Below are 71,756 nucleotides of genomic sequence, written 5' to 3' on the forward strand. Positions count from 1 at the left end.
CCGCATCATATCTGCAAACTGAATAAGTCACTGTATGGTCTTAAACAGGCACCACCTGCATGGTATGCAAGACTCAGTTCCAAGTTGCAAGAGTTGGAGTTCATTCCTTCCAAGGCTGATACATCTCTGTTCTTATACAATAAAAGAGGTATTACTATATTTATGCTGATATATGTTGATGATATTATTGTTGTGAGCTCATCTGATGAAGCAACGACAATATTACTTCATAATTTGAGTACTCATTTTGCTCTAAAAGATCTGGGTGCTTTACATTTCTTCCTTGGAATTGAGGTTAAGAAGTGCTCAAGTGGAATAGTTTTAACACAAGAGAAGTATGCCATGGATTTGCTAAAAAGGGTCGGAATGTTACACTGTACATCATGTCCAACCCCCTTGTCCACTTCAGACAAACTTTCTTTGACAGATGGTACTCCTCTTGGCTCTGAGGACAGTACAAATTACAGAAGTATAGTTGGAGCATTGCAGTATCTGACTTTGACACGTCCAGATTTGTCCTTTTCTGTGAACAAGGTTTGTCAATATCTTCATGCTCCTACTACAGCTCACTGGACAGCTGTGAAACGAATTCTAAGATATATTCAAGGAACTATTCAGCTTGGTCTCAAGTTTCAAAGATCATCATCCACTCTTCTCAGTGCTTTTTCAGATGTTGACTGGGCCGGAGACATTGATGATAGGCGTTCCACTGGTGGTTTTGCTGTCTTGTTTGATCCAAACTTAATATCATGGAGTGCCAGAAAGCAGGCCACAGTGTCTCGTTCCAGTACTGAAGCAGAATATAAGTCCTTGGCAAATGCAACCACTGAGCTAATCTGGATGGAGAAACTTATTAGAGAATTGGGGGTACCACTGCGGCAACCTCCCTGCATTTGGTGTGATAATCTTGGCGCAACATATCTTTCTGCTAATCCTGTGTTTCATGCTAGGACCAAGCATATTGAGATTGATTTTCACTTTGTTAGAGAAAGAGTTGTTGAAAAACTTCTTGACATCAGGTTTATCTCTACAAAGGATCAAGTGGCAGATGGTTTTACTAAGGCTCTAGGTGTTAATGATCTAAACAAGTTTAAGCATAATCTCAACCTCTCCCGAGGTTTAGATTAAGGGAGGGTGTTAGAGTTGTATTAGATTTCCGTATACCATACAAACTATGTGTATTGGATACGTCTTCGTGTACTCCTTATACCCTATATTAACACGTAACCCGTACCAGCTCCACGTACGGTTCAAACCCTAAACTTCACAGTTGCCACGTGGCAAATTTTGACTGGTACAAAACTGTTTGCTCTAGAAAGTCCCGCTCAATATTTAGGTCCAATTTTTCAGTACCATCCATGACGTGCATGGGCTTCTTCCCTCTTGAGGCCAGATGCACATCGGCCGGTACGGGTTCTTTTCTCCTTAATTTTGAAGCACCACTACGAGTGATGGTGAATTATTGGTGATGATGGATACGGGCAATCACGCTGTTATCTCTACTTGGTCATCTCATCGGGATCAATCAAGAGGAGCCTTAACAAAAAAGATTCAGTCATGGCCGATGTTTAAATTACATTGGATAGACAGCTAAGTATCTTTTGAGAGAGTGCCCGTGCAAGTTAGCAGTTTGTTTTCTACCAGGAGATTATAACTGATAATATGGATGGTTGTTGGGGGGATAACCCCCGGTATGCCAAAGGCATGCCAAACCGGATGGTTTGAGCCATCAAGATACCGGTTTAACTTTCTTACCGGGAACAGAGGTAGGAGTTTGGCTAAGTGAAGCCAAGCCGGCATCCCCAAGGGGGTATGCCAGAACCCGGTAAAGAAGATACCGGAGTGAAGGGCCTGTCGGCAGAACTGGTCAAAGATTCTCTTCAGGGCAAGAAGACAAGGATGAGCTAAGCAAAGTGGCTTTAATCAGAGCCCTGGCGCCAAAGAGAGGGATGACGCTCAAAGAAGCCGGAGGACATCAGCAGCCCTGATTAAAGAGGACCCCGGCGTCATCTATGATTAAAGTAACTTTGTAAAGTAGTTTGTCCAGTCAAAGATGCCATTAGGGTTTCTTGTTCTGTAAGCCACCCCCCCTATATAAGGAGAGGGGGTACTGCCTCTTACAGGCGCGAGACCACAGAAGGGATTAGACGATAGAACTTGTAACCATGTTCAGATCAATGAAGCTAGCGATCTAGTAAAGAGTTCTTCCTCTTGTCTCTCTTCTTGCATACCGGCCTCTGGTTGTGTTCTTGAGGAAAGCATCCGGAAGTTCTTCCCATCTAATCGCAAACCCTCCCCCGAATCCTCTAGCGTCCATTCGGCCCAATCTAAGCCATCCTATGGCATCTGCTCGTTCACCACGACGATAGTTGGCGCCCACCGTGGGGCTGGAAGTGGCGCTTGAAGGAGTTCACATTCGGGCGGGCATCCTCGACGTCGCCGGTCAGCGTACGGTCTCCGCGTTGGTGCAGCGCATCTACGCCATGGACTTCATCAACGACAACGCAGGCTGCTTCGCCAACGGTGGCATCTTCCCCAAGAACGGCCGCATCATCGAGTTCGGCAGCCACCGCATCTACTTCGGCACCGTTCCTGTGCGCCAGTGCCTCTCGCCGGTGCTGGTGGCGCCGGATCCGCCAAGATGGCTACATGCGGGCCGTGCTCCAGGGAGCGTGGAGGTGATGATGGCAGGCGCGGTCGACGCCGGCAAAGAAGCTGTGGGTGAAGGCGCTGGGCGTGCGGTTTCGACCCGTGCGGCCAAGCCACCGCTGGAGCGCAACGCAGGCACAGCGGGAGCATCATCCGCACCACCGGAAACACCGCTCCAGGCGGCGATGAACGTCCTCGCCACCCCCATCGCGCAGAACATCGATCCGGCAGCGGCTCAGGCGGAGCTGGAGGCGCAGCGCCAAAAGGTGCTCGAGAGCGGCAAGGACATCATCCGGGCGCAGCGCGAGCTGAACCTTACCCTACGTGAGTACAACGCTGCCCATGGCTTTGCTTCTGTTAGCGCGCATGCTGCTAGGATGCCGGAAAACCGGCTAAAAGCTCGCAACCTAGATCAGGATTTGCGCAAAGAAATTCATGCCGGCAAAAGTACCTCTGCATCTGTTAGCATCGTGGAAAAACCTAAGTACAGTAGCCCGGACAAAACCATAAAAGCTGCTAAAGCTGCCGTAGAACTATGCGAGTCGCTTTCCGGAGATGCTTTGGTAAAACAGCAAGAGCGTGTTAGAGAGCTGCTGGAAACTATTGAGCAGCAGAACGCTGAGCAGCTGGCTAAGCTGAACAAGGCCGCAGCCTCAAAATCCGCGCGTTCAACAAAGAATGCCGGTAGCAAGTCCCATGGGCAGGCTTCGTCCCCCCATCCGGACAGAAGAAGAGAAAAAGAAGTGAATGCACAGCAGATGACTGTGTATGATCCGGTTCTGGCCGGAAAGCAACAAGCCGGGCAACATGATGCCGGTAGAAAAAGCCAAGGGGCAGAACGAGGCTACGCCAGAGGAGGCTATGCCGGAAACAATCATGCCGGTAGATACGAAACCGGGCAAAATTATCGAGCTGCAAGGGTAGCGTACGATGAGGAGGAAATAGATCCCCCGAGGTACCGGCAGGCAAGGGCCGCGGTACCGGAATGTTATGATGAAGCTGATTCTGCAAGACCGGCAGCTTTCCGGAACGCATTGAGAGAACGCCTGGGAGAGAGATACTTACCGGAACGGGATGCGAGGCACCGTCTGGATAGAGTATACTTGTCAGAAATGATCGAGGAAGAAGGTCCCCCAGGCCCAAAGTGCTTTGGCCCAAGGATCATGAAAGAAAAGCCACCAGTGCGCAACTTTATGTTGCCCCGCGACACAAAAACATACGATGGCACTACGAAGCCGGAAGACTGGCTCGCGGATTACGTGACCGCGGTATACGTCGCAGGCGGTGGAGGAACCGTAGCAGGAGGAGGAAATCGGCGTTGGGCTGTGAGGATCATACCATCGTTCTTGGTTGGACCGGCAAGAATCTGGCTAAACAACTTGCCGGCAGGAAGCATCAATGGTTGGCTGGATTTTGAGGAGGCTTTTGTGAGCAATTTCAGCAGCACTTATCAAAGGCCAAACAGGCCGCAGCAACTCGCTCTGTGCGTACAGCGCGCAAATGAAACAGACCGGGATTATCTGGCCCGGTGGAACACTACGAGGAACTCCTGTGAAGGAGTAATCGAGGCACAGGCCATTGCTTGGTTTAGCAGTGGGTGCAGAAGAGGTTCACCGTTGTGGCAAAAGCTGCAGCGGAACATGCCGACAACGTTGGCAGAAATGATACGTGTGGCGGATAGCTATGCGTTGGGAGACCCAACGCAGCCGGCAGTGCAACCTGAGCCGGAACAGCTACGCCAAGAGCAACACCGGGATAACCGGAATAACAAAAGAAGAGAAGATTTTCCGGATCGAAGGTACGGTCCGCAGCAAGTTGCTGCTGTGCAGGAGAACTCTGAGGCCAGCGGCAGTCAGAGGCAAAGAACCGGATCGCAGCCGTGGGCGGGTCCTAAGAAACAATGGGTGGAAAAGAAACCACAGGTCGAGAAAAGAAACTGGCAAGAACCCGCAAAGTACACCATGGAAGCTGCCATGGACCAACCTTGCCGGTGGCACACACCGAATCCGGCACACCCGTCAAACCACCTGACGAAGGATTGTACCTGGACCAAGTACTTGATGCAAAAGGGAGCGGTAAAAGATGCACAACCACCACAAGACATACCGCGGCAACAACAGCTACCACCACCACCACCACTTACCGGGGCAAACGCCTTACCGGTGCAGCCAAACCGGCAGCAGTACCAACAAGTTAACCGGGTGGAGCAAAACGATAACCAACCACCTCCACCGGCACCTTTAGGCCGGAATGTTTACGAAGACCCGCATCTATGCTGTGTTGTTTTTGTCACTGAGCCAACAGACAGGCAAAGTATGCATCGCCGCTCCATGGAAGTAAACGCCGTGATGCCGGCAGTTCCCAAATACATGCTGTGGTCCAATCAGGAAATCACCTGGTCATCTAAGGATCATCCTAAGATCATGCCGAATCCAGGTGGATACGCTCTCGTTGTGGACCCAATCATGAAAGGGCCGCAAACTCGAGTAAAATTCAGCAAGGTGCTGATAGATAACGGCAGCAGCATAAACATCATGTACAAGCATACCATGCGTACGCTGGGCATAACAGAAAACATGCTTCAGCCAACGCGCACAACGTTCCACGGGATCGTTCCGGGCTTGTCCTGTGCCCCGATAGGAAAAGTTCGGGTGGACGTGGCATTTGGCGGACGTGACAATTGCCGGGTTGAAAATGTCGAGTTTGAGGTGGTGGATCTAGACAGTCCCTACCATGCATTGCTAGGGAGACCGGCATTGGCAGTCTTCATGGCTACCACTCATACGGCTTACCTCAAGATGAAGATGCCGGCACCTCGTGGACCCTTAACTGTGGTGGGGAACTACAAAGTCTCACTGGAAACTGCATCTGCCGGATCGAACCTAGCGGAATCGCTGGTGATCGCGGAGGAAAAAAGGAGGATGCAAACAGCGGTTGCGCTGGCTCAGTCCTCACAGTTGAGCTTAGCGGCAATGAGTGGAAACTTGGGCTCACCGGCATTCAAGCCGACGAATGAAACAAAGGACATTGTGCTGGATCCGGCTTACCCAGAGCGCACAGTTCGCATCGGTACCGGACTCGATCAAGCATAGGAAAGCGCGCTCGTCAGCTTCCTCCGTGAGAATCGGAATATCTTTGCCTGGTCAACTGATGATTTGGTAGGTGTTCCGAGGGAGCTGGCTGAGCACTCTTTAAATGTCCGGAAGGACGCCAAGCCGGTGCGGCAACCCTTGCGCCGGTTCGCTGAAGATAGAAGGAAAATCATAGGAGAAGAGGTAACCAAACTACTTGTTGCCGGATTCATTGTGGAGGTCACGCACACAGAGTGGCTGGCCAATCCGGTAATGGTCGAAAAGAAAAAAAGATGAGAACCTGGAGGCAAAAGCTCCGAAGGTGTGGCGCATGTGCATCGACTACACCAACCTAAACAAGGCTTGCCCAAGAGACCCTTTTCCTCTACCACGGATCGATCAAGTGATTGATTCAACTGCTGGGTGTGAGTTGTTGTCCTTCCTGGATGCGTACTCCGGTTTCCACCAAATTCCCTTGAAAAAGGAAGATCAAATAAAAACTGCGTTCATTACCCCGCACGAGGCTTATTGCTATGTTACTATGCCTTTTGGTTTGCGCAACGCTGGTGCAACGTACCAGCGCTGTATGCAAAAGTGCTTGTTTGATCAAATCGGAAAGAATGTGCAAGTCTATGTGGACGACATTGTGATAAAATCTAAGATAAAGAACACCTTAATCGATGACATCCGGCAAACATTTGACAACCTAAGACGGTTCCGGATGAAACTCAATCCGGCAAAGTGCACCTTTGGTGTCCCTGCCGGCAAGTTGCTCGGTTTCCTGGTGTCAAGCCGGGGTATAGAGGTCAATCCGGTAAAAATCCGGGCAATAGAAAGAATGACTGTCCCTCGAGAGCTGAAAGATGTGCAAAAGTTTACCGGAAGCTTGGCATCGCTAAGCCGGTTCGTAAGCAGGTTGGGAGAAAAAGCTCTGCCACTCTATGCTCTCATGACGTTCGTCTGGACCCCTCAGGCAGACGCAGCGTTTAAAGAGCTAAAAACAATGCTGGCCACGGCACCTATACTGGCTTCACCTCTAGAAAGAGAGCCTATGCTATTATACATAGCGGCAACAAACCGGGTTGTGAGCGTAGTGGTTGTGGTTGAAAGAGAAGAGGAAGGAAAAACCGTCCAAAGGCCGGTATACTACCTGAGCGAGGTGCTCTCCCTCTCAAAACAAAACTATCCTCACTTCCAAAAAATGACTTATGGCGTGTACATGGCCGCCACAAAACTCAAGCACTATTTTGAAGAGCATCCTATGAAGGTGGTGAGTGAAGCACCAATCTCCGATATCATGTGCAACAAGGACGCCAGCGACAGGATTGCGAAGTGGGCAATCCAAATATCACCATACGTGCCGATATATGAAAGAAGAGATGTCATAAAATCACAGGCTTTGGCTGATTTCCTCGTTGATTGGGCGGAGACGCAATACAAACCGCCAGATCAGAGGATAGAATACTGGAAAATGCACTTTGATGGGTCCAAACTCAAAGAGGGTCTAGGTGCCGGTGTGGTGCTTACCTCACCAAAAGGAGACCACCTCCGGTATGTTTTGCAAGTGCATTTCAGAGCATCGAATAATGTCGCTGAATATGAAGCTTTGATCCATGGGCTTAAGGTCGCAAAAGAAATCGGTGCACACCGGATCATTTGCTATGGAGATTCAGATCTTGTGGTACAGCAGTGTTCCGGGGATTGGGATGCAAAGGATGCCAACATGGCATCATACCGGTTTCACGTGCAAAAGATTGCCGGATTCTTCGAAGGGTGTGAATTTCACTATGTGCCGCGCGCAGAAAATGAAGCCGCGGATGCCTTGTCCAAGCTGGGCTCATCTAGGCAAGAAATTCCTCCCGGAATAGCTCTGGCTCACTTGAGAGTACCATCGATCAAACCAAGTCCAGAATCGGAATCAATTTTTGTATCGGAATCACATGTGGTACCCATGGATATTGATGAAGGGAACCCGGGGACTGTTCCGGCAAGATCGGGGACCGCTCCGGTAAGCTCGGGGACTGTTGTACCCATGCCGGAAGAAATGATGCTGGTAGATAGCATGGAGATAGATGCACCGGTGTTCTTGGTTCGAGAGATACCGTCATGGGTTAAACCTATTAAGGAATTCCTGATCAACGGCACCTTGCCGGCTGACGAAAATGAGTCAAGGAGGATACAAAGAAGGTCCAAAGCTTACACATTCATCAATGGTGAGGTGTACAAGAGAAGCGTTACCGGTGTCCTTCAAAGATGTGTGGAACCGGAAGAAGGAAAAGAAATGCTTGAGGAAATTCACCAAGGAGAATGTGGACATCATGCTTCATCAAGGGCGTTGGTAGCAAAAGTATTCCGGCATGGGTTCTATTGGCCCACTGCTTTGGAAAACGCTGAGGATTTGGTAAGAAAATGCAACGGGTGCCAGAGGTACGCCAAGCGAAATCATACCCCAGCGTCTGGTTTAAAGACAATACCGTTAACATGGCCGTTCGCCGTTTGGTGCCTCGATATGGTTGGCCCATTCAAAACTGCAAGAAGCAGCATGACTCACATCTTGGTTATGGTGGATAAATTCACCAAGTGGCTGGAAGTGAAACCTATCGCAAAATGTGATGGGCACACAGCGGTGAAATTCTTAAAAGATGTCATTTTGCGGTATGGATACCCGCACAGCATCATCACTGACAATGGAACCAACTTTGCTCAAGGTGAGTTCAAAAGGTTCTGTGAGGACAACAACATCCGGTTGGATTTGTGCTCAGTGGCACACCCACAAGGCAATGGCCAAGTGGAAAGAATGAATGCTTTGGTACTTTCCGGTATCAAACCTAGACTCATTGATGCAGTAGAAAAGTCACCGGGATGTTGGCTCGATGAGCTACCATCAGTACTGTGGAGTATAAGAACAACTCCAAACCGGTCTACCGGATACACTCCTTTCTTCATGGTTTATGGAGCAGAAGCGGTCATACCGACTGACATCATTCATGATTCACCAAGGGTACAGCTCTATACTGAGCAAGAGGTCAAAGAGGCCAGAGAAGATGACGTGGATTTGCTAGAAGAAGCAAGAGAGCTGGCTTTGGCAAGAACAGCCATTTACCAGCAAAACCTAAGACGCTATCATAACCGGAAGGTTAACCCGAGAGTTTTCCGGGAAGGAGATCTTGTGCTTCGCCTAGTGCAGCGCACTGAAGGCCGGCATAAGCTTTTGCCACCATGGGAAGGTCCCTTCATTGTAAGCAAGGTGCTTCACAATGATGCGTACTACTTGATCGATGCACAGGAGTGGAAAAAAGGAAAGGCGGACAGGTCCGGAGAGGAGAGCAAGCGTCCATGGAACGTAGCTCTGTTGCGTCCTTTCTACTCTTGAAGTTGTGGTGTAAGAAGTTCCTTTTTTTTGTACCTTACATGCTATGAATAAAAGATGTCGGAACCTTGAATGAATCTCGGGGACTACCCCAATAAGGTTGCATATAACTTGTTTATTTTTTTCAGTTTACCGGTTGCTTATTGAACGTTTTTTCTTTCCGGTTTAGTAGTGTGCTAAATCCTACCGGAGTCTTCGACTCTGCTGCTGTCCGCAACCCGGCTTCATGGCAAGCAAGATAAACCGGTAGGAGATAAGCACATGAACTGTGGAGAGGGAGAGCAGGAAAGAACAATCCGGAAAATCTAACTAACCCCGGTTAAACCGGTTTTTTGCAAAATTTCGAAGTTATTTCTAAGTTCAAGAAGATGCTTGTTTGGTGAAAGAACCTTGTGCTCATACGCCAAAGAACGCCCAGAGAAGGCAGGCAGAGCCAAGGCAAAAGAACCAAGTATGCATCAAATTGGATGCGGAAACAATTGGGAAATCTTTGAAGTGCAGGATAAAAGCAGAACCAAAAGCAAATATGCTAAGGCAAACTTAGAAATACTTAGCTACCGGTATAACTTACCGGCATAAAGTGTTGTACGGCAACCACAAGCAGATTTAAAGTTTTACATCATAAACCCCGGCATACCGGGGTAGAATTTAACGGGCACTGTTTTGAGACAACCAGGACAAATGAACATATCACAGGCAAACATTTCATAGAGGATCATCAGGCAGCAGGGGCTTCCGGAGGGGCATCGCCAGCATCAACGTCGTCTAGAGGCTCCTCCTCGGCTTCATCCTCCTCCTCATCAAGATAATCTTTGACGTCAGGAGGGGGAGGGATGAAGGTGCGCATTTCGGCGTACTCCGCGATGTGGTACGCACGATCCTGCCGCTTGGCGGTGAGAATCGGGTCCAGATCGGTTTCCGCGCCTTCGCGCACTCCGGTAAGGGCATCCAGGTTGAGCTCCGGGTACCAGGAGCAAGCGACGCGGAGGGCAGAGTCCGCTCCAGCGCGGGCAGCGGAACACTGCCACTCGCGGATCCTCCTGCCGGCGCCCTTGAGACGATCGCTGATGAGGGAGAAGGTATCCGGCACCTCCTCGCCAGGCCATAGAGTCCTGAAGAGCTGGGTAGCTACATCAGGAATGTCCGATAGATTGCGATCTATGGCGCGCATGTGAGACACCCGCGCGTTAAGCGCGACCAGATGGTCATTGGGCGTCCATGGCACGGCAAGATTCGCTTGGCCTTGGGCGGTGCGGCGCGCGTCAACCTTCTTGACAGCGTACTTCTGTGAGTCCGGAAAGAGGCCTGTGCGAAGAAAGAAAAAGGCTAAGGAAAAGAATCCGGAAGAAAAAGAGACCGGAAGGAAAAAATCCGGAAGAAAAAGAGACCGGAAGAAAAGATAACGAAAAGAAAGTGGGGTCGGAGGAAAAAAGGCTCGTATGCAGTAGTCAAAGTATGTAAAGGAAAAGGACTCACGGTAGGCAAGGGTGTCAGTTTGCAGGATCAACTGGTTGCATTCCTTGTGCTCCTCCTCCAGCCGCGCGGCTTTCTCCTCAGCACCCTTCCGGGCCTTGGCCAGCTCCTCCAGCTCAGCTCGCAGTACGACGGTGGCGTTGCTGGCGTCCTCCAGAGCCTCGTCCATCTTGGCCGCTGCATCAGCTTCAGCGGCTTTGAGGGCCTTGGCATGATCAAGCCCCAGCTGAATGAGCTGGGACTTGAGCTCCTGGTAGCTGGTTTTCTGGGCGCTCAGCTCTTCCTGATGCCGCCGGATGAGCTCGTCCTTCTCCCCTGCAACCCGAAAAAGACGATGTTAACACGGTTGTGCTGGTAAACATGCAAAGAAAACAAGTTAACAAAAGAAGGGAAAAAGTTATACGTTGGGCGGCAGCGAGCTACTCCTTGAGAGCCTCGATGGAAGCTTCCGGGATCACTGTTAAGCAAAAATCATAAGTGTTAAAAGGAAAAAAGATTTCCGGTAAGAAAGATGCCGGTAGAACAAAAACTTACCTTGGCACTTATCGTGTGCCTCCGCGAGCTCCCGATGCTCCCATAGAAGCTCCTCAAAGAGGGCCTTCCGAGCGTCAGCCGTGAGCTGTTCAAGAAAAAGGAATGAGTTAAGTTTTGCGATAAGAACAAAGTTCTTAACCCGAAACTCGGGGACTGGCAGTGCCGGTTTCGCGCATGTCTAAGATAAGTTTTGCGCTAAGAACAAAGTTCTTAACCCGAAACTCGGGGACTGGCAGTGCCGGTTTTGCGCGTTTCTAAGATAAGTTGTGAGTTAAGAAGAAGGTGTTTAACCCGAAACTCGGGGACTGGCAGTGCCGGTTTCACGCTAAGTTTCTAAGTTAAGTTTTGCGATAAGAGCTGCGCTCTCACCACAAAACTCGGGGACTGGGAAGATAGACAAGAGAGAAACCGGCATGAACTAAAGATAGAGCAAAGCCGGAAGCAAGGAAACCGGTAAAGATTGAAAAAAGTTAGTAGAACGTACCATCAAGTTGTTCGTGGAATCGTACCACGCGCTGTCGAGCTCCTTCACGGCGCTGCGAAGCCGCATGAAGTGCTCCTCGGAAGACCGGTCCCCGACAGGGTCAGGTGCCGGCAGCCTGTCCTTGCCCAGGCCGTGGGTCGCCGGAGTCATGTCCGCGGCGTTCCACTTTTGGGCGTAGGGCAGAAGATGCCCCAAGTCCCGGCCTTGGCGCTGGAATTCAGTAATACGGCCAAGGAGGCCGGTGGCCTTCGTGGCGGTATCCTTGGCGGCCTTGGCGACGTGCAGCACCAGGGGCTGCTGGCCGCCGGAAGGGGCGCTGGAGGCCGTCGCCTTCCCCTTGATCAGCCTGGAGGTCTTGGGCGGCGGCGCAGTTGGAGCGGCCCGGGAGGGCTTGGCGCGAGGAGCGTCTGGCGGTGGCATGAGGATGGTTCGTGGAGAAGGGGGAGCGCTAGGCGCGTCACCCGATTTGGAGCCTTCCGGCGCGGAAGATTCCGGCGCGGAAGGTGTCGTCTTTTCAAGGATGGGAGGAGCCGGAGGCTCCGCCCGCCCGGCAGCTTCTTCTTCTTCGGCGCCGATGTTGCTGGCGCCGGTGTCTTGGTTCTCTTGGAGAAAGGAAAGATCCTCCTCCGTGCGGTGATCTGATGATGAAGGGGCCGCACGCCCCGAATTTGTTGTGCCCCCCGAGAGGGAGGCAGAGGTGTTGCCGGCACCAGATGGTGCCGGGCTTGAGCGAGGAGGAGGGGTTGAGGTCCTTGCGGAACCCTCAGAGCCCGATGGCCTTGGGCCAAGCTTGAGCGCAGGGCTGAGAAAAAGAAAGAAAGATAGTTGGAAAAAAGCAACCGGAAAAAGAACTTGGCAAAAGAGGCAAGCAAGAAAATAAAAAACTTACCCGGAAGCAGTTGGCATCACCTTGCGCCCGTAGCGGCGCACGCCCACTTCCTTCTCCCCCACGGGCTCAGTCCGGAAGCGCTTGGAGGGAGGGGCCTGGCTGGAACCGGCATTAGACGCCGGCTGCTTGTTCTTTTGGCCCTGGGCCATGAGTTTGTCCACAAACTCAGAGCCGGCCTCGGCGCGCAGGGGCGGCACACGCTCGTGGATCTATGAGATGAATATGGCTAAGAGGCAATTCGCAGGGAAGCAATAGCGAAAAAGTAAGAGAGACCGGAAAAGAAAATACCTCAAGCGTGGTCAGGTCATCGGAGGACCCGGTTGGCTCCGGCGGGTCCCGGCCAAGGCGCGCAGCCGGGGTCTTGCCCATCTTCAGATCCTTCCAAAAAATGTAGGGATCTGGGTCGAAGGAGTCAAGGGCGCGCTTCACCGGAATCCCGCGTCGCTCTGCTTGGATGAGGGGGAAGCGGTCCTTGGCCTGAAACACGAAAAAAGGAAAGTTAACAAAAGCAGAAAGTTACCGGCAAAAACAACCCCAATTGCGTAATCTCTTACTTCTTGGGTCGGAGGGTTAGTAGTGCTGAGGGGAAGGAGGCCCCATTCCCAGTCAAATGGCATAGCAGTTTGGCAAATCTGCTTAGCCTTGCGAACAACATCTTTCTTGCTAAGGGGACGGCCTGTGATCTTGGTAGGATCGCCGGGGCCGTACATCTCGCTCATCCTATGCACGCGGCGCTTCAGAGGAAGCACCCGGCGCGATATAAAGGTGCGGATGATATCATCCGAGCAGATGTTGGTCTCCTTCTTCAAAGAAGCCAAGAAGCGTACCACCCGGTTGGTTTCGGCGTGATCCGTCTTCGGGTTGTAGCTCCAGTTGGTTCTACTAGGAGGCCCCGCTTGGAACGGAGGAAGATCGATAAGATTGGCGCGGCCGTCGTTCTTCACATAGAAAAAGGTTCCTTGCCAGGCGCGGCAGGACTCGAGGCCGGCAAACTTAAGGAAGGTGCTCCCTTGACGGGAGCCAACGATGCAAGATCCGCACTCCACGAGCGGTTTGGGCTTGGGGATTTCCTTGCCCTGGACAGAATTGATCCGCAGACAAAAGAAGCGGGCAAACGTCTCACGAGTGGGACGAATGCCGATGTAGGCCTCCATGAAGGTGGCATAACAAGAAAGGTAGAAGATGGCATTGCCAGGAAGGTGGTGAGGTTGGAGTTCATAAAAATCTAAAAACTCCCGGAAAAAGGGAGAGGCAGGAAGGCCGAAGCCACGCTCAAAATGAGCAAGAAAAACAACATGTTCACCGGGCTCGGGATCCGGTTCGATTTCGTCACCGGGAATCCGGCAGACTACTCCTTCCGGAATCCTGCGGGACCGGTACAACCAATCGATTTCATATTCTGTGACGTTGGAGCCCATCCAGGCTCCGCGGGTGATTGGGGAAGGCTCTGCGCCGGATGATTGGCTGGAGCTACTAGATGCTTCGCCAGAGCTACTCGCTTCAAGGTGGCTACCGGAAGCTTGGCTAAAGCTACCGGATTCTAAGTGGCCACCGGACTCTTGGTGGCTACCGGATTCCTGCTGGTTGCCGGAATCAGTGTCCATCGGATCTGAAGCCGTGGATTCGCCGGGAGATTGTCTACGGCGCTTAACAGAAAGGGAAGAAGAAGATGCGGAGGAAGATTCCTCGTCAGACATTGGATGGGTAGGCAGAAAAACAGAAATCCCACTCTTGAACCCCGCGTGAAGATCTACGAGTAAGAAGAAAACCAAAGAAAAAGAGGAAATAAGAACACCGTAGACCCAAGATCTGAAAGGCAAGCGGACGGCGAGCAAAGTAAGATTGCTACCAACCTTGAGCGGCGCAGTCGCTGAGGAGGACTTTCGCCGGCGAAGGAGAGGGCCTGCGGTCGCCAACGACCACCGTCGACGGCGAGGCGGAGAAGCTTGCGAAGAATCGCGAATGCAGCGGGCGCGGTGAAGGTGCTGCTGAAGATTCCCGCACAGCGAGGTCCGGCGGAAGCACGGCGTAAGTTCGCCGGGCGCCGGAGCTTGAACGAGCGACGACGGACGGAGAGCGGCGGTAGCGCAAAGGCGAGGAGCACTGTGCGCGAAGGATGAGGAATGCGAAGAAGATGAAGAAGAAGGGGCGGTTGTGCTTATAAAGGAGAGAGAAGGTGGGCCGAAAACCGCTGGGCCGCGACGGTTCGCCTCGCGGGCCGCGGCGGTTCGCACCACGGGCCGCCACGTGGCGAAGAGATACACGCGAGAAAATGGACGCCACACGGAGGCACACACGGGATTCAAAACGGCTAGTGGGATCTGCAGGGGGGCATTTAATGACCGCGCGGGAGTCGAAGCGAAGTGACAACTGACACTGGCGTGGCAGTTAACAGTGCGCATGTCACTGACAGGCGCGGGGCCCAAAATATTCTTGACTTCGCCGAGGAAGGAGTAAATGCAAAAGATGCCGGAAAAGAGAGATGCCGGAAGATGCCTTGCAAAGAGAGGAAAGACAAAAAAGGGCAAGGATGCCAAATCCAAGCTCAGGCCGGAGAGATTAAACCGGTATCCTAAAAAGATGAAAACCTGGCATGGTCTGTAGGATAGAATCCACCAGACTATACCAGCTTCGGGGACTAATGTTGGGGGGATAACCCCCGGTATGCCAAAGGCATGCCAAACCGGATGGTTTGAGCAATCAAGATACCGGTTTAACTTTCTTACCGGGAACAGAGGTAGGAGTTTGGCTAAGTGAAGCCAAGCCGGCATCCCCAAGGGGGTATGCCAGAACCCGGTAAAGAAGATACCGGAGTGAAGGGCCTGTCGGCAGAACTGGTCAAAGATTCTCTTCAGGGCAAGAAGACAAGGATGAGCTAAGCAAAGTGGCTTTAATCAGAGCCCTGGCGCCAAAGAGAGGGATGACGCTCAAAGAAGCCGGAGGACATCAGCAACCCTGATTAAAGAGGACCCGGCGTCATCTATGATTAAAGTAACTTTGTAAAGTAGTTTGTCCAGTCAAAGATGCCATTAGGGTTTCTTGTTCTGTAAGCCACCCTCTCCCCTATATAAGGAGAGGGGGTACTGCCTCTTACAGGCGCGAGACCACAGAAGGGATTAGACGATAGAACTTGTAACCATGTTCAGATCAATGAAGCTAGCGATCTAGTAAAGAGTTCTTCCTCTTGTCTCTCTTCTTGCATACCGGCCTCTGGTTGTGTTCTTGAGGAAAGCATCCGGAAGTTCTTCCCATCTAATCGCAAACCCTCCCCCGAATTCTCTAGCGTCCATTCGGCCCCAATCTAAGCCATCCTATGGCATCTGCTCGTTCACCACGACGACAATGGTTGCTTGTCAAGTGTTAACTACTGACCTCTAACACCGGTGACTTGATGTGAGATAATGAGAATGAGACCGGTCCCTTCCCGCAAAAAAAAAAAAGAGAGAGAGAATGAGACCGGTCCCCTTCCAATCACAAGAGTAAGACCAGCATGGGAAAATCAGCATCTAAAACACATGAGAAATTTGTGGTCCATTCTTTCAAGTGGCAAAACATTCAATAAAACCAAATTCTATACATTGATGAGGCAGCCGTACAAGATCGAAATGATATATCTAGCAATGAACACCTAGGGTTGTCCAGTCACCATCAGATGTTTGCACAACTGCGTCTGGTACAAGGCAGAAAGCAAAGAGAGGAGAAAGAACAAGATAAACTAGTCTAATATGAAAAACCAAACATTAATAAAGCAGCATGCTCCAGTCGGTCACGAAATCTTGGCTGCATGGACACTGCTTGACTCCGCGGCTTCATAGTTAAGGAGTCTGTGCAGCGGGAGGAAATGCGGTGCCAGTGATGCCAACACAATGGAAATTAGTGCTGCAATTCCAACCCACCAGGCAAAGTGTGGGATCCCTAGAAGAAGTTCATCGCAAACTGCACCACAATGAAAATCACAAATCAGGATTAGAAACATTATTATTATGGTGCTCAAAGCAATCCATAGAAAAGCCAGACAATGATAATCAGAAGTAAATAAAGGAAAAGGTAGACATAACTAATTTGAGCCAACTAAAGAGGTTGAATGGAATTATTTTACATGATGCTCTTGCTATCCCTTTATTATATTCCTCCATAATGGCGACAGTAAATAATTTATATTAGAGACTACTGGCTATGTGTATCCATCGGTTTACCAAACAGGGGTTGCCCATACATATTGATGCTAATCAGATGGTCTTGGAGTAACTCAGCTTCCCTTTTCTGCCTTATGAACATGAAAGTTCACTGCTTATAGTTATTGATGCTTGTGTGTACAGTAGTTCCAGATGAAGCCTACTCATTGATGCTCATTCACATGGCCTTGGAGAAACCAAACTTACTTGCATATAGAAGTTCACTAGGAACCAAGAACCTAGAACTAAGGTCTGTGTATAGTACCACTGTGCAAGAAGCCGCTTTAAATTTTTATAGATTTGAGTACAGCTTCTGTGGAAATACAGTCACTGAAGCAAAATGCAACCAATATGTAAAAAACTTTAGAAACCAAGTACTAGAAGGCCAAGTAACCAGAAAAGATACTCAGAAACTCAAGATCTCTACTAGGCCCATCTGTCTGAAGATCAATTTTGAATTTTGACCATAGCCAATGAAATATGTCTCTCCAACTAAACGTGTCTACTTTTTATGCTAATTCATATCGCCTCAGATTAAAGCTTCACTGCAAATAAATTTTTACTAGGAACCTACAGCTAATGTTTGTGTAATACTATTGTGAAAGAGCCATATTTTAGATTGGGTGCAGCTAATCGTTAGATTGTACAGCTTCTGTAGAAATACAGGCACTGAAGCAAAATGGAAACAATGTGCAAAAAGCTTTAAAATGCAAGCATTAAAAGAAGAATCAACTAAAAAAACATAACTCAGAATCCATGGATCCAGTGGCGGAGCCAGCCCATGCAGAGCCTTGGCAAAGTAAAAAGGCACCTGGCCGATGGGCATTTGCCCAAGTAAAATGCTAAATGATCCCTTGTTCCTGCTATAATTTCCATGGAGGCTCCTAGGCACTAGGCAGAGCCCAGGCAGCAACCCGGGGTGGCCGGACACAGGCTTCACCACTGCACAGATCTCTACTAGGCCAACTTTCTAAAAATCACTTTCAAAGTTTGATCTGGTCAATGAAATGTCATTCTCAAATTGAACACAGGTTCGGCTATATCCTCTTTTCTTATAGTGAAAGGGAGCAAAATCATTAGGTATGATTGCATTGAAAGAGAATTTGGTACAGTCGTACTAATGCAATTCAGCTGTGATACAATTCATCAAGTCAGGTAGTGGCAATGAGAACATAATTATTTATATTTTATGGCCAGAAGACACAACAACAGAATGCTTCACCCTTTAATGGGAAATTGGGAATAGAAGGCATTCATACTAAACTAACTTCTAGAACAGCACACTGTTCACCACAGTTCCAAAAGAATACTGTTGTCATGCAAAACATATAAGGACACATAAGTTGCATAAAAATAAAAAGTAAATAGTGAAAACAAAATGGAGGATCTTCTAGCAACTGTTATTCTGTTAGGTTAGTAAAAATAATGCATTCATTTTCACTTAAATGGTAATGTTCTGTTAGGCTAGTGAACAATGCTTTAATTTTCCTTTAAATGGTAATATTCTGTTAGGTTAGTGAACAATGCTTTAATTTTCTTTTAATTGGTAATATTCTGTTAGGTTAGTGAACAATGGTTTAATTTTCCTTTAAATGGTTACTTTAGATGGCTTAAGTCAATATCGTCTAGAAGTTCTGGCTGCAGATCATCTACTTCACCAATACAATTAATCACACATTAGTACTTTAGGCTGAGAAGTTATTTTGTTGTATGGAAGGATGTCACCAGATTTCAAGACATTTACTCCCTAGATAAACTGGGAAATGACATTGAGCACTGATATGTTTCAAATTCGTGATGTTGTTTCATTCTACGGGCTCGTATGAAAAAACAATGAACCAGATGAACCTAGTGGTAAGCTCAGCATGGTAGTTACTATTACAATACTTCCTGTCCTAGTTGGACTAATCGCATTAGAATAGTGCAGGGCAAAGGAAACACAAACAAACACTACAAACAGTCTAGCACTCTAGCATACCGGTTGTTATTGGCTATTTAGTTTGGAATATCGGTACATCACAACGGAAAAAATGAGACGTACAGAAGCAGCAAAACACACAAGCTTACCGATGTTGAACAGCGCAAGCTCTCTCTCCGGCACATTTGGCTTCGCAACCACACCCTCAGGCTCCACCGTGACAAGAACATAAACCTATATATTCAACCAGGAACAGCGTTACAAATCATGCCATGATGGGGCGTGCAGTCCCATCCCGCAGCCAAGCAGCAAATCCAGCTAAAGTGTCACCGAATACCAACCGGCTCGGTGCTCTCAGCCTTGAAGATGATCTTCTCCGTGTTGAGCAGCCTCCTGTTCTTGCTCCCCCAATCCTCCACAGCATCAGGATCGTTCACCAGCCGAATCGAGAAGCTGGACGGTATCTGCAGCCACAAGCAGGGCATTCAAGCACAAGAAGCCGCAACGGATCGGTGGGCCATTTCGACGGGAAGGATCGGACCGTACAGAGGCCGGGTAGGAGATCTTGACTTCGTAGAAGGCATGCGGCCGCAGCCCGGCGAGCCTGTAGAGCCTCCGTCCATGGCGGAGCGGCATCGTCTCGCCCACCAGCTCATCGCCGACGCGAAGGGACCGCGCCTCCTCCGCCTCCAGGCTGCTGCGGGGGAGGAACCCATGGGGGAGGTGTTGGCGCACTGTACCGGGAAGAGGTGTGGATGGAGAGAGCGAGAGGGGCACACCTGCGCGCGTAGGAGAGCAGGGAGAGGATGAACAGCAGGAAGCACGTCCGGCGGCGGAGGCGGCATGGTAAGGAGAACGGGGGCATCCGCGCGGCTCCCTCCGGCGACGTCGACGGCGTCGGGGAAGCGGTGAGGCCGAGAGCTGCGAATGTGTTTCTGGAGATTGGATGGGCCTAAACCAATAGGTTTGGTGGGCCGTACGTGCCAGCAGGTTTCGTTAAGTTGGGCCGTATTTGCGGCCCGTAATAGCCCATCAGGACGATCGCAGCCGTCGGATCTCTTCCGAAACCCTAGCCCCAAACCCCGAGACCTTACATAAGCCACTCCCTTCACGCGCCGCCGCCTCTCTCTCGTCCACCGCTCTCTCTCCCATCCTCTCCTCCGCTTGCAGGGAAGCTCGCTCGTCAAGGTAAGCGCACCGCTCGCGCTACGGCATTTGCTCCCGCTCGCCGCCTCGATCTGATCCCTGGAGCGGTTGTGGTTGCGCGCAGATGTCGACGGAGGCGGCCAAGGTGGTGCCGGAGAGCTTCCTCAAGAAGAGGAAGCGGGCCGAGGGCTGGGCCGCCGAGGCCAAGACCAAGGCCGTCGAGGAGAAGAAGAAGTCCACCGAGAACCGCAAGGTCATCTTCGCCCGCGCCAAGCAGTACGCCGAGGAGTACGATGCCCAGGTCAGATCGCTGCACACGCTCGATTCCCAGTGCCTCTTAGCGGTTTGTTGCTTCGTGCGCTCTGCGGGATCTGTCGGTACATCGTTGGTTTGCGGTGGGCTTGAATAGGTAGTCGATGTTGTCGCCGGCATAATAATTAGGTTCAATGCAACATAGTTGTTAGTCTCGCGTGGATAATTCTAGAAACTGTCGTGGATGTAATATTCACTATCCATGTTGCCGCGGTAACTTGGGAATGTGCACATTTTTGTAGGGGTATGTTCCATTGCCATTGGTAGTAGAGATAATGACCTAGGCCAGCTTGCAGTAAAATGATATCAAGCCTGCACTATTTAAGGATGACTTAAGTGTTCTGTCTTACTGTGCTGAATATAAACTATTTTGTATAAATTGCTGCAAAGATTGTTCAGAATTGATAGACATTGTTAAAAATTGGTAGTCAGACATTGTTCAATTTTTTTTTTGACCAACCATTGTTCAAAATTGATAGTAATTGATGTTTAAGTTCAGAGATCATCAAAATGTTTCATGGGAGAATTAGTGCCTGCTTCTAATGGTGTTTCTATCCCAGTCGCCCAACTAAGTTGGAAAAACACTGATCCTGGTTTTGCTTGCAGGAGAAGGAGCTAGTTCAGCTTAAGCGTGAGGCTAGGTTGAAGGGTGGGTTCTACGTCAGCCCTGAGGCCAAGCTTCTGTTTGTTGTCCGTATCCGTGGGTGAGTTACATGGCCTTGCCACCATGTCATGATATGCATGTTAATTTAGTGTCAGAGTAAGTAGATGCTAATTGTGTCAATTTACTTGAGTGCAGTATCAATGCGATGCACCCAAAGACCAAGAAGATCTTGCAGCTTCTGCGTTTGAGGCAGGTGGGTAGTTGGTTGTCACTGCTCATTTCTTGTTTAAAATGATTGCTATTTTTGCTCATTGTGCCAAATTGTTTTTCGTTTTGTAGATCTTCAATGGAGTGTTCCTGAAGGTCAACAAGGCCACCATCAACATGCTGCGCAGGGTTGAGCCGTATGTTGCATATGGGTATGTTCTAATTGTACATTTTGCCTGTGTCGGTACATTCCTTCTAGAATTTATGATTCTATTGAAGCTGTCAGTATCTGCGTTGTCTTGCTTAGAGCAGTTTAAAGTGACTAATGTTATTTATGGGTATGTTATGGTTATGTTGCTTATGTGTATGTTATAAGTACATTTATGTTTGTGAGGGTACATTCCTTCAAGATTCTATGCCTGTATTGACGTTGACATTATCCAATTTATCTTGCTCAGAGGAGTTTAAAGTGCCTATATAATCTTAGTATTAAACTAATACTCTGGAGCTGATTCTGCATTTGCTTACCTGTTGTTTTAGCTGGAAATTGTATTTAATGAATTTACTTTTTTGACATTTAAAGTGTTACTAGTCAAAGATCTGGGTGGTGCTATAGTATAAGATGTTCCATTTTCACTAATTTACTAAAGTATCTCTTTGTAGGTACCCCAACCTCAAGAGTGTTAGGGAGTTGATCTACAAGAGGGGTTATGGAAAGCTCAACAAGCAAAGGATTCCTCTGTCCAACAACAAAGTCATCGAGGAGGTTAGTTGTCCTTGATTGATTATCTGCATGTGGCTTATATATTTGTTAGCTATATATGTAACTAGGGTATAATTCTTACATTTTTGGTATTTGTATCAGGGTCTGGGAAAGCACAACATCATCTGCATTGAGGACCTTGTCCATGAGATCCTGAGCGTTGGCCCACACTTCAAGGAGGCCAACAACTTCCTCTGGCCATTCAAGCTGAAGGCGCCTCTGGGTGGCCTCAAGAAGAAGAGGAACCACTACGTTGAGGGTGGTGACGCCGGTAACCGTGAGAACTACATCAACCAGCTGGTCAGGAGGATGAACTAGGTTGTCTGCCTAGCTTATCATCGATGTTTCCTTGTGCTTGGATGATGTTTCACATTAGGAAGTGGATGGTGGTTGCAATTTTGATATTTCAGAACCATGCATGTTTGGAAGAATCTGACGATGTATGTGAGGTGTTGAGACGTATACAATGCTTATGCTCTTATGTGCTGCCATTATTTTGTGTGTTGCTGTTACTGTCGGCTGGGGGCCTAATGCGTAGCCCTGGCATTAGGTCCGTTGGGTTTAGATGTTATTTGGTGTTCTCCTAAAATAGTAAACCTATTTGTGATGTATCTGGTTGTACTGAACTTGCATCCGATGGTAGTTCGATTCCTCATAAGTTTAGACAATACTGATGAAGAGAGTGACCTGGATGGTGTTAATACTGCAAGAAGATGATGAAACAGTACGGGCTAACATTGCTGCCCGTAACAAAGAGGCTATGATCGAAAGCCTTCTTGTCAACAGTACGTACAATGGACAAACAAATATCTCTGGTGGTTACCCAGGAAGCAGAGTTTTCTGACATTTCAAGAAACCTGACTGACATGATGCTGATGAATCCGGGGGAAGTGTGGAAAGGACTGAAAAGAATCCGGAGGAAGCGTGGAGGCAACGTTGTTCGCTCTTCTCTCAGGGAAGACAAATAATAAACCATTCTCTCCTCAGTTAACAAAGTACTGGTGCGACAACCCACCATTGAGCTTCCTTATTTGATTAATCGTAGACCATTTTATATGTTACTTAGAAGTTTTCTCGGTTTACAGCAACACGGCACATTGTTCTTCTTGTGGTATCTATTTGCTCAGCGATTATGTGGACATAGCACTCCCACCTTAATTCTTTTAAGAGAAGAGTTAGGCCCCCTGAATTCCATTATCCAAGTTTCTACACCAGTTCGAAAGAAGGAAAAAAGAATACAGTCAAGCCCCACCATGGGCAATATACAGGATTCCTTGTTTGTTCTATTGTTTGTTCCCAGGAGAACTTAGCTTCTCCAGCTAAGATATTCAGAACATCATCTTTGCTTCAAGTTTTCACCCTTGAGATAGTAAGTATGTTTCCTCATCATCCAGCATCCAGTAAACGTATACCAGATTTGAGAACTTCAGTTGCTAACTGTCCAAAGAAATTTACCACCATGGGCAATATACAGGATTCCTTGTTTGTTCTATTGTTTGTTCCCAGGAGAACTTAGCTTCTCCAGCTAAGATATTCAGAACATCATCTTTGCTTCAAGTTTTCACCCTTGAGACAGCAAGTATGTTTCCTCATCATCCAGCATCCAGTAGACGTACACCAGATTTGAGAACTTCAGTTGCTAACTGTCCAAAGAAATTTACCCCCAAGAGTAGCGATTCTTTGTTTGCCTTTTTTGTCTGCATAATTGACTCGGTAGTTAATCAATGCCCCACCAGATGAATGATAGCAAAATGATCAATGATCTGTTTATTATTACAACAAGCTTCTTCAGGAACTTTCAACAGAGTGCAGAAAACCAGAGTAATTCCAGCTGTAATCAGCTTTTTTATCTTGCTTCACAAATCTAGGGAGCCATGTACTAAACAGGGATTGAGCAGTATCAGGAACAGAGTATTAAAGGTAAGGCTAAATTGAATTATGAAGAAGGATGACAGCACCATGGATCGATCATTCGCTTGGGCCGAGAAGAGCTCGAAGGATCCCTGTGTGATGGATCGAGACTGTCCCGCGTTAATTAAAATATTCTGATTAATCATGTCATATGCATGCACCATCAAGCTAATATCGTTCTACAGCCGGAAGGTTTAGACAACTTTGATGACGATGAGATAGGTGCCACAGTGCTTGATAGTCTAGAGACTGAACAACTTAACTCATTTTGAAGTCCAATATATTTGCTAATTAATCACTTCCTGAAAGTATCTGATATTGGAGATGTATATATGTGTGAGAGCTCGTGATCGTGTGATCTAAGTTCTTTTAGCACTTTTTATGCCTAATCAAGTTAAGTCTCCTGCATTAATGAAAAAATTATGCACAAACAGCCAGCCATTAAGTCTGGATCTGCACGCTTACAAGAGCAATGACAAAAGGGAACCACATGCACGTGAATAGATTGTGTATTCAACGCCTAGATCTGTGTGATTATACAGCTGACCATATACTAGTGCAGGTTATACCGCCGAGGCAGTTGACTCTGGGATGCATGCATACGCCAAAACAAGGAAATGTATCATCCATCTTGCTGTAACTACAAAGAGCAACCCTGCAGCACCCACATTGACAGCAACCACTATGCACTTCTCAATATACAACAAAGCAATTACTTAAGAGGTCGAGCATAGCCATGGATCTGGCAACAGGCGCGATGGGTTCCCTGCTCCCCAAGCTAGTCGAGCTTCTGAACGAGAAGTACAAGCTGCAGAAGGGCATCAAGAAAGACGTCAAGTTGCTGGAGAGAGAGCTGAGGAGCATGCACGCTGCCCTCAGCAAGGTGTCAGACGTGCCGCGGGACCAGCTTGATGAGCTGGTTAAGATCTGGGCTGACAATGTTAGGGATTTGTCCTACGATATGGAGGATGTCGTTGACAGATTCCTAGTGCATGTCAAAGGTTTTGAGTCTGCTGCCAACTCGCAAAAGCTCAAACAGCTCATGAAGCAGATGGTAGACTTGCTCACCAAGGGCAAGACTCGAGATCGGATAGCAGGTGAGATCAAAGACATCAAGGTTCGAGTCAAGGAGGTGGCTGACTGGCGTGACAGGTATAGAGTTGACAGTGTTGTTGCTAATTCAGCAGCAACAACTGCCATTGACCCTCGCTTGTTGGCTCTCTACAAAGAAAATCAAGAGATTGTTGGTACCGCAGAGGCAATGGATGAGCTAATCAAGAGGCTCGCTGATGAAGATATTGTGTCCAAACACCAGCTAAAGATTCTATCCATTTTCGGATTTGGGGGATTAGGCAAGACGACCCTTGCGAAAGAAGTGTATGACAGGCTTCAAGCAAAATATGCTTGCAAAACATTTGTTGTGGTGGGCCGTAATCCCAACCCAAAGAAAGTTTTCAAGGATATTCTCCTTGAACTCGACAAGCAAAGGTACATGGATTTCAATCTAGCCATGTTGGATGAAAGGCAGCTCATCAATGAACTTAGAGAACAACTCATGAACAAGAGGTATCCACCCACCCTAGTATAATTCAGTTCGTATTTTTATCTACTCGGCACGTATCTCAATAACATTGATGGTAGTTATAGTATTCTCATAAATATATGCATAAATCAATTTATATATCAACACTTTATTTGATCACTTGGGTGATGCATCTAAGAGGCATAAAAAGTGAATCTAAGTAAGGAATGAGTGGCTTATTTTGCTTCAAATGTCCTTAGTTATGTTTGGGATTAACTCAATATCGTGTGGGATTTTATTGGGTAGCCTAGGGATATTCTTATGATTTTTAGAAGACAAAAAAAGCAAATTGTGCCCTTTTCTTGTATATATCTCTACTGTTTCCTCACGTTCATTCAATGATTATTTGGGTTACTTAGAGATCTGGGTAACTAATGAAAAAATGTAATGCATGTCCTTCTCTAGCAGCTTTAGTTTAATTCAACTTACATCATGGTGATGTACACTGAATAATGACATGTTTAGATTCCTCACCGGTCGAGGTGATTGTCGCGTTTGTTGTTTTTGTGTAGATAATCAACTGGTTTACTAATTCATTGCTGTGGTACTGTCATACGGATAGGTACTTCATCGTTATTGACGATGTATGGGATACCAAAACATGGGGAATAATCAGATGTGCATTTATGGATAAAGATTTTGGAAGTAGAATAATCACAACTACTCGAATTTTTGAAGTCGCCAGAAAGGCTGGTGATGTTTACAGGATAAAACCACTTTCTCCCAAGGAGTCTAAAGAATTATTCTATACAAGATTATCTAGTGATAGAAGGAAATGCCATTACGAACAACAAGCTGAGCTATCTGAGAAAACTTTACGTAAATGTGGTGGTGTACCGTTAGCTATCATTACCATAGCTAGTTTGTTGGCCAGTAAACCGAGGAATGGTTGGTCTAAGGTGTACAGCTCTATTGGTTTTGGTTCAGGACAAAATGAAGATGTCGAGAACATGAGAAAGATACTGTTATATGGCTATTATGATATGCCTTGTTATCTAAGAACTTGCTTATTGCATCTAAGTATATACCCAGAGGATCAGCGGATATACAGAGTAGAATTAATATGGAAGTGGGTAGCAGAAGGATTTGTACACGAGGAACCTGACATGACACTATTTGAGGTTGGAGAGAGATACTTCAACGAGCTTATTAACAGAAGTATGATCCGTCCATTTCAAGAAGTACACCACGGTGACGTCATTGGTTGCTATGTCCATGACATGGTACTTGATATGATAGTTCCTTGTCAAAAGAAGAAAATTTTGTTACCATATTAGGTAGTGACGAGCAATGCATGTCCTTGCAAGGCAATGTTCGTAGGTTAGCAATCCAAAACAGAATCATAGATAAACAGGGCCCTTTGGCTAACACAGGCACTCGACAACTTAGATCATTTAATGCCACTGGATGCCGCATCGATATGATGCCTTCACTTACAAAATTTGAAGTTCTGCGTGTCCTAGATTTTCAAGGATGCAATAATGTACATTGTTACAATCTGAAGTATCTTGGGAAGTTACTTCAGTTGAGGTATCTTGGACTACGGTGCACTGCTATATCTGAACTACCGGGAGAAATTGGAGATTTGAATTTTCTGCAGACACTGGACATAAGGCAAACTGCACTAGAAGAGCTGCCGCGGGGCATTGGTCAACTGAGGCAACTCAAGCGCATCAGTATGGAGCATGGTTGTGTAAGAGTGCCGGAATGGATGGGAAACCTGGCATCCCTGGAAGACCTATCTGTGGACAATGTCAGCGAATCCCCAAACTTTGTGAAGGAACTGAGCAAGCTGACAGAGCTGAGAAGGCTCAATATTTATATTGGGGAGTTGGGTGTGGAGGGCTGGAAGTGCAAAGCTTTGGCGGAATCACTAGAAAAGCTGCAGAAAATCCAAGTTCTGGGTATTTGGTCGACCAAGGAGGCCAACTTGGAGACCCATGTGCCCTCTGGACAACTCCGTGAACTGTTCCTAGCTACTGTATCCTCCAGACTGCCGATGTGGATCAATTCATTGCTTCTTCCAAACCTCACCTATATATGGGTGAGTCTGAAGGATGTGAAGGAACAAGATATTGAGGTCCTTGGGAGGTTCCCGGAGCTCCTCACTATGCAGCTGATTATCAAAATTTCCGCTGGCGGTGGCTCTGATCCTCCATGCGAATGCAGTGGAGGGTTATTCCCCAAGTTGAAACACTATGCCACGCCAGCACCGCTGCTGGCTCTCAAGGGAGCTATGCCGAGCATTGAATCCATCAAATTCCAAGTCCATGTGCGGTCTTTGAAGGATTCCAAATTCAATTTTGATTTCGGTAGCTTAATGAACCTCCCTTTGCTGGAGAAAGCAGAAGTTAATATCATCTGCACGGGCGCCCACGCACATGAGGTGGAGGAAGCAGAGGCAGCTTTGACGCACGCAGTCCAAGTCCATCCGAACCATCCATTCCTTTCTCTCACAAGATATGGTATACATATCTCTCCACCCTGCTCCTCATCACATTCATATTTTTTTCGGGCTATCTATAGCTAGTGTAGTCTTGAGATCCCTCTACCTAATCCATATAGTATATCCTTATTTTCTTTCTTTTGCAGGCGAGACATAGTTACCTTGCTTAGGACTAATGATCACTGTCTCCAGCCTGTATCGAGTACAGGTACATAGTACATACTGCACGCACATTGTTTATTTGGTCGCATGCCTAGTAGTTTTTATTTCTTCTTTACACACTTTTAACTGTCATGCATATCCCTTTTACCTATGCTATAAGCTAGGGGATACCTTTGCCACACATGTTTGCTTTCTTCGGTTTATAACTATTAAATATTTGTAGGATCCCATTAAGCGTATGTGCCACAATATAGTGAAACAAATATTTGGAATTCTGAATCAAGGAAGCACTCAAGAAGTCCATTTGTTGCAGTATAAATTAGCCTCTATAATCTGTCTGAAGTAGACATACTGATGTCTGTCTGTCTGTGTGTCTTTATTGCCACTTCTAAACATGTCTCCAGTAAGAGAAAATCAAGTATCTAGATTCCAAAGTACATACAGATTGCTATACTCTCTTATTTGCGCAAACCATGCATATTTATCTCCGTAGCACATTATTTTACAGGTTGGTATTCTTAATTGAAGACTTCTACAACCATGTCAGCAGCTACACAAGATCAACTCGTTCTTTCAGGAAAAGGAAAGAAAGTTCCAAATAATGTACTTGCTTTGTGACTTCTAAGTACTCAGTTGCTTTAAACCCATTTAAAACTCAAAATATTGAAACATAAATTCTAGATTGTTTTTGGCATTTTAGTGTTTTCATTGTGCGTGTGAAATGTCTTTTTTTGTTTGGTAGGGGGTGGGCAACCCTGCTTACACACCATACGGATAATTGTGCATAGCTGGTCCCAAGCACAGAACAAGGAGGAGGGTCCAATGCTAGACTTAATGGGGATGTTGTGAAGTGATGATTTTCTAGAAATATTCAATGTATCCTTTTCGGCAGTATACTGCTTCTTTACAAAAGATAATAATTCGTTTTAAATTTGTTTTTGCTATGGTTTCAGCAGTCTATTGCTTCTTTACAAAAAAAACTACAAAAATACATATAGGACAGGGATTTTCTGTGGCTTTTAGTGATTTTTGACGTATTGCGCCAGCCAAAAATGCATACAGGACATGGATTTTATGTGGCTTTTAGTGGTCTTTGACGTATTGTGCCAGCCAGATCTCGACTCATTTAGTGATAGGGAAGTGTGGTTTTGTCAATTCTAGTTGTACGGTCTCCTTGTATTTTAAAAACAGGTATAACAAAGTTCCATCAAGGAAACGGTATAGTTTTTTTTTTCCTTTTCTTTGAACTTCTTTTGTAGGTCTGCTACCTTCATTTATGCTCCCGTCTTCTTGACGGCTTCTTCTAATATACAATGACACATGCTTAGGTATGTGTTCGAGAAAAAAATCAAGGAAACGGTATTGATACAGATTATACATAGACCACCAAAGGTAAACCCTCCCCTAATTTGAAGAGCTTGATCTGGATTCATGGGTACAGAAGGCAGAATAGTTGTATGAACCTGTAGAATGCCCTAGCTTGGAAGCTGTACTGGCATCATGTGGAATGATGTCAGATAGGTTTGCTGGGAGCTCCATTTCCATGTAGGAAGACTCGTTCAGTTGACATAACAAAACTAGTATCGGCAGTTCGGCACAAGCTTAGGTGGACAAGTTTGAGGAGTTTCTGAACTTGATGACTGATGATGAGGAAGGATAGCCAATCACTCACAGTATCCCAAATAATTAGTATGTGTGGACTCTCAAGTGTACATTCAGCACCAATGGACAAACAGGTCGGTCTGGTGAGTATTCAGGGAGATCTAAGGAGGACGATCCAGAAGAATTCTTTCTCAAAAAAGGAAGAAGAATTCTGCGAAAATTCTTACCTCGACTGCTGCATCCTCGGCCACTCCGCCATTGCCGCTGCTCCCCAGCCACTCCGCCGCAGTCCCACCCCTTAGCGCCCCCGCCGCGTGCCGCCGCTCTCTTCGCCCCCCTCGAGCCCATCTCATCATACTCGTCGACCCCGTCCACACGCGCGGGGGCTGGACACCAGCTGCTGAGCATAGCGGCCTGTTCAAGTACAGGGAGGGGCACCGGCAGCCAAAAATATGTTCACGGGATGGAGCTCATCGGCGGGGGAGCTAGGTCCGGCGTCGGCAAAGCTAGACGTCGCAGCGGCTCCTCCATCCTGACCATCCAGGCATCCAGCAGGAGTTTTTTCTTTTCTTTGACATGTTAATATTTTGCATCCAGCACGAGTTGCGGCAGTGGTTGACGGCAATTTGCCTCAGAAGTCAAAACCAGCTCCGGTTAGCATTTCTCAAATCCCCTCAAAGCTATTTTGGGCGCCGGATAAAAAAAAACGTTCCAACCCTATCTCCTAAATTTGTCCTGCGCGCCCCGATATGGTGTCCGCCCCGAGCCCGTTCCCGCCTCACAGAGGACGCACCGGAGACGACGGACAAAACGAAAAGCAAGGAGAAGCGACGCGGGCCCGACGAGTCAGCGACACAATAAATTTTAACTTAACCGTTGCCTACCTCGCGACGCAAGTTATTGGCGCGCAGCGATGGTGCAGTTCCCGCAGAGGCGCAGCGACGCGTCTCGTCGCGCCTAGCTCTACGTGCCGGTGTTAATGAGCGCCACCGCTCCCCCGCCTCCCTTCGGCCTATAAAAAGGGCCGCCTCTCACCGTCCCTCTCACACACAAACCCTAGCGCCTCTCTCCCCAACCCTAGCCGCCACCATCTCAACAAGAGTCGACGTCATGGCTGGGAGAGGCGGAGGCTGAGCTCGCGGTCGTGGTCGTGGCCGCGGCAGAGCTGCACGCTCGCCGTCGCCTGCCACGCCGTCGTCTTCATCGTCGGAGATGGACGTGGAGGCGGGCGTGCTGTTCGACTTCGTCCTCGTCCTCAAGGGCGACCCACGCGGCATCCAGAGGCTGCCGGACTCCTTTGCCGAGTACGTCGCCGGCGAGAACCGCCCGGGCACGATGCATCCGCGGGAGGCTTCGTGCGGCTACTACCGGTGGATCGTCGACGTGATCTACGACGCGCGCGGCAAGATGTACCACCACATCGGCTGGGAGAAGTTCGCGCGCCATCACAGCTGAAAGGACACGGATGTCGCCTAGAGGGGGGAGTGAATAGGCGGTTTAAAACTTTTACGAGATAGGCTTAACAAATGCGGAATAAAACTAGCGTTTACTTTGTCAAGCCCAAAGCCTATATACAATGGTTCACCTATGTGCACCAACAACTTATGCTAAGCACTACAAGCAACTTATGTGATAGCAAGATATATATAACTTCAAGCACGATGGCTATCACAAGGTAAAGTGCATAAGTAAAGAGCTCGGGTATAGAGATAACCGAGGCACGCGGGAGACGACGATGTAGCCCGAAGTTCACACTCTTGTGAGTACTACTCTCCGTTGGAATTCCCACCAAGAGGGATGTCCTCGATCCACTATGTAACCTTAGGGAGGTTACCGAACCCGCACAAAGCTTGGAGCTATCTCCACAACTTAATTGGAGGCTCCCAACAAATTGCCACAAAGGCCTTGCCCTTGAAGAATCTCCACAACTAAATTGGAGTCCCCAAGAACACCACTAAGATGCCACTAAGGCCTTGCCCTTGAAGAATCTCCACAACTTAACTGGAGTCCTCAAGAACACCACAAAGATGCTACAAAGGCCACTAAGCCGTATAGGGTCCAAAGACCCAAGAGTAACAACCTTCTTGCTTTCACTTCCACGAATCACCGTGGATAACTCAAACTGATGCACCAAATGCAATGGCAAGAACACCACAAAGATGCTCAAGTCCTTCTCTCTCGAATTCCAACAAAGCTACAAAAGCTATTGGGGGAATAAGATAGGAAGAACAAAGGAATTCACAAAGAACACCAAGATCAAGATCTAGAGAGTTCCACTCACAAAGAGATGGATTTGATTGGTAGAAATGTAGATCTAGATCTCCTCTCTCTTTTCTCTCAAATGGGGGCAAGAATCATGGAGAGATTGAGAGATAGAGCAAGCTTCTCTAGTTCAACAATGGAGGAGAGAGAGAGTGAGAGAAGCCAAGGCCCAAGGAGGAAGAAGGGGGGTATTTATACCCCCCAAGAAAATCCAGCCGTTGGGGAACTTTTGGGCCCGGATAATCCGGCCTAAGTTGGGGCCGGATAATCCCCCCCCCCCCCCCAAAAAAAAGTCCGGCCCTGGGGGAAATCCGGTCAAAAGTCCGGCCAAAAATCCGGCCTCATGCCAGGGTATTACTGAGCCGCATCGCCTCGAGTCCTTAGCCAAATTTCAGGGGCCGGATATTTGGTAAATATCCGGCCTAGCAAACTTGTAAAATCAATATCTCAAGATTGGTAGCTCCGAATGGACTGAAACCAATTTTGTTGGAAATATGGAAACAAGTGGGGGTTATTTTCTATTATATTTAGAGGTGCAACACCTCAACATGAGAAACCGAGAAAATCACCAAACTCGAAAACGCAACAAGTGATCTATGCGAAATCCGTTTTCGAAGAACTAGAGCTTGTCATTAGAATAAGCACAAGCTCTAAAACATCACATGGATAAGATCCAAATAACTACCAAGAAAGATGATGCAAGGATGCAAAGGTTTGAGCTCTCTCTGAACGATACGATCGAGTTACTCACCCGAGAGCCCTCTTGATAGTACGGCAACTAAACTATAAACCGGTCTCCAACTACACTATGAGACCGGTGAGAAAGAAACCCTATCAATAGCAAAACTTATACTTGCGCATTCCACTTGAGCTCTTTCATCGGCATTGGTAGGGACGAGTAGTGTATATCAGGTGTTCCAACTAAGTTAGTTATCTCGCAACCTGTAGATGTCTTCCTCTACTCCGCCTCCATCGCAGACGGAACCAATCGCGGCCACGCCCATCTCCTTTGCCCCTCCGCCTTTCATCCCCGTCCAGCTAGATCCCACCAAGGGATCCGACAAGACCATCGAGGGTACCTCTGCCCCTCTCTTTTCCCTCAAAAGGGGGCAAGAATCATGGAGGGATAAAGAGATAGGGCAAGCTTCTCAAGATCAACAATGGAGGAGAGAGAGAGTAGAAGAAGCACCAGCCCAAGGAGGAAGAAGGGGGGTATATATAACCCCAAGAAAATCGAGCCGTTGGGGCAAAACCAGGGCCGGATAATCCGGCCTAAGTTGAGGCCGGATAATCCGCCCCCCCCCCCCCCCCAAAAAAGTCCGGCCCTGGGGAAATTCCGGTCAAAAGTCCGGCCAAAAATCCGGCCTCATGGCAGGGTATTACTGAGCCGCAACGCCTCGAGTCCTTAGCCAAATTTCAGGGGCCGGATATTTGGCAAATATCCGGCCTAGCAAACTTGTAAAATCAATATCTCAAGATTGGTAGCTCCGAATGGAGTGAAACCAATTTTGTTGGAAATATGGAAACAAGTGGGGGTGATTTTCTATTATATTTAGAGGTGCAACACCTCAACATGAGAAACCGAGAAAATCACCAAATTCGAAAACGCAACAAGTGATCTATGCGAAATCCGTTTTCGAAGAACTAGAGCTTGTCATGAGAATAAGCACAAGCTCTAAAACATCACATGGATAAGATCCAAATAACCACCAAGAAAGATGATGCAAGGATGCAAAGGTTTGAGCTCTCTCCGAACGATACGATCGAGTTACTCACCCGAGAGCCCTCTTGATAGTACGGCAACTAAACTATAAACCGGTCTCCAACTACACTATGAGACCGGTGAGAAAGAAACCCTATCAATAGCAAACCTTATACTTGCGCATTCCACTTGAGCTCTTTCATCGGCATTGGTAGGGACGAGTAGTGTATAGCAGGAGTTTCGACTAAGTTAGTTATCTCGCAACTTGTAGATGTCTTCCTCTACTCCGCCTCCATCACAGACGGAACCAATCGCGGCCACGCCCATCTCCTTTGCCCTCCGCCTTTCATCCCCGTCCAGCTGGATCCCACCAAGGGATCCGACAAGACCATCGAGGGTACCTCTGCCCCTCTCTTTTCCCTCAAAAGGGGGCAAGAATCATGGAGGGATAGAGAGATAGGGCAAGCTTCTCAAGATCAACAATGGAGGAGAGAGAGAGTAGAAGAAGCACCAGCCCAAGGAGGAAGAAGGGGGGTATATATACCCCCCAAGAAAATCGAGCCGTTGGGGCAAAACCAGGGCCGGATAATCCGGCCTAAGTTGGGGCCGGATAATCCCCCCCCCCCCCCCAAAAGTCCGGCCCTGGGGAAATTCCGGTCAAAAGTCCAGCCTAAAATCCGGCCTCATGCCAGGGTATTACTGAGCCGCAACGCCTCGAGTCCTTAGCCAAATTTCAGGGGCCGGATATTTGGCAAATATCCGGCCTAGCAAACTTTTAAAATCAATATCTCAAGATTGGTAGCTTCGAATGGAGTGAAACCAATTTTGTTGGAAATATGGAAACAAGTGGGGGTGATTTTCTATTATATTTAGAGGTGCAACACCTCAACATGAGAAACCAAGAAAATCACCAAACTCGAAAACGCAACAAGTGATCTATGCGAAATCCGTTTTCGAAGAACTAGAGCTTGTCATGAGAATAAGCACAAGCTCTAAAACATCACATGGATAAGATCAGAATAACCACCAAGAAAGATGATGCAAGGATGCAAAGGTTTGAGCTCTCTCCGAATGATACGATCGAGTTACTTACCCGAGAGCCCTCTTGATAGTACGGCAACTAAACTATAAACCGGTCTCCAACTACACTATGAGACCGGTGAGAAATAAACCCTATCAATAGCAAACCTTATACTTGCGCATTCCACTTGAGCTCGATGATGACGATCTTGACCTCAACAAGATGGAACGCCTTTCTTGATTGTGCTTGCTTGACGAAGTCTTGTGGATTGCTCTCCCATAATCCACCATGGGAGAGCTTCTTCTTCGGCGCTTCTTCACATATCCATGATCACCATATGGATTTCTCCCCCATAATCCACTATGGGAGAGCTTCTTCTTCGGCGCATCTTCACATATCCATGATCACCATATGGATGGCAAGACTCAAGCAAAGGATCTCTTCGAGATGGCTCATCTTGAACTTGCACTCATTTCGTTGATGTCTTGAAGTTAACCTTGAGAGCTCACTTCATCTTCATCTTCAAGACATACTTGACACTTGATCTTCTTCATTTGGATGGCAAGACTCAAGCAAAGGATCTCTTCGAGATGGCTCATCTTGAACTTGCACTTCATTTCTTCATTCTTCATCATGTTGATGTCTTGAAGTAACTTGAGGGCTCACTTCATCTTCATCTTCAAGACATACTTGACACTTGATATTCTTCATCAATTTCTTCTTCTTGCAACCTTGAAGCCAACATATGGTTCAATCATTTCTTCATGGCAAGCTTCAAGCTTATGATCTCTTCGAGTTGGCTCATCTTGAACTTGCACTTCATTATGTTGATGTCTTGAAGTAACTTGAGGGCTCACTTCATCTTCATCTTCAAGACATACTTGACACTTGATATCCTTCATCAATTTCTTCTTATTGCAACCTTGAAGCCAACAAATGGTTCAAGCATTGCCTATGGACAACACCTACAAATATAACTCAACGCAAACATTAGTCCGTATGGATTTTCATTAATTACCAAAACCACACATGGGGGCTCCATGCACTTTCAACAGCCTCGAAGCCGACTTCATCCTCCTGTTCTCCTACTTTGGCGACAGGGACATGAGCGTCAAGGTCTTCGACGAGACGCGCTGCCGTCGGGACTACCACGACGACAACACCGAAGAGGAGGACGACTGATGAAGAGTGTTGTTTCTTCGCAGCGAATACGTGCACAGAGGTTTCTGGATGTTCATCATCGGTAGAACCAACAAGGGCATTGATGACCCACAAGTATAGGGGATCGCAACAGTCTTCGAGGGAAGTAAAACCCAATTTATTGATTCGACACAAGGGGAGACAAAGAACACTTGGAAGCCTTAACAACGGAGTTGTCAATTCAGTTGCACCTGGAAACAGACTTGCTCGCAAGGGTTTATCAGTAGTAACAGGTTTATAGCGATAGTGTAGTGAAATAACGATAGCGAGTAACGGAGACAGCGGTGGTGATTTTAGTAAACAGCGGGATTAAAATCAGTAGGCACGGGGACGGATGACGGGCGTTGCATGGATGAGAGAAACTCATGTAACAATCATAGCAGGGCATTTGCAGATAATAATAAAACGGTGTCCAAGTACAAAGCAATCAATAGGCATGTGTTCCATATATAGTCGTGCGTGCTCGCAATGAGAAACTTGCACAACATCTTTTGTCCTACCAGCCGGTGGCAGCCGGGCCTCAAGGGAAACTACTGGATATTAAGGTACTCCTTTTAATAGAGTACCGGAGCAAAGCATTAACACTCCGTGAACACATGTAATCCTCACATCGCTACCATTCCCTCCGGTTGTCCTGATTTCTGTCACTTCGGGGCCATCGGTTCCGGACAGCGACATGTGTATACAACTTATAGGTAAGACCATAAACAATGATTATCTTGATGAAACAATAACATGTTCAGATCTGAGATCATGGCACTCGGGCCCTAGTGACAAGCATTAAGCATAACAAGTTGCAACAATATCATCAAAGTACCAACTACGGACACTAGGCACTATGCCCTAACAATCTTATGCTATTACATGACCAATCTCATCCAATCCCTACCACCCCCTTCGGCCTACAGCGGGGGAATTACTCACACATGGATGGGGGAAACATGGCTGGTTGATGTAGAGGCGTTGGCGGTGATGGCGGTGATGATCTCCTCCAATTCCCCGTCCCGGCGGAGTGCCAGAACGGAGACTTCTGGCTCCCGCGATGGAGTTTCGCGATGTGGCGGCGTTCTGGAGTGTTTCTGGCGACTTCGACTTCTCTCCGTGCGTTTTTAGGTCGAGGCCGATAAATAGTCCGAAGGAGGGCGTCGGAGGCCGGCCGAGGGGGCCACACCACAGGGCCGCGCGGGCCCCCCCTGGGCCGCGCCGCCCTATGGTGTGGGGCCCTCGGGCCTCCACTTCAATTGCCCTTCTGGCTCCGTTAGTTTCCTGGGAAAATAGGGCCTTCTGCATAAATTCCGAGGTTTTTCCCGAAAGTTGGATTTCTGCACAAAAACGAGACACCAGAGCAGTTCTGCTGAAAACAGCGTTAGTCCGTGTTAGTTGCATCCAAAACACACAAATTAGAGGCAAAACAATAGCAAAAGTGTTCGGGAAAGTAGATACGTTTTGGACGTATCAACTCCCCCCAAGCTTAGCTTATTGCTTGTCCTCAAGCAATTCAGTTAACAACTGAGCGATAAAAGAACTTTCACGAACACATTTGCTCATATGATGTATATATTCTCATGCTATGGCTAATACTCGAGCAATTCATAATGAAATACATGTAAATAAGATCATCTAACAGCTATGTCAATCATGGAGAGGTACCAACAATTAATAATAAGCATCATGAATCATGTATATAAGCAAGATTGCAATGTTCATAAGAGAGTATGATAAAGTGGTATCTCGCTTGCCTGTATTTGGTTGGCAAAACATAAATGCCCGGGCACCTCTGGAGTTCATAGAAAGACTAGAAGTAGTGATTGTCAAAAGATAAATGCATCAAAGTTATACCACAATCAATCAAATTTTGAGACAAGCATATTATACTAAGAATGACAGTTGTGCTCTCAAGATAGTGCTCAAAGAAATAATGGAGACACAACATAAAAGTAAAAGATTGACCCTTCGCAGAGGGAAGCAGGGATTAACATGCGCTAGAGCTTTTTATTTTTATAAAGACAGGAGTAAAATTATTTTGAGAGGTGTTTGTTGTTGTCAACGAATGGTAATGGGTACACTAACTACCTCGCCAACCGGACTTTCAAGAGCGGCTCCCATGAATTATTGCATATTTATTTGGCACTCCTTCCAACCTTTCTTTCACAAACCATGGCTAACCGAATCCTCGGGTGCCTGCCAACAATCTCATACCATGAAGGAGTGCCTTTTTATTTTAGTTTTATTATGATGATGACACTCCCCCCAACCTTTGCTTACACAAGCCATGGCTAACCGAATCCTTCGGGTGCCGTCCAACAATCACAAACCATGGAGGAGTGTCTATTTAAGTTAATTAATTCGGGACTGGGAATCCCATTGCCAGCTCTTTTTGCAAAATTATTGGATAAGCGGATGTGCCACTAGTCCATAAGAGAGTCCGTCAAAAGTAAATGACAAGGTTGAAAGCTAAACACCACATACTTCCTCATGAGCTATGAAACATAAACACAAATTGAGAAGCATTTTGAAGGTTTTAAAGGTAGCGCATGAGAATTTACTTGGAATGGTTTGAAATGCCATGCATAGGTATTTATGGTGGACACTCTAGAATAACTTGGTTTTCATGTGTTTGGAAGTACGAGCAGCGTTCCCGCTCAGTACAAGAGAAGGCTAGCAATAGACTAGGGAGCGACAAATCAAGAGAGCGATGAATCGTCATAATCATGCTTGCGGCAAAATAAATTAACGGAGGCATAAAAGTGATACAAGAACTCTGAAGCAATATAAATCATCGAGGCTTAATTGACTTTTTGTTCAGTCATATGCATGCGTGAGCATGTGCCAAGTCGATATAAATGAATTATTCAGAGGAGGATACCACAATGCCATACTTACTTATGAATAAAACAATGCAAGCAAACATCCATGACATGCTACTCATATTAATAGATTGGAGCTAATCATGAGAGATCATAAACTACTAGACTTCCTCAAATAACATATACCTCACATGAACCAACTAAGCATGCTCACATGGATGAGTATATGTACAAAAATGAAAACAAATAGAGTTCATACCAGCCTCTCACCACAATCCAATTGTCGTAGATCGTCATTATTGCCTTTTCACTTGTGCAGCTTGGATAATATGAAATGAAAACCACGCTCCAGCCACCAAAGACCATTGAACTCATAAAGAACTTTACAAACCAGAGAAGAACAGCAAATATTTTTGGTGTTTTCAAATTGCAAATAAGAACAAGAGGAAACAAACAAACAAAGCAAAATCTTTTTGGGTTTTCTTATAGCAAACTAGCAATAGCAAATAAAGTGAAACAAATGCAAGAAACTAAAGCAAACAAATGGTGAAGAGAAATAACAGAAATATTTTTGGTCTTTTTGTGTTTTGGGAAGGAAACAAAGCGAAATCAAGAAATAGCAAACTGAAAGAAACACAGAAAAGCGAGATGGCAGAAATCTGCCAAAACCTGACAGCAGTACAGAAATCGATTTTAACAAAAATCTTACGTTGCTCAGATCGAAAAGTGTTCAGCTAATGAAAGTTAGATAACAACCTGGGGAACCTGCACAAAAATTGGCAGCTCAAAATGACGCTCTGGCTATTTTTGAGAATTTTTACGGTAACGTTCCAGAATCTGTTTTCAGGCAGCACTTCCCCAAATATTATCTTTCTCTCATTAGAAAACCACTCAATCGAACAAAACAAGTATGTACAAGTATCCAGCAACCATAATATGCAAAGAATGAGTGATGCCGGTATACCTCCCCCCAAGCTTAGGCTTTTGGCCTAAGTGGAGTTCAATCCCATCGATCCCATGAAGTAGTGTCTCCGTAATATGAAGATGGGTCGTATTCCGGGTATGTGCTAGAAGAAGCACCCGGATATGTGACGGTGTGGTCGTAGGAGGTCCCGACGTCCTCGGAGTCATGTTGCTGGTGGAAGTCTCTTATCTTCAAATGTTCATCCACCTCCTCCTTAGTGCACGACCATGACTGCCTGTCAATACTCAACAAACTAGGTTGGGGAAGAGGGATTTCCTTCTCCTCCCCGTCGAAAACAACATTCTATACACCATACTATCTAAAGTAGAGTCAGTAGTAACAAAATGATGACTCTTCATAGCAGTAATATCAAGTCTCCTAGGGGCCAATGGCACATCATTAGGATCAATAGGAAGATTAAGATATGTTAAAACGCGCAGTGCAATGGTTCCTCCAAAAATAGGCCCCCTGGTAGTCAGGCGGCGAGCAATAAGAGCACCAAGGTGATAGGAGGTTTGACCAGTAAGTGCAATATTCAGGAAAGCAAGATGGTAGCTAGAGATATTACTAGTGTTCTCCCTACCAAGAATGCTAGTAGCAATGTAGTATGCAAAATATTTAATGGCGGGGAGTTGAATGTTCCTTATCTTGCCCCGCTGAATGGTGCGACAATCATCGTCGGTGATCCCACGGTAGAGCTCCAGCAAGTCCCGGGGTTGTCATCAATCCTACTTGCTGTACCTACGGGGCAATATCCAAGGCACAGCAAAAATCCTTCAATGGCATAGTCACGGTATTACCATAAATCCTGAGCATAGCTTGTTGGCTCATAGTGTTTGTTGTTGAACTGAAACTCTCGACGAAGATTTTGGTGAGCAAGTAGTATTGCTCCCGTTCATCGCCCATATAAGTGGTTAACCCTGCCCTGTTGACAAGGGTTAAGAAATCCTCCAGTATCCCTGCATTCCTTAGAAAATCATAACATGGAAAAGTAGAAGCATTAGGAGGACCGTTGTCCTCTTCGGTCTGAAGCTAGGCGCGAGGATGTCTTCATTATATGATTGCCTAATCCGGGTGGCGGCCCTAGAAGGCCTCCCGGTGCTGGTTGTCCCCTTCTTGAACAACTCTCCAAAGCTAAACTTCTTCATAGCTTCTCTGAAATTTTCAACAAATGACATAAGAATTTTGATTTGGTGACATATAATTGAGGGAAACTACCATAGGAACTTGCTAGAGTACTAATCATGCATCAAAACTAGTTTCTACCACTTAGAACAAGCATGCAAGCTCACTAAACATGTTACCTACAGCAGCAAAATATTCAAGATATACTCAACCAAACGAAATTCTACTTGGATGGGTGGAGGAGTCACATACCGAAGAGCAAATGTGCCAAATTTCAGACAGAAATCTGGGCTGAGCAAAGAGATCGAAAAATCCGGAGCTCTGGAGCAAAAACGCGAGTGAGAGGAACTTGGTACGAGTTTTTTCGGGAGAGAGACTGTTCTGGGCGAAAGAGATGACAAAGTGGGGCAGAGGGGGGCCCACACCACATGGTGGCGCGGCCACCTCCTTGGCCGCGTCGGCACAGTGGTCCGCGCCCTCGGTGCCCCACAGGTCATCCTCTGGTGTTCCCAGTGCCTCGTCGAAAAATATGACCAACGGTATAATTTTTGTGAATTTTTGAAAACTTTGAAAACGCACATTTCTGGGTATTTAGTTTATTATTACTGGCCAGGAAAAATTTCGAAATCTTCAAATAACTAAAGAACTTTGCAAATTAAAAGTGCTACAGCAACTAGAGCAAGTGGAGGAAGAAAGAGATGTTGTTTACCTCCTCTATGCATATAAAAAGTATTCGTTAACAAGGTTGATCAAGTCTTGCCACCAAATAAATTTTACATAGCATAAGAAGAAATAAACCTCAAATCAATCATGTTACCTTGAATTGTATTGATATGGATCCAATCACGAGAGTTTGATATTCTTCCTTAGGCTCATATATAGGACAATCAATAGTTCCCACTTTGATAGTTCTCACATTAGAAATAGTATTAACTCCACACGCTTTCTCAATCCTCTTGGGAAAATAAACGGTATGCTCCCTATCATCAACATTGAAAGTAACCTTTCCTTTATTGCAATCAATAACAGCCCCTGCGGTGTTAAGAAAAGGTCTCCCAAGAATAATAGACATATTATCATCTTCAGGCATTTCCAACACAACAAAATCAGTTAATATCAAGCAGTTAGTAGTAACTTGAACAGGAACATTCTCACATATACCAACAGGAATAGCAGTAGATTTATCAGCCATTTGCAAAGATATATCAGTAGGTATCAACTTATCTAAGTAAAGTCTCTTATAAAGAGAAAAAGGCATAACACTAACACCGGCTCCCAAGTCACATAGAGCAGTTTTAACATAATTATTCTTGATAGAACAAGGAATAGTAGGTATACCAGGTCGCCCAACTTCTTCGGAACTTTGCCATTGAAAGAGTAATTAGCAAGCATAGTGGAAATTTCCTCATTGGGGATTTTCCTTTTGTTAGTAACAATATCTTTCATATACTTTGAATAAGGTGGCAATTTAATAGCATCAGTCAAAGGGATTTGCAAGAATAAAGGTTTCATCCAATCGCAAAATTTATTATAGTGTTCTTCTTCCTTTGATTTTAATTTCTTAGCAGGAAAAGGCATTTGCTTTTGCACCCAAGGTTCTCTTTCATTACCATGTTTCTCAGCAATAAAATCTTCTTTAGTGTACTTTTTATTTTTAGCATGCTTTTCAGGTTCTTCTTCAACCTCTTCTTTATCAGGAGTATCATTCTTATCATTATCATTATCATTATCATGTTCATTACCACTTTCAATTTCAGCATCAGAAATAGAAATACTATTAGGATCATTAACGGAGTTCGGAGGATTCTACAACTTTTTTATGTTTCTTCTTCTTTTTCTTCCTAGAATTATCACTAGGTTCACTGCGTTGAGAATCTTGTTCAACTCTTTTGGGTTGCCCTTCAGATATAGAGGATCCTGGGTAGAGACACCACCTCTAGTTGTTACTTCATAAGCATGTTTCTCTTTAGAATTATTCCCTAACAAGTCATTTTGCACTTTAGTGAGTTGATCAATTTGAGTTTGAATCATTTGAAAATGTTTGACAAGCATCTTAACATCATTGGAGGTTCTCTCCACAATATCATGCAATTCACTAATAGCTTGAGAATTTTCCATTAAATGATTCTCTACTCTCATATTAAAATTTTCTTGCTTAACAATATAATTATCAAACTCATCTAAGCATTGTGCAGGAGGTTTCGAATACGGAATATCTTCCCTAGTAAAGCGTTGAAGGGAGTTTACCTCAATCATGGATGAAGGGGAATTATCTCACATATATCTTCAATAGGAGGTAGATTCTTCACATCTTCAGATTTAATACCTTTCTCCTTGAGAGACTTCTTGGCTTCCCTCATATCTTCATCATTCAATTTAATTAAACCCCTCTTCTTCAATATTGGAGTTGGAGTCGGTTCGAGCGTAGTCCAATCATCATGATTCCGGCTTATTTTAGCCAATAATTCTTCGTAAATGCAGGTTCTTTTCTGAAAACACAACCAGCACAACTATCCAGGTATGCCCTAGACTCAATGGTTAGTCCACTATAAAATATATCAAGTAAATCATGCTTTTCCAAATCATGCTCAGGTCGAGCTCTAATAAGAGAGCAGAATCTCGACCAAGCCTCAGGCAATTTCTCTTCATCTCCCTGATTAAAATTATAAATTCTCTGCAAAGCAATATGTTGAGCACTAGCAGGAAAGTATTTGCGGAAGAAAACATCAAGCAATTCTTTCGGACTTTTAATAGAATTAGGTGGCAAATTATTATACCAAGTTTTAGCGTCATCCTTTAATGAGAATGGAAATATTTTAGCAACAAAGTAAGTACGCATCTTAACATCATCAGAAAACAAGCTACTAAGAGTAGATAGCTCAGTCATGTGTTCAACAACACTTTCTTTTTCAGTACCACAAAAGGGTGTTTTCTCAACAATAGCTATATGAGATAAATCAAGAGAAAAATCATAATCTTTATCCCTAATGTTTATAGGAGATGTGGCAAACTTAGGATCAGGAGACAGTTTATATCTAACGGCATGTTACGCAAGCAACTTTTTAATTTTTCTTGCATCAGTAGTAGCATTGCATTTTTCAATAAAATCATCATTAAGCTCCACATAATCTTCCTCAGGATCATCACTAAAATAACCAAGTTCAGGTGAACTAACAGGTGTAGTAGCATTAGGAGTTTCAGTATTTTCAATTTGTCTAGACCTAGCAATTGTAGCATCTAGAAAGGATCCCAAAGAACCACTATCATCAAGCACAGCAGAAACATTATCAATATTATGAGAGTGTTCAGATTCAGCAAATGTACCCGCATGCGAAGCATGTGGCGGTGAAACAAGTTTATCAATCACAGATGGTGAATCAAGAGCAGCAGAGGTATTCAGAATTGTACCTTTTCTTGTAGTGGATGGTAATATGGCGATCTTAGTATCGCGAGGTTTACCCATGATGGAGAATTTGCAGCGAACAATATTAATCCAAGTGAACTTCCAAATAAAGCTATGCTCCCCGGCAACGGCGCCAGAAAATAGTCTTGATGACCCACAAGTATAGGGGATCGCAACAATCTTCGAGGGAAGTAAAACCCAATTTATTGATTCGACACAAGGGGAGACAAAGAACACTTGGAAGCCTTAACAACGGAGTTGTCAATTCAGTTGCACCTGGAAACAGACTTGCTCGCAAGGGTTTATCAGTAGTAACGAGGTTTATAGCGATAGCAGTAGTGAAATAACGATGAGCGAGTAACAGAGACAGCAGTGGTGATTTTAGTAAACAGCAGGATTAAAATACTGTAGGCACGGGGACGGATGACGGGCGTTGCATGGATGAGAGAAACTCATGTAACAATCATAGCAGGGCATTTGCAGATAATAATAAAACGGTGTCCAAGTACAAAGCAATCAATAGGCATGTGTTCCATATATAGTCGTGCGTGCTCGCAATGAGAAACTTGCACAACATCTTTTGTCCTACCAGCCGGTGGCAGCCGGGCCTCAAGGGAAACTACTGGATATTAAGGTACTCCTTTTAATAGAGTACCGGAGCAAAGCATTAACACTCCGTGAACACATGTAATCCTCACATCGCTACCATTCCCTCCGGTTGTCCCGATTTCTGTCACTTCGGGGCCATCGGTTCCGGACAGCGACATGTGTATACAACTTATAGGTAAGACCATAAACAATGATTATCTTGATGAAACAATAACATGTTCAGATCTGAGATCATGGCACTCGGGCCCTAGTGACAAGCATTAAGCATAACAAGTTGCAACAATATCATCAAAGTACCAACTACGGACACTAGGCACTATGCCCTAACAATCTTATGCTATTACATGACCAATCTCATCCAATCCCTACCATCCCCTTCGGCCTACAGCGGGGGAATTACTCACACATGGATGGGGGAAACATGGCTGGTTGATGTAGAGGCGTTGGCGGTGATGGCGGCGATGATCTCCTCCAATTCCCCGTCCCGGCGGAGTGCCAGAACGGAGACTTCTGGCTCCCGCGACGGAGTTTCGCGATGTGGCGGCGTTCTGGGGTGTTTCTGGCGACTTCGACTTCTCTCCGTGCGTTTTTAGGTCGAGGCCGATAAATAGTCCGAAGGAGGGCGTCGGAGGCCGGCCGAGGGGGCCACACCACAGGGCCGCGCGGGCCCCCCCTGGGCCGCGCCGCCCTATGGTGTGGGGCCCTCGGGCCTCCACTTCAATTGCCCTTCTGGCTCCGTTAGTTTCCTGGGAAAATAGGGCCTTCTGCATAAATTCCGAGGTTTTTCCCGAAAGTTGGATTTCTGCACAAAAACGAGACACCAGAGCAGTTCTGCTGAAAACAGCGTTAGTCCGTGTTAGTTGCATCCAAAACACACAAATTAGAGGCAAAACAATAGCAAAAGTGTTCGGGAAAGTAGATACGTTTTGGACGTATCAGGCATCATCTCCCGCTGGATTTTCTAGTTTGGATGACTGGGTGTGCCCTCGAGTGTTCTTTCTTAGCAGCGAACACAGGAAACCTTCGATGCACGGCCTAGTTAGGTTTAGTTTTTTTGCAAAATTTTATATTTGTGTCCACCATGGTTCAAACTATGTATTAGTTTGTGGAAACCCATGTTCCAAATTGTGTCTTCTTGTAAACCACGTTCCCAATTATGTATTAGTTTGTGGAATATTACTTCTCTTTATTGAAATAAAAATGCTAAAAACTAAAAAAAGAGTTTTTTAATGTTTGGGGCGCCGTTTGGGGGACGCGGCACGAACAAAACACGTCCCCCAAACGCTCAATCCGGCGCGGTTTGGGGGGCACGACTCGAGATGCTCTAAGACCATCTCCAGTCGCATCCCCCAAAGCGTTTCCCAAAGCTATTTGGCGCGTCGGAAAAAAAAACGCTTCCAGCCCCGTCCCCCAAATCCGTTTTTTGTTCGGCGCCCCGATACGGTGTCCGGCGCCCCGAGCCGATCCCCGCCCCACAGGGGACGCACCGGGGACACCGGACACAACGAAAAGCGAGGCGAAGCGATGCGGGCCCGACCCGTTAGCGCACAATAAATTTTAACCTAACCGTCGCCTACCTCGGGACGGAAGTTATTGACGCACAGCGACGGTGCAGGTCCCGCAGAGGCGCAGCTACGGTGCAGTTCCCGCGGAGGCGCAGCGACGCATCTCGTCGCGCCTAGCTTTGCGTGCCGGTGTTAATGAGCGCCACCGCTCCCCCGCCTCCCTCTGGCCCATAAAAAGGCCCACCTCTCATCGTCCCTCTCAAACACAAACCCTAGCGCCTCTCTCCCCAACCCTAGTCGCCACCATCTCAACAAGAGTCGACGCCAAGGCTGGGAGAGGCAGAGGCCGAACTCGCGGTCGTGGTCGTGGCCGCGGTAGAGCTGCACACTCGCCGTCGTCTTCATCGTCGGAGATGGACGTGTAGGCGGGCGTGCTGTTCGACTTCGTCCTCATCCTCAAGGGCGACCCACGCGGCATCCAGAGGATGCCGGACTCCTTCGCCGAGTACGTCGCCGGCGACAACCGCCCGGGCACGATGCATCTGCGGGAGGCTTCGTGCGGCTACTACCGGTGGATCGTCGACGTGATCTACGACGCGCACGGCAAGATGTACCTCCACATCGGCTGGGAGAAGTTCGCGCGCCACCACAGCCTCGAAGCCGGCTTCATCCTCCAGTTCTCCTACTTTGGTGACAGGGACATGAGCGTCAAGGTCTTCGACGAGACGCGCTGCCGTCGGGACTACCACGCCGACAGCACCGACGAGGAGGACGACTGATGAAGAGTGTTGTTTATTCGCAGCGAATACGTGCACGGAGGTTTCTGGATGTTCTTCCTCGGTATAACCAACAAGGGCACCATCTCCCGCTGGATTTTCCAGTTTGGGTGACTGGGTGTGCCCTCGAGTGTTCTTTCTTAGCAGCGAACACAGGAAACCTTCGATGCACGACCAAGTTAGGTTTAGTTTTTTGCAAAATTTTATATTTGTGTCCACCATGGTTCAAACTATGTATTAGTTTGTGAAAAACCATTTTCCAAATTATGTCTTCGTGTAAACCACATTCTCAATTATGTATTAGTTTCTGGAATATTACTTCTCTTTATTGAAATAAAATGCAAAAAAATAAAAAAGAGTATTTTAATGTTTGGGGGCGGCATTTGGGGGACGCGGCTGGGGAGCGACGTCCCCAAACGCGGCACGAATTAAACACGTCCCCCAAACGCTCAATCTGGCGCGGTTTAGGGGACGCTTTGGGGGACGCGACTGGAGATGCTCTAATGGTGACCAACAGGAAGCACGACTAAGGCTTAAATTAAATATACAACTTTTTTATAAATAGCGCTTTATTACTCAAAAGGTTTTAACCATTACACCCAACCTCTGCATAACTAGGATGCACACAACCATCCACATTACGAACGAACAAATAAAAATGATACAAAGTGGAACTCTAAAAGTTTGAAATCCATCTAAATAGGAGGAGCATATTTCCTAAGATTATGCAGCATCTATGTTGGGTAGAAAATTCCTTCGTTTTATCCTTCAATCGTGTAAACACCTCCTAAATTGGTCGTGATCCTCCATACGTTGAAGTGACAACCATGAATGAAGACCGTACACCGATAGATTACTTGCATAAGAGAATACTTTTTATTATTAAAAACCTTGTTATTTCTACATAGCCAAAACGATGATATCATGACACTGGTTCCCGCTCCAGTAACTTAAACCTAGAGACCACACCATTTAGCTAGTTTCCAAAAATATTTGCAACACTTCCCGGTGGGTATAAGGCAAAAGTTATGTGAATGATTGACCATATAAATCTAGCGGACTGACATCGGAAGAAAAATGTCTCATCTTTGTGACAGAAAATACATTTCTTACATCTGTGGTTGTTCTGTCTTGCAAGATTATCTTTAGCAAGAATAACACCTCGACGTAGATACCATGCGAAAACCTTTGTTTTCAATGGTATCCTCATCTTCTAAATAGATTTATTAGATATCGGTTGAATGAGTATGATTAACGCATCATACATGGACCCTCGGTGAACTGGACTGAAGCTATTCGTTGTAGTAATTCATTCCACGATGCCAACCTGGGTCCTACTAGATCTCGTCTAAACGTAATATTTTATAGAGATGTTTCCACCACCTATGCTAAGGAATCACCTTTATGACGCATAATGTTGTACAATGCTGGATATTGTCCTCGAAGGGTATTTGATCTCAACCAATTATCCTCCCAGAATCTTATCTTCGACCCATCCCTAATAGAAAAGGAACCATATAAAAAAAGTATTTGTTGGTAGCCTCAATACCAGCTCAAAAATGAGAATCTACAGGTTTCCAAATAACCTGAGAGATCGCATTTGATCCAACATACTTTCTCCTCAATATATTTTGCCATACACCATCCTCACTTTATAACCTGGCTAGCTATTTCCCAAACAATGCCATATTTTCTTACTTCTAGATCATGGCAAGTCCCTCATGATCCTTTGGACGACAAATAACACTCCATTTAGTTAACCGATATTTGTTTTTTTCACTATCTTCTTGCTAAAAAATTCTTGATTGAAAATAGTAAAATCTATTTAAAACTCCTTTAGGCATTTGGAAGAAAGAAATCATATACGATACCATATTTGTAAGTATTGAATTTATGAGGACCAATATTCCACTGAGTGATAGTAATTTATGTTTCCAACTATTAATACGCATTTGCAGCCTTTCCTTGACGTGTTTCCATTCAACCAGGGTGAGTCTCCGATGATGAATCGGGATACCCAAGTAAGGGACAGGAAAGTTGCCCAATCCACAACCGCCCACTGAGCCTGCCGGAAGCAGAATAATTCACTTTTATGAAAATTTATTTTAAGACATAATATTAACATCAGGTTTCTCGCCTTATCCAAACCATATTCCATAAACAGAATTGTATCATTTACGCACTAAAGAATAGATAGCCCACTGTCAACTAAGTAAGGGACCACTCATTCAATCTAGCCATCAACTTTAGTGCGCTCAATTGAATACAAACCTACTGACAAATAAATACTACTATACGAGACAGAAAATACATCAATAGGCGTTATGTGGATTTCAAAATGATTGATTGGAAAAGGCATCAACTTCCACAAGCCTAAGTTCAAAAATTTACGAAGTTTCATGTTCATGATGAAGGATAATAATCCATTACGATGATTAACCAGAATCCTCAAGAAGGTTATGCTTGAAAGTTACTCCCTCTATCTGCGAATAAGTGTACGCTTGGCTTTTGGACAAATCAATTTTATCAATTTGGCAAACTTCTTTTTGGGGAAATAGCGAGATTTATGACACTAGATAAGTATCACTACATCCATCGTGAAATTTAGTTTCATAATACTGTAATTTAATGTTGCATATGTTTCTATCTTTTATTAAAAGGTTGGTAAAATTTGAATATTTTTTGTTGACTTAAACTAAGAGCCAAAATGTACACTTATTGTGGACTGAAGGAGAAAGAAACATCCGTCCCTTGGTTAGACGGCAAACAGGACAAACAAATGGTTCTATGTAAACTTATGGTAGCAAGGAAGAAGCTCAGAAGGAGGATCGAGAAGAATTTTAGGTAAATACTCCCTCCATTTTATAGAACATGTCTTAAGTTTGTTTAAATTTAAGTGTATTTAGACACTAAATAAAATCTAGACATGTTTAAATTTAGATAAAATCAAAACTATGTTTCATAAGGCGTGGGAGTACTAGGCTGCTAAGAGCATCTCCACCGGCGCCCCGATAGCGATTTCTGGGCCGGGAGCGAAAATGGGCTCACACTGACACGTCCCAAACGGCGCTGGCCAATTTTCGAGTCCAATAGAATCGCCGGCAACCCCGTGCCGGCCCCTTCGCCAAGGGCGCGAATCGGGCGCGCCGGCGCCTCGCGAGGCTGAAAATTTTGGGCGTGGGAGCCGCCTGTCAGCCACAAATGCCAAAAGTCGACGCCAGCGGGGAGTGGCGGGGCCGACGCGTCAGCGGCTAATTCCATTTTAACCTAACCGTCGCCTACCTCGCGACGGGAGTTATTGGGGCGCAGCGGCGGTGCAGTTTCCGCAGACGCGCACCGAACCGTCTCGTTGCGCGCGCCTTGCTCTTCGTGCCGGCATTAATGAGCGCCACCGCTCCCCCGCCTCCCTCCGGCCTACAAAAAGGGCCGCCTCTCATCGTCCCTCTCACACACAAACCCTAGCGTCTCTCTCCCCAACCCTAGCTGCCACCATCTGAAGAGACGACCCCATGTCTGGTCGAGGACGAGGCCGAGGTCGCGGCTGTGGTCGCCGTCGTGGCCGCGGCAGAGCTGCACGCTCGCCGTCGCCTGGGACGTTGTCGTCTTCATCGTCGGATCTGCAGGAGGTGGAGCGGCGAGTGGTGTTCGAGTTCGTCATCGTCCTCAAGGGCGACCCACACGGCATCGAGAGGCTGCCGGACACATTCGCCGACTTCGTCGCCGGCGACCAGCCGGGCTCGCTGCATCTGCTGGATGCTGCCAGTGGATTGTGAATGTGATCTACGACGCGTGCGGCAAGATGTACCTCCATATCGGTTGGGAGAAGTTTGCGCGCTACCACCACCTCGAAGCCGGCTACGTTCTCATGTTCTCCTACTTTGGCGAGGGGGACATGAGCGTCAAGGTGTTCGATGAGACGCGCTGCCGCCACCACTACCACGGCGACACCGATGAGGAGGACGACGACTGAGTGTTGTTTCTTCGTAGAGAAAATGGGCATGCGTGTTTTTGGATGTTCTTCCTCGAAAGAACCAATATGGGCACTGGCACCAATTGGATTTTCCAGTTTGGGTGACTGGGTGTGTCTGAGAGTGTTCTTTCTTGGCAGCGAACACATGAAATATGCGATGCTGGCCTAGTTAGGTTTAGTTATTTTTTAATGTTTTATATTTGTGTCAACCATGGTTCAAACTATGTATTAGTTTGTGGAAAACCCTGTTTCAAATTATATCTTCGTGTAAACCGTGTTCCCAATTATGTGTTAGTTTGTGGAATGGAATATTTCTTCTATTTATTTGATTTTCTATGCTTTTATTTGTAATTTTAATTCAAAAAATCTATCGGGCCCGCCGGTTTGGGGGCGTCGGTGTGGGAACAGCTCCCCCATATAGAGGATGCAGTGCCGGCATCCCCCATACGGAGGTGTCGGCGGCTCTGCCAACGACTATTTGGGGGCCGCCGGTGGAGATGCTCTAACAAACTTATATCTAATTAAGCAACAAGATGGTGATTAGTGCCACAAACGCTGCATAAAAGAAGCCACAGAAGATTGCCGCCATGTACCATAGCGTTGCTATGAAAAGATCCGGCACGTCGAAATGCGATTGGACACGTCGAAATGCAAACGTCTCACGAAATTAATACAATACATAACGCTGCTTCTCCGTAGATTTTTCCTTAACTAAAAGGAAAATATCCTAGACGATCCAAACAAAAACTAGCTAGAAACTAATCAATTGGACAGCAGATCAGTCCGACAACCAAATAACGCGTAGGCGTCTGGAATTTTGGTGCTACCTTGCTTGGGGCGTGATCATCCTTGATTTCTATTTTGTTAACCTGATGGACCTGGACTCCTTGGTGCCACTCAGTTTTTTCATTACCTTGGACATGGTCCCTTTTGTTTCTTTTCTTTCCTTGATGAGTCCATCCTGATCGCATGCCTCCTGACCCTCCTGACTCCATGTAGACATGGTCATGTACTGACGGGTTTCTTGGTCTAATTAGAGAGTTAATTCCTGGCCCACATAATTGACGCAGTCGACCATCTTTTCCACGACTATATTTGTGCCCATGTACCATGTTATTTTCTGCTGTTCTTCCGTCTCTAGCCACACGCTTGTCTTGGGCGAACAATGTGGTTTTTCAACAGAATAGTCTGACGTGGAAATTAAGCTCACGCCTTTAACTGGTTCAGCTAGACCAGGCGTTGAATATATCTTGTCCGAATCACCTCGAGTGGCCTGGAGATATTCAGATATCCTGCTTGCAGTGTACACCGTCATTCCTAAACCAAGAGTCCTTTCACAGCCGAATTCAGTCACCCCCTGTATCGTCTTCTTCGCCGTGTCGATAGCAAGCACCCATCCATTGCGATCGTCGTCCCGGTGGTCGATCTTGGTGAGGAAGTAGACCATGTTGTCATCTTCAAGGCTCATGGTGGGATGGCCTATGTGCAGTCTCTGCAACGTCGGCTGCGCCGTACCCGCATCAACCTTCAGCTTAGGCAGAGAACCACGTAGCTCAGTGGAATCGAGCTCATGATCCAACTTCCATTTCTGCGAGAGCGAATCAGTAATCTTCATGCTCCATAGTGCAGCTGACCATCCATCTGCGGTGTATCCACCGTCAATGGTGGACGACCCCGGCACCTCCCGGTCCTGCAGGTTGACGCACTTGACAAAACCATTGACGACAACAATGTCCCGACAAACTATTGGGGTGCCCATCTTGTTGTCGCCTGGCACGTCAGACGTTAGCACCGGGACACACATGTTCTCCACGAGAGGCGGCGGCAGCGGGACATAGCGAAGCGTGCGCCGTCCGTCGGCGGCGAGCAAGTCGCAGAAGAGTATTCCCCGGCAGGGATCGACCCAGCCTACCGTGCCATGCTTTCCTCCGATGGTGATAGTATTGGTAAAAGAACGATAAGGGCCTGCGGTTTTCTTGTCAGTCAAGATGGTCTCGCAGCTCCAGGCCATGGTGTCAGAGCGAAGCAGCATGAGTTGGTAGGACTGGTGCGTGGTCCCTTGACTGAGATTGGCGATGGTGTATTTACAGTGGCTGCAGTCGTGGTAGTCGCTGGCGCGGCCCAGCGCGAGGCGGTGGCGGTTGGGGCAATGGCGCAGGATGGTGGTTTCGTAGTAGAGGAGGTGGTAGGGTCCGGGGTGCGGGAGCTGCGTGAGGGTTGGGCCCTGCCCCATGAGGCCGGCGTGATAGATGAAGTATTCGCTGATTTTGGGGTCACAGCTGGCGGAATCATCGCCAATGGGGACGCGGAGGAGGGCGAGGCCGCCCTCCGAGCCGACAATTTCGGGCTCCACTGCGAAATGTGAGAGCTTCAAGCTGCCGGTGTAGTGGATGCAGAAATAGGATACGAGCGGCGGGGCGGCGGTGCAGAAGGTGACATGGATGATCCTCCCCTTGCCACCCCTAATCTCACAGGTCGCAGTGGTGGCGTTGCGGCGGTCGGAGAAGTAAGCCTTGAGATCAAGGAGCACGAAGCCGGGCCATGAATCGTCGTGAGCAGGCGGGCACAGGGAGGCGGGCAAGAGTTGCCCTTCATTCTCCTCGTATTCCTCCTGGACCTGCTGCCAATACGCCTCATCATCCTCGGTCTGCATATGCACATCTTCTTCCTCCTCATCGATAGGTATCTCCACCCAGAAAAGGTTATCTTTATCCATCGGCATCGCTTGATATCGATGCTACTGCTTCTTTGTTGACTCGATACTGCTGGTTAACGATCAATTTATGGAGAAAAAAAGGAATAGGTATTGGATATCAAGTCGGAATCGGGGATGGAAATCGATCGATGCGCAGCCCACATCTGACTGGATCCGGTCAGCCTTGGTGTTGGGAGTCGAGTATGTCCTTCCTTTTTGGGGCAAATCCAATTTAACGCCCCTTGCGGGCAATCCCTATTCCCCACTCATAGCGGGAGCGATTTGCTCCCGGGGTGAAGCCACCGACAACTACAAAAACGATCAGCTCTACCCCTCCGTCCTGATTTAGTTCACATTCTAAAAAAATACAAATTAGTATTTATTTATTAGTACTACTACTTAGATATGTGAATAACTAATCCAAACTAAATTAAAAGTAACAACATTCAATAAATAATGTAAAATCATTTCGTTTTCAGTGTTGTTGTTGACTAAAAGCTATAATGTAGAGTATTTTAGAATAAATTTAGAAGCAAGAATAAGACTATTTCAAAACAGAGGGAGTATAAGATAGGATATATGTGCTGAATTATTACACAAATGGCTCACTGTCACAAAAAGTCACAACAACTTAGAAGCAATAATGGTGTTGATGTCCCCCACCATAACTCCGACAAGTGATCTGCCTTTTACTGAAGAATTAATCCGATGGATAACCGAGAGACAATCAAAAAGCAACATGACCTGTTCAAACCTTTTTATTGAGCAAAGGTGACTAGACGCCTGACGGTAAGTGCTTCATAGCCGCATCAAGTTACTGGCACCAAACAACTAGAAAATTACCGATGTGCCTTTTGATCACGACACCGACCCCATCCAACATGAAGAAGAGGACACCGCTGCATCGACGTGATGAATATCATACCATCTGGCGACAGAGACCAGATTTATGAAGGGGGGCATGGTCTCACGTCAAATGCTCAACGGGATCATACTAATGTACTACCTCCATTTCAAGGAATAAGGCGCACTCGTATTTCAAGACGAATTTTGACCATAAACATTGAGTAACAAAATCTTGAATATTTTATATGTAATTAGCATCGTTGGATTCGTATTAAAAAGCACTTTCTAATGATGCTAATTTTATGCAAACAATTTTTATATATTTGAAGTAATTCTTGGTCAAATAAAAAACACGTAAAACGAAGACGCCTTATTCCTTGAAACGAAGGTGCGTTAATTTTCTCAGCTAGGCCGTACATGTTCTCGGAAGAGGCCAGCCTTTTTCGAAAGCCCCTAACCCATGGGCTCACATGGTAGTGCGTGCGGGAGGCGGAGGGCTCTCGCGCTCGAGGCATGCACTGAAGTTTTCCGTTTCCTTTTTTCTTTCCTTCCGCTGATTTTATGGCGCGTTACACGTTTTTTCCAATTTTTAAGTACACAATACAAATACAAACCTAAAGTATAAAATAAAAAAATATACCAAAAACTGAAGTATAAAAATACGAGTATGTTAATCATCAAAATATACAAGTGTACAAAATACAATAGTACTAGATTCGGTTCCGATCGGTGTTGGGAGTGGAGGGGAGTCTTTTCCCCAAGAGATGGTGGGTGGGTGGCATCGGCTCCGGTCACTACGACTTGGAGGGTGAGCTGGCAATCCATTTATGTTGTAGCCAGTAGCCACCGTCCAAGGTCCACAACCCCTAGTTCCGACAACGAGTCGATGATCATCATGCTCCATAGACCATAGTGGATAGTGCAGGCGAGCATCCATCTATGGTGTAGCCACCGTCCAAGGTCCACAACCCCTGGCACAGCCCGAGCCTGCTGGTATGTCATAAACTGAACTTCTAAATCTCTAAGGTAATTGATACCCAAATCAGCTTAGTTAATGGACATTCAGGATTGCTTAATACCGCTCGGATTATGAAGCTTGAGAGCCCAATTGAAGTAGCGGATGACCGTCTGTTTGTGTCAGCGTCGTCGCTAGCCTTCAACATCTTTCCCGTGCTTCGAAAATTTATAAGTAGTGGACGGTATCCCAAATATATAAATATATACCTCACAAAGGGAAAAGACTCATCTTGAAGCGTTGGAATCCCATTTTGCTTTCGTGAGTATTTTTTCTTTATTGAAAGGGAGGATGAGACCTCTAGCCGCTCCACTGAAGAGATCAACCATCTTTATTAGATTATTCAAGAAAATGCTGATAAAGAGAATACATTATACGAAGCCATCACGCAACACCTAAAAACTTGATAATGGGTGCCAGCAAGGCCTTTTTTTCTCTAAAAGCACGACAGCTCCCACCAATTAGGAACCGAAAACAGCGCATACGAGCATCTCATGCACATGCTATAGAAGCCGCAACACCGTCAAAACTCCACTCTACGTATAGTCTTCGCAAGTCTGTCTTCGACGTTGCTTTTTCAATAAAGAGTACTTTATTATTTAAAAGATTTGAGCATTATACATTCCTCTACATAACTAGGATGTATACAGCTCCTCAAATCCATAGAAAATAAAAATAAAAAATGAGACCCAATACAATTAATCGACATAGAAGCTGTAAAGGCGCCTAAGAGCATCTCCAACAGTCGCACTAAAAATCGGCACGCTAAACCTCGCTTCCGCCACGCTGTAAACGGATGGCATGCGCTGGGCCGAAATTTGCATCTATTTCTCTCTCCTCCATATCATCAATTATCCTAGGTGGTGTTGTTAAGATATAATCATTGTACATGCCCTTGGTGTTGTTAAGATATAACCATTGTACATGCTCTAAGAATCAATTATCTGACTTGCCTCGTGTTATTTTGGATTGTTTGGCTGTTGACTTGCCTCATTATTTTGGATATAAAGGTGCCTAAAGCGAGATTTGAACACACAGCCTGGTACAGTTGAGAGATAACAGTTATACCACTTTTTATTATTATTTGTACTTAAGAACCGCACTCAAAACCATGAAGCCAACGGTTGAACCATGGGTGAACCAAGGCTTGAGTTCTATTTTTCTAGGGATGTCAATCGACCTTTTAGAGTTTCACACAGAGCCTCGTGGCAGCAAGCCCTTCTCCATGACGTTGGTGTGGTCGATGACGTACTTGTTGATATCGGGTCCTGTCTATGTATCGAAGTGGATGTGGTTGTTGAGGGTGACGCGGAGGAAGGAGAGACCAAGTAAAAGATTTTCACCTAAGTAGTTACATATTTAGTCGATAGCACTACGTCTCAACTAGTTGTTGAGTCGAAATTAGCCCAACCTTTCACGAAGCGTCTCTGATAGCTTCCAATCAAACACAGTGATACTGTGAATTGATAGTATCCCGCACCAAACCTCCTATCTACCCGCCTATAATGATGCACAAACACGATAGGATCACCAGGATCCGAATATGATGATGATTTAAGGGCATGAAAGATGGTTGATAAGAATGTCTTATCTTAATTTCGCTACATAATTAAGATATCACAATAAATATGTGGTGAGAGAGATTGTTGCTAAGAGAAGACATACCTCTTTTTTTCTATTTCTCTCTCTTCCACATCATCAATTATCCTAGGTGTTGTTGTTAAGATATAACCATTGTACATGCCCTAAGAATCTACCACGCGGACGATACAATATCCTATACATGAATTACAATAACCCGAACGATATCCCCGCGTCGTCCCCTTCCTAGCGACTGGGGGGACCGCACCGCCAGAGCCACTCCCTAGTCTCTTCTCCCTCCGCTGCTACAGCCGGCTCCGGTTGTGGTGGCGGTGCCCCCTGTCGCAACGGGTGGGGAGACCTTCGGGTTTTTAAGCAGCGCAGTCTGGTCTTGGGGTGGCGGCCCTGGAAGCTTAGTGATGGAGGTTGTGGCGGCTGCTAGGGAAGCGTTGTGGTCGGGCCTACCGCTGTTGCCGGTGGCGCCTCTACTCCCGCATGGTAGCAGCTGGTGGCGTGGAGGGTTGTAGGTTAGGCTCGAATAAAGTTCGTAGCGAGGAATCCCTAGTGGTCTTCTCGTGCCATCTCTCCCGATCTTCTTGCTGTTGGTATTTCTTGATCTGGTTTCCGACGAGTTTCAGATTTTTCCGCCAAAGATCTACACGGATTGGTGCATGGCGCTTCTGGATCTCTGGATCGTGTGGGATCCGGTCGTGTGCATCCATATCATCAGTCCTTGTGGCTTCATGGAGGAGTGACAAGAAGCTTCGCTTTCCCGTTGACACCATGGAACATGTCATGTCTCGATTTCCATGGTGTTGACAAATGTGGAGAATGTCAGACGGCTCCGATTGGAGGACCAGAATGTCTTCATGTCTCATGTTAAGTTCGCACTGTTAAAGCATACTGGAGGGGCATTTTGATGCGATGAAGACTTCACTTCACATGCTGTTGTACGTACATGGCTGACGATGTTTCCATCAATACCAAGCAGATGGTCCTATGCGTCTGTTGGTTGGCGACTTGCAGTAGCGGTCTAGCAAGTGGGGGCGACAACATTGGTGGACTTCAGTTTTGGTGGTGCCCATCAAGTACCGAGCCTCGATTTTCAGGGTGAAAAATCCTTAGTCTGGTCTTCATTGGTTATATCTAGCAATGGTCTTGTTGAATGCACTATTTTGAAAGCTCAAACTTTTATTCTACGTGAAAATCTAAGATCAGTTGACCGAGCGACGATGGCGCTTGTCACCATTCCCTTGTTGAAGGCGTCGCTTTTGGAGAACCTATGATGCAGTCCGATGTTGTTTTTGGTGTTGGTTTGGGTGTCGCTGATTCGAGCGATTGATCAATGTTGTGGGGCCCTGTTTTCTTCTTTTTCCTTTTAGCTGAATGTATTGCCTAGGTCCGGACATTGTATTGATGCAAAGGCTGGATGTAAATTGGTTCTTTGCAATAGTAATATATTTTCTCCTTGTTGAAAAAAATACACTAACCATATGGCCGCCCCTGGCGATTTTCTGGTTTCTCACTGCTCAACTTAAAACGGGTCTAAATGATACATGGGCGTGGGCCGCGTGGCCCTGGCTGTTAGGCATCAAAATTGACTAACGTTTGACTAATGGAAAATATCCTACACGATTCAAACAAACTGGAAACTAATAAATCGGACAGCAGATCAATCCGACGACCAAATAACGCGGAGGCGTCCGGAAATTTAACGCTACCTTGCTTGGTGCGTGATCATCCTTCACTGGTTTAGCTAGAGCACTCTCCGTTGAATATATCTTGTCCGTATCACCTGGAGTGACCTGGAGATATTCAGCTATCCTACTTGCAATGTACACCAGTTCAAAACCAAGCGTTCTTTCACATCCGAATTCAGCCACACCCTGTATCGTCTTTTTCGCCGTGTCAACAGGGAGCACCCACCCGTTGCGGTCGTCGTCCCGGTGGTCGATCTTTGTGAGGAAGTATACGACGCCGTCGTCCTTCAGGCTCAGGGTGGGCTGGCCTATGTGGAGCCTCTGCAACGTCGGCTGCGTCGTACCGGCATCGACCTTCAGTTCAGGCAGAGAATCACACAGGTCAGTGGAATCGAGCTTACAGTCCAGGTACCATGGCTCCGACAGCGAGTCGGTGATCTCCATGCTCCATAGTGCAGCTGACCATCCATCTGAGGTGAATCCGCCGTCATAGGTGGACGAACCAAGCACAACCCGGACCTGCAGATGGACGCACTTGATGAAACCATCTACGACGGCAATGTCCCGACAACATCTCGGAGGGCCCATATAGACACCCCTCTTCTCCACGAGAGGCGGCGGCAGCGGGACGTAGCGAAGTGCGCGCCGTCCCTCGGAGGCGAGCATGTCGCAGAAGAGTATGCCCTGCCAGAGATCGACCCAGCCCACGGTGCCATGCTTTCCCCCGATGTTGATGGTATTGGTAGTGCAAGGGTGAGAGTTGGCCGTCTCCTTGTCTATCGGGATGGTCTCGCAGCTCCAGGCCATGGTGTCCTTGTGAAGCAGAATGAGTTGGTATTGGTAAGAGTGCTGTGTGTGCGCGGGGCAGAGCGAGCCGATGGTGTAGCTGCAGTGAGCGCAGTCATGGTTGTCGCGGTGGCGGTGGCGGTTGGGGCAGTGGCGCACGATGCTGGTGTGGTGGTCGAGGAGTTCATAGGGTCTGGGGTGCGGGAGCTCCGTGAGGGTTGGGCTCTGCCCCATGATGCCGGCGTGATAGATGAAGTATTCGCTGATGTCGGGGTCCAAGCTATCGCTTTCATCGCCAAGGGGCACGCGGAGGAGGGCGAGGCCGCCGTCCGAGGCGACGATTTCGGGCTGCACCGCGAAATGCGAGAGCTTCAAGCTGCCGCTGTAGTGGACGCAGAAGTAGGATACCAGCGGCGGGGCGGCGGAGCAGAAGGTGACATGGATGATCCCCTTGCCGCCCCTCATCTCGCAGGACGCGGTGGTGGCGTTGCGGCGTTCGGAGAAGTAAGCCTGGAGGTCAAGGAGCACGAAGCCGCTCCATGGATCGCCGTCTTGTCCATGAGCAGGCGGACACAGGGAGGCGGGCAAGATGACATCTTCATTCTCATATCTGATATCCTCCTCCTCCTGCATATCCTCATCTTCATCCTCGGTCTGCATATGCTCATCTTCATCCGCCAAAGGCTCCTTCTTCTCACCGAGATCACTATCCGCCCAGAAATACTTCATTTTCCCTTAGATCCGTACTGGAGTACTGCTTTTTTGTTCTTTGTTGACTCGATGCCGCCGCTGGGTGTCGATCAATTTATGGAGGAAAAAGGAATCGGTGTTGGATATTAAGTCGGAATCGGGGAGGAAATAGATTTGCAGCCCAGATCGAACTGGATCCGGATCCGGTCACGTGTTGGGACCGAGTTTAGTTTTCTAGATAGAAAGAGGGCCGAATAAGTATTCGGCCTCCGTTTGCCGTCCCATTAGTAGGGGCAAATTCAATCATATTTAGACGAAGGCTGTTCATATTTAGGCGGTTTTTACATAGATAAAATGAAAACATAATTTAAAACATAAAAAGATGACGGCTAGCAGTCGAGGTGGGGTAGAAGAAGGTATAGTCCTCATCGCCGCTGATGTCGCCACCGTCAACCATCAGCTGGCCGCGGCACCGCTGCTGCTTCCCTGGTCGCCGTTGCCACTATGACTGTTGCCCTGGCCGGGATCGCCGCCGCTGCTGCTCCCCTGCCAGCGTCTTCCTGTCGTCATCGTCGCCAAGGTCGACGACGAGGCCCAGCAATCGTGCGCCCTCCCGCTTCTGTCGGCGCTTGATGTCTACGCCCCCTCCTTTTCCTGTAGACAGTGTTGGGCCTCCAAGAGCAGAGGTTTGTAGAACAGCAGCAAGTTTTTCCTTAAGTGGATCACCCAAGGTTTATCGAACTCAGGGAGGAAGAGGTCAAAGATATCCCTCTCATGCAACCCTGCAACCACAAAGCGAGAAGTCTCTTGTGTCCCCAACACACCTAATAGGTGTACTAGTTCGGCGAAGAGATAGTGAAATACAGGTGGTATGAATAAGTATGAGCAGTAGCAACGGTGCCAGAAAATAGCTTGCTGGCGTGTAGTTGATGGTGGTGGTATTGCAGCAGTAGTAACGCAGTAAAACAGTAAACAAGCAGCGATAGCAGTATTTAGGAACAAGGCCTAGGGATTAGACTTTCACTAGTGGACACTCTCAACATTGATCACATAACAGAATAGATAAATGCATACTCTACACTCTTGTTGGATGATGAACACATTGCGTAGGATTACACGAATCCTCAATGCCGGAGTTAACAAGCTCCACAATTCAATGTTCATATTTAAATAACCTTAGAGTGCATGAAAGATCAATTCGACTAAACCAAGTACTAGCATAGCATGCACACTGTCACCTTCATGCTATGTAGGAGGAATAATACACATCAATACTATCATAGCAATAGTTAACTTCATAATCTACAAGAGATCATAATCATAGCATAAACCAAGTACTAACACAGATGCACACACTGTCACCATTACACCGTGCAGGAGGAATAAAACTACTTTAATAACATCACTAGAGTAGCACATAGATAAATTGTGATACAAAATACATTGCAATCATAAAGAGATATAAATAAGCACTTCACTATGCCATTCATAACAGTGAATAAGTATTCTGTGAAATATAGCCTAAGAGACCCACACGGTGCACACACTGTCACCTTTACACACGTGGGACAAGGAGTCTCCGGAGATCACATGAGTAAAATTCACTTGACTAGCATAATGACATCTAGATTACAAGCATCATCATATGAATCTCAATCATGTAAGGCAGCTCTGTTGTCGTCCGAAACCCACCGGCGGGCAGCGACGGGCAACACCGTAGAGCCGGGAACAACCTAGAGCTGCGGCTGGCTGAGGTCCCTCCGAGCGACGGCCCGCAAAGCCTTCTGGTCACACGTCCGATGCTGATTGCAAGGGCATGCCACCTGACCTATACCTGGTCAGGAAGGTGATGGAGATGCCTCGCTTAGTTTCCTGCATGGCATACACGTAAACATTAAATACGAGCCTCGATCGGCTCTCAGGTTATCCTGTGAATCGGCTCAAGGAGCCGATCCACCCATGATTCGTACGAGGTGCACGAATATATGGTGGTCCTGCTTGATCAAGATAAAGCTAATGAGATCTACGACGATTTAGGGTTTTCACCGCATAATCGGATCATCCTACTCACGGTTGGGCCTCGCGGCCACGCACGGTGATCGTAAGCCGATCCTAAACAAGGCCTAAAAACCAACACGAGGTTGATCCCCGGAACATCCTGTTTAGGGCTAGCGAACGACACCCTACGTGCCGCTGGATCCTCCACCCCTTTGTAAGGCCTAACTATTGCAGATATTAAACTAATCCTTGTAGAACAAGGAGCAATCGTAACGGATCAGATCTACTAAATAATGATCAAGCGGGGTGCCGCCCCTACACCTAAGATAGGTGTAAGGGCGGCTAGACATGCAAGGGTTGCACTACGATAGCATGTTACGCGAAGAACTATGCTAACCCTAACACATCTATGATAACTACGTTGCTCGCCATCAACAAGGCTTCGATGACGAGCAACGCATGAACAACGTGGAGCTTGTGCTGCCTAGATCGCAAGATGCGATCTAGGCAGCATGTTGCTTACCGGTAGAAACCCTCGAGACGAAGGAGTTGGCGATGCGCCGAGATTGATTTGTTTGGTTGAACGTTGGTTGTTGTTTATTTCATAAACCCTAGATACATATTTATAGTCCGGGGGACTTTCTAACGTGGGAATAATCCCCACCGTGCACGATACAAACTCTAACTTTTAATCTAAGATATAATCTACCATAATTAAAGATACACGGGCAATCTAGCCCAAACTCTTCGTGCGAGGCCGCTTCAGAGATCTCCCACGTGTAATCTTCCAAGCCCATCTCCCTTACGGCCCACCTCCTGATTTGGCCAAAATCTGGTGATAACACATGCCCCCCTGGTTTTGGCAATGATAATTTCAAAACCACTCTGTTTTTCCTTCGAAGGGTCATGTCGTGGCAGAGCAGACCTGGCGCAGTATTCTTCATCATGATGACCTGTCTTTCAGCTTCTCTGCAAAATTCGATAGCTTTGGCATCACTTCCTCGGAAACTGCGATGGCATTAAATTTCCACCAGGCTTCTCATTATTTAACTGTGCCGATTGATTAGCTCTCTTCATCCCCTTCCTCTGTTCCAGCCATCGGCACCAAAAAACCCTCTTCTCCCTCAGCCATGTCTTCTTCTTCCTCCTCTTTCGTCTCTCTCCAATCATTCTCTTCAAGCGAGCCGGAGTGGAACTCCGATCACGCGCCAGAGAGCGACCTGCCTCTGACCGATGGGGAAGAGGACCTCAAGTTCCTCATCGATGGGGAGCTGATGAGCGAAAGTGAAGACGACCTCCATCCTTGGGCGAAACCCACCTCCCCCGACGGGAAGGGGGAAGAAGTAGAGGAAGAAGAAGAAAAAGAGGAGGGCGGCCCCTCTTCCCCCGCTAAGCTTCTGCCGGCCAAGCGATTCCGTGCTTGGGCGGACAGCGAAGACGATGATGATGACGAGGAGGAAGAGGAGGAGGATGAATCCTCCTCCTCCATCGGGTATCCGCCGACCAAGCGCTTCCGCTCCTGGGCGGACAGCGAGGATGATGATGATGACGAGGAGGGCGAGGCTCCGGCCAAGGGCTGGGGCAGCAGCGACGAGGAGCTTCCTGGGAGCAGCGCCGACGACATCGACGGCGGTGATGACGAGGACAGCGACGACTAGTAGAATAGGACTAGTAGTAGCAGTGCACTAGGCACCAGATCCCTCTTTTGAGAGCCATCGGCTCTTTCTTGTAAAGCCGCTCCTTTGAATTAATGAAAATTGTTCTTTCAATTCATCTTTCAATTAATCCAATTTCACTCCTTCCGCTAGTCATACCAAGACCGATAGCAACGTATCGGATTCCTTTTCCTTTGGACGCCCGTGAAGCCGGACTCAAATGTCAATTTAGACCGTCAGTTAAGCACTTCTCAAAATCAGGCTGCGATTTGATACCTGACCATAATTTTCCGCAATCCCTTAGCCGATGATTACTCATCGGCTATTTTGAGAATCCAGTCCCTTTCCTTTTCTTGCAGCAACAGGACGGTCCAAAACCTGTAAAGCCGACGGCCTTCCTTTCCGGTTCCTCCCCGTAGTTTTAGCAATTTTCTTTTGCAACACCTGAACTGCTTTCAGAGAGGATCACGATGCAGGGTCAGACGATGCGACTCCAATCGGCTCCCAAATCAGAGCATCTACCAAGTTAACTGCCCCCCGAGCCTTAATCAAGGCGAGAATACCGGCGAGGATGCACAGGTCATTGATCAGCTTTCTTCCGCTGAACGACGATGTTGTAAATGACCCCAAGCCGGAAACCATCTTGGCGGCAATGTGAGCCCTGAGCACATAACCAGTAGGTCTTGGTCTTTGTGTAACTGTACTAGAGTCGATGTCCGCGCATCGGCTGCTTCTCAATCCTAAAGTCGATGCCCCTTGCATCGGCTATCTTTGTGTAACTGTAAAAAAAAAAATTTACTGGCCGATTTTTCCTAATCGGCCCCTAATGTTTCACTGCACGCATGTTTACACATGTTTATCTGCACATGTTCATCTGACTATATGCCCCCCCGAGCCGAATCTGCCAGATGACTGCAGATATCGGCTTTTATGGTTAGCCAGGGCACTGCACTTGCACGTCGGCTCCGCAAGGATTCGTGCTGACTTTCATCCGCCGACGTGGCCGCTGCCCAGTAGGTCGATGCTGAACATAAGCAGAACATGTGGTAAAGATAATTTTGGCCGATTGCTGGAATCGGCCTCCATATCAATTGAAGCGCTGACTGAAGGTTCTGCAATGCTCCTTCATAATTTTTGGGGCCGATCACAAGGATCAGCCTCGCCCCGTTTGCTCATCGGTTTGTTCTTGCTACTCGGTCAGGCTGGTGGATAAGACCAGCCCAACCTCTGACTTAATGCGTCTGCTGTCGTCCACCTTGAGTGCATCGTAGAATCGTGGAGCACTAAGCTCCGTCGGAAGGACGAGCACCATGTTTGTACCAGCCGATGTTTCATCATCGGCTTTCCTTTGCTTGGGACGCCACTCCATTTTCCATGGACGACCCTCTTCGTCCAGGGTTCGCTGAACTTTCGCAGCCAGATCAGGTCGTGCCTTCCTTAGCGTATGCAAGTATAACCTTTCAGCTTCCTCCAGGCTGCGCAATCGCTGAACCCTGCGCTTTTGTGAACGGCTGAGTCCATCAGGGCACCACCTCGGACGGTGGTACCTGTCTTCTTCTTCTTCTTGTCCCTCGTCTTCGGAATCCTCGAGATCTGCCCACCGAGGGGACTCAGCGCGTTTGCTTCGTGGCGGGAGAGGCCCTAAGCGCCTGAACACAGACACGTTGGCTGCCTCCTTCTTCTTCTGGTTGCATTCTGGGCAATTGCCGATTGTGGGCAATCGGCTCATTCCTGAATCCCAGCAGTGTCTGAAGAAGGGGCAGTCCCAGTGCCTGTCGTTGTCGTCTTGCTCCCTTGATTCTCCTTTGGCACGGCGCTCGTGCTCCTCCTCATCGTGATCGTGCCGACGATATCTTCTGGCTTCTCTAGCCAGACGATCTCCTTCATCATCATAGCTGGATTGTCGGCGTTGGTCATACTGACTCACATATTTGTTGAGGAGGTGATCAGAGAGGGGTCGCTGATATCTTATGTTCTTCACTTCTCCCTCTGTGACGTAGCGCTTGCCATCATGATGGAGCCGATCGCGTGGAGCGGCCTCCTCTGTGTCCTTGCTACGAGAGCAGCTGCCCTCGTCTCCATCTTTGCCAGAGTGGTTCCCAGGTCCTACCATGTTGATGCTGAACGAGGATCCTGGCTGGCAGCCTTCAGGGTAAGTGCATTCTACCATGTTAACGGCGGGGAAGGGCTGGGTGTCGACCTTCATGGCGTACTGATTGAAAATTAGACGCCCTTTTTCTATCGCCGCTTGGATGTGCTGACGCCATACCCTGCAGTCGTTGGTGGCATGGGAGAGCGAGTTATGCCATTTGCAGTATGGCTTTCCGTTCAGCTCTTGCACCGTGGGGAATTTGAGACCTTCAGGAATCGTCAACTGCTTCTCCTTGAGCAGGAGGTCGAAGATTTGCTCAGTCTTGGTCACGTCAAAATCAAATCCCCTGGGCGGGCCTGGTGGCTTTACCCACTTGCAGGACACGGGGGTTCCTCCCCGAGTCCACTCAGCCACTGCTACCTCTTGATCTCCCGCAGAAACTTCGTCTTCCTCTGCATCGACCAGGACTACTGCACGCTTGAACTTGTCCTGGTACAGGTCCGGGTGGCGCTGTTCATATGCTGACAGTTTCTGAACCATGTGCGCCAGTGAGGGGTAGTCTGCTTGGGAGGCCATGTCCTTGAGCGGTGTTGCGAGGCCCGCTACTGCCAACTCGACTACTTCCTTTTCTGTGATACGAACCGAATAACATCGGTTCCTAAGATTCCTGAAGCGCTGGATGTATTCTGTTACAGTTTCTCCACGCTTCTGACGTAGTTGTGCTAGATCGGCAATGCCGGACTCGGAAGCCTCTGAATGGTACTGCATATGGAACTGCTCTTCCAACTGCTTCCAAGTCCGGATGGAGTCTGGTGGCAAAGAGGTGTACCATCCGAAAGCCGATCCCGTGAGGGACTGTGAGAAGAGCCTCACGCGTAGTTGATCCGACACTGAAGCCGGTCCTAGTTGTGCCAAATATCGGCCTACGTGCTCGATGGAGCTGGAACCATCTGATCCACTGAATTTGGAGAAATCAGGGAGCCGATATTTAGGTGGTAGCGGGATCATCTCGTAGTCGTCGGGGTACGGCTTGGAATAGCCGATTGCCCTTCTTTTCGGCACCATGCCGAACTGGTCTCTCAGTATAGTACTGATCTGATCCGCTGTGCTGGCTGCAGGAGTTGAACTCTGAATATTCGCCGGGGTGGCGTACTTAGCCAGCCATGTTTGCTTTTCCAGCTCTGAGCCAACTGCAGGAGCTGAGCTCTGGAGGTTCGTCGGGGTGGCGTACTTAGTTAGCCACGTACGCTTCTCAAGCTCGTCGGCGACGTCCCTCCTGTTTTCCCAGAAGTCCCTGATGTTGTGGCCTGGTTTGTGAGTGCCCAGTTACCACAATCTGGCACATACGTGCACGTGTACGCGTGAGGGATCTCCTTGGGCGCCTCAGGCAAGAACTGGTAGTCACTAGGGTCACCACCGATCTTGTAGACGACGAATGCCGGTGAAGCCGGCACCTCTGGTGCTGCCAACGCAAATGGCAGCGGTGGACGGGACTGGAGTGGCATCTCTCCGTGATGCGTCCCGAGAGCTGGTCCTGACGACGAGTACTGGTGCCTCATGATCTCCTGGATCACGCGAAGAGCGACACGCTCCAACGTGTTTACCAGGTTCTCAGAGTGGCGGTGTAGCGAGTGAGCCACCAAGTAGTTGATCTCCTGCCGCAGGGACCTGGTGCGTTCCTCCGACGGGGCAGAGAGGTCTATCCCATCGAGTGCACCATTAGGCGAGAACCCCTTCCACCTGATGCCATGGGAACGGGTTCTGTGGAAAGAGCCGATGAGGTCGGCTTCGAGGATGACTTTGATCTCGTCATACTTCTTCTTGAGCTCGTCGATCGGATCCTCGTATGTGAGCGGCGTGCCGTCCGCCATCTCAGATGTAGATGGCGATGTGGTTGATGTAGAAGCTTGTCCCACCGGGCGTGCCAGAATGTGTTGTCGTCCGAAACCCACCGGCGGGCAGCGACGGGCAACACCGTAGAGCCGGGAACAACCTAGAGCTGCAGCTGGCTGAGGTCCCTCCGAGCGACGGCCCGCAAAGCCTTCTGGTCACACGTCCGATGCTGATTGCAAGGGCGTGCCACCTGACCTATACCTGGTCAGGAAGGTGATGGAGATGCCTCGCTTAGTTTCCTGCATGGCATACACGTAAACATTAAATACGAGCCTCGATCGGCTCTCAGGTTATCCTGTGAATCGGCTCAAGGAGCCGATCCACCCATGATTCGTACGAGGTGCACGAATATATGGTGGTCCTGCTTGATCAAGATAAAGCTAATGAGATCTACGACGATTTAGGGTTTTCACCGCATAATCGGATCATCCTACTCACGGTTGGGCCTCGCGGCCACGCACGGTGATCGTAAGCCGATCCTAAACAAGGCCTAAAAACCAACACGAGGTTGATCCCCGGAACATCCTGTTTAGGGCTAGCGAACGACACCCTACGTGCCGCTGGATCCTCCACCCCTTTGTAAGGCCTAACTATTGCAGATATTAAACTAATCCTTGTAGAACAAGGAGCAATCGTAACGGATCAGATCTACTAAATAATGATCAAGCGGGGTGCCGCCCCTACACCTAAGATAGGTGTAAGGGCGGCTAGACATGCAAGGGTTGCACTACGATAGCATGTTACGCGAAGAACTATGCTAACCCTAACACATCTATGATAACTACGTTGCTCGCCATCAACAAGGCTTCAGTACGAGCAACACATGAACAACGTGGAGCTTGTGCTGCCTAGATCGCAAGATGCGATCTAGGCAGCATGTTGCTTACCGGTAGAAACCCTCGAGACGAAGGAGTTGGCGATGCGCCGAGATTGATTTGTTTGGTTGAACGTTGGTTGTTGTTTATTTCATAAACCCTAGATACATATTTATAGTCCGGGGGACTTTCTAACGTGGGAATAATCCCCACCGTGCACGATACAAACTCTAACTTTTAATCTAAGATATAATCTACCATAATTAAAGATACACGGGCAATCTAGCCCAAACTCTTCGTGCGAGGCCGCTTCAGAGATCTCCCACGTGTAATCTTCCAAGCCCATCTCCCTTACGGCCCACCTCCTGATTTGGCCAAAATCTGGTGATAACAAGTGATGACCCACAAGTATAGGGGATCGCAACAGTCTTCGAGGGAAGTAAAACCCAATTTATTGATTCGACACAAGGGGAGACAAAGAACACTTGGAAGCCTTAACAACGGAGTTGTCAATTCAGTTGCACCTGGAAACAGACTTGCTCGCAAGAGTTTATCGATGTAATGAGGTTTATAACGATGGCGAGAGTGAAATAACAGCAGAGTAACAGAGACAGCAGTAGTGATTTTAGTAAACAGCAGGATTAAAATACTGTAGGCACGGGGACGGATGACGGGCGTTGCATGGATGAGAGAAACTCATGTAACAATCATAGCAGGGCATTTGCAGATAATAATAAAACGGTGTCCAAGTACAAAGCAATCAATAGGCATGTGTTCCATATATAGTCGTGCGTGCTCGCAATGAGAAACTTGCACAACATCTTTTGTCCTACCAGCCGGTGGCAGCCGGGCCTCAAGGGAAACTACTGGATATTAAGGTACTCCTTTTAATAGAGTACCGGAGCAAAGCATTAACACTCCGTGAACACATGTGATCCTCACATCGCTACCATTCCCTCCGGTTGTCCCGATTTCTGTCACTTCGGGGCCATCGGTTCCGGACAGCGACATGTGTATACAACTTATAGGTAAGACCATAAACAATGAATATCATGATGAAACAATAACATGTTCAGATCTGAGATCATGGCACTCGGGCCCTAGTGACAAGCATTAAGCATAACAAGTTGCAACAATATCATCAAAGTACCAATTACGGACACTAGGCACTATGCCCTAACAATCTTATGCTATTACATGACCAATCTCATCCAATCCCTACCATCCCCTTCGGCCTACAGCGGGGGAATTACTCACACATGGATGGGGGAAACATGGCTGGTTAATGTAGAGGCGTTGGCGGTGATGGCGGCGATGATCTCCTCCAATTCCCCGTCCCGGCGGAGTGCCAGAACGGAGACTTCTGGCTCCCGCGACGGAGTTTCGCGATGTGGTGGCGTTCTGGAGGTTTTCTGGCGACTTCGACTCCTCCCCGTGCGTTTTTAGGTCGAGGCCGATAAATAGTCCGAAGGAGGGCGTCGGAGGCCGGCCGAGGGGGCCACACCACAGGGCTGCGCGGGCCCCCCCTGGGCCGTGCCGCCCTATGGTGTGGGGCCCTCGGGCCTCCACCTCAATTGTCCTTCTGGCTCCGTTAGTTTCCTGGGAAAATAGGGCCTTCTGCATAAATTCCGAGGATTTTCCCGAAAGTTGGATTTCTGCACAAAAACGAGACACCAGAGCAGTTCTGCTGAAAACAGCGTTAGTCCGTGTTAGTTGTATCCAAAATACACAAATTAGAGGCAAAACAATAGCAAAAGTGTTCGGGAAAGTAGATACGTTTTGGACGTATCAACTCCCCCCAAGCTTAGCTTATTGCTTGTCCTCAAGCAATTCGGTTAACAACTGAGCGATAAAAGAACTTTCACGAACACATTTGCTCATATGATGTATATATTCTCATGCTATGGCTAATACTCGAGCAGTTCATAATGAGATATATGCAAATAAGATCATCTAACAGCTATGTCAATCATGGAGAGGTACCAACAATTAATAAGAAGCATCATGAATCATGTATATAAGCAGAATTGTAATGTTCATAAGAGAGCATGATAAAGTGGTATCTCGCTTGCCTGTATTTGGTTGGCAAAACATAAATGCCCGGGCACCTTTGGAGTTCATAGAAAGACTAGAAGTAGTGATTGTCAAAAGATAAATGCATCAAAGTTATACCACAATCAATCATATTTTGAGACAAGCATATTATACTAAGAATGACAGTTGTGCTCTCAAGATAGTGCTCAAAGAAATAATGGAGACACAACATAAAAGTAAAAGATTGACCCTTCGCAGAGGGAAGGAGGGATTAACATGCGCTAGGGCTTTTCATTTTTATAAAGACAGGAGTAAAATTATTTTGAGAGGTGTTTGTTGTTGTCAACGAATGGTAATGGGTACACTAACTACCTCGCCAACCGGACTTTCAAGAGCGGCTCCCATGAATTATTGCATATTTATTTGGCACTCCTTCCAACCTTTCTTGCACAAACCATGGCTAACCGAATCCTCGGGTGCCTGCCAACAATCTCATACCATGAAGGAGTGCCTTTTTATTTTGGTTTTATTATGATGATGACACTCCCCCCAACCTTTGCTTACACAAGCCATGGCTAACCGAATCCTTCGGGTGCCGTCCAACAATCACAAACCATGGAGGAGTGTCTATTTAAGTTAATTAATTCGGGACTGGGAATCCCAATGCCAGCTCTTTTTGCAAAATTATTGGATAAGCGGATGTGCCACTAGTCCTTATGAGAGTCCGTCAAAAGTAAATGACAAGGTTGAAAGCTAAACACCACATACTTCCTCATGAGCTATGAAACATAAACACAAATTGAGAAGCATTTTGAAGGTTTTAAAGGTAGCGCATGAGAATTTACTTGGAATGGTTTGAAATGCCATGCATAGGTATTTATGGTGGACACTCTGGAATAACTTGGTTTTCATGTGTTTGGAAGCACGAGCAGCGTTCCCGCTCAGTACAAGTGAAGGCTAGCAATAGACTAGGGAGCGACAAATCAAGAGAGCGAATCGTCATAATCATGCTTGCGGCAAAATAAATTAACGGAGGCATAAAAGTGATACAAGAACTCTGAAGCAATATAAATCATCGAGGCTTAATTGACTTTTTGTTCAGTCATATGCATGCGTGAGCATGTGCCAAGTCGATATAAATGAATTATTCAGAGGAGGATACCACAATGCCATACTTACTTATGAATAAAACAATGCAAGCAAACATCCATGACATGCTACTCATATTAATAGATTGGAGCTAAACATGAGAGATCATAAACCACTAGACTTTCTCAAATAACATATACCTCACATGAACCAACTAAGCATGTT

At 47.0% G+C, this 71,756-nt stretch overlaps 3 protein-coding genes and 1 pseudogene across 3 annotated transcripts; 2 read left to right on the plus strand and 2 right to left on the minus strand.

The window, feature by feature from the left end:
• Positions 1-16,009: 16,009 nt before the first annotated feature.
• On the minus strand, positions 16,010-19,500 carry LOC127292309 (uncharacterized). Its single transcript, XM_051321679.2, has 5 exons — positions 19,343-19,500; positions 19,110-19,260; positions 18,905-19,027; positions 18,713-18,797; positions 16,010-16,406 (listed from the first exon to the last, which is right to left on the minus strand). The coding sequence occupies exons 1-5, from the start codon at positions 19,426-19,428 to the stop codon at positions 16,237-16,239; spliced, it is 615 nt and encodes a 204-aa protein (XP_051177639.1). The 5' UTR covers positions 19,429-19,500; the 3' UTR covers positions 16,010-16,236.
• Positions 19,501-19,607: 107 nt separating this feature from the next.
• LOC127292308 (large ribosomal subunit protein uL30y) lies at positions 19,608-22,089 on the plus strand. The gene is made up of 7 exons (XM_051321678.2): positions 19,608-19,751; positions 19,834-20,010; positions 20,628-20,725; positions 20,821-20,878; positions 20,965-21,044; positions 21,496-21,598; positions 21,698-22,089. Exons 2-7 carry the CDS (start codon positions 19,834-19,836, stop codon positions 21,911-21,913), a joined length of 732 nt encoding a protein of 243 aa, XP_051177638.1. The 5' UTR covers positions 19,608-19,751; the 3' UTR covers positions 21,914-22,089.
• Positions 22,090-24,242: 2,153 nt separating this feature from the next.
• LOC127346724 (disease resistance protein PIK6-NP-like) lies at positions 24,243-28,340 on the plus strand (annotated as a pseudogene).
• Positions 28,341-58,391: 30,051 nt separating this feature from the next.
• Positions 58,392-60,492, minus strand: LOC127346725 (uncharacterized). Its single transcript, XM_051372998.2, has 2 exons — positions 58,501-60,492; positions 58,392-58,406 (listed from the first exon to the last, which is right to left on the minus strand). Exons 1-2 carry the CDS (start codon positions 59,992-59,994, stop codon positions 58,392-58,394), a joined length of 1,509 nt encoding a protein of 502 aa, XP_051228958.1. The 5' UTR covers positions 59,995-60,492.
• Positions 60,493-71,756: the final 11,264 nt, after the last annotated feature.

The sequence above is a fragment of the Lolium perenne genome, chromosome 4 (assembly GCF_019359855.2).
Source record: "Lolium perenne isolate Kyuss_39 chromosome 4, Kyuss_2.0, whole genome shotgun sequence".
NCBI classification, from domain to species: domain Eukaryota; kingdom Viridiplantae; phylum Streptophyta; class Magnoliopsida; order Poales; family Poaceae; genus Lolium; species Lolium perenne.

Excerpts from the sequence above, each read along its gene's own strand:
- LOC127292309 (XM_051321679.2), bottom strand. The coding sequence starts at position 19,428 with ATGCCCCCGTTCTCCTTACCATGCCGCCTCCGCCGCCGGACGTGCTTC. Across the intron at positions 19,261-19,342 it reads CTGCTCTCCTACGCGCGCAG|CAGCCTGGAGGCGGAGGAGG; the intron begins GTGTGCCCCTCT and ends CCTCCCCCGCAG. Across the intron at positions 19,028-19,109 it reads AGATCTCCTACCCGGCCTCT|ATACCGTCCAGCTTCTCGAT; the intron begins GTACGGTCCGAT and ends TTGTGGCTGCAG.
- LOC127292308 (XM_051321678.2), top strand. The coding sequence starts at position 19,834 with ATGTCGACGGAGGCGGCCAAGGTGGTGCCGGAGAGCTTCCTCAAGAAG. Across the intron at positions 20,879-20,964 it reads AGCTTCTGCGTTTGAGGCAG|ATCTTCAATGGAGTGTTCCT; the intron begins GTGGGTAGTTGG and ends TTCGTTTTGTAG. Across the intron at positions 21,599-21,697 it reads ACAACAAAGTCATCGAGGAG|GGTCTGGGAAAGCACAACAT; the intron begins GTTAGTTGTCCT and ends TATTTGTATCAG.
- LOC127346725 (XM_051372998.2), bottom strand. The coding sequence starts at position 59,994 with ATGAAGTATTTCTGGGCGGATAGTGATCTCGGTGAGAAGAAGGAGCCT.